Below are 71,732 nucleotides of genomic sequence, written 5' to 3'. Positions count from 1 at the left end.
GTCGGGGTCGGGCAGTAAAAGGTGCCTCCTATGACTTCGTCAGCTCCTCATACACCTCCGGGAAGAATGGCACTGGAGCGGGGCGCGGCTGGTTTGAGCGGCGCCGCGAGCCCAGAAACCAATCATCAAGCCGCGAGGGTTCAGGGGAGAGAGGAGGGTTCCACTCTAGACCAACGCTCGCGGCTGCCCGGGAAAGCATGTCCGTCATTTCGGCATCGGCCTGTAACTGGGTGACCGTCCCCGAAGGGCGAAGCCCAGCTGAGGCTTCTGTGTCCGACTGGACAAGCCCGCTCTCCGATGCTGCGCTCGAGATCTCATCATCTTCGCGGGCCTCGAACAAAAAGCCAGACTCGCCGTGCGACGGGCCGGTGAACTCATCCGGAAGCCCGATTGGGGCAGACGAGCGTGCTGGGGAATGGGAGGTCCGCGGGGGGATACCCGGCGGAGGCGATCCCATTGAGGTCCCCAAATCGCACCCAGTGCTAGCCGTGCTGACCTCATACCCGTAGGTAGAAGGACCAAGGCGGGGAGCCGCTGGGGTGGCTTGCTTCCTTACGAAAGCAAGCCGCGACCGCAACGTTGCCATGATCATGTTCTCGCAGTGAGAACATGAACCATTCATAAACGCTGCCTCCGTGTGGGCCGCGCCCAGACATGAAAGACAGCGATCATGACCATCCGAAGTTGAGAGAAAACGACTGCGACCAGGAATAACACACGAACGGAAAGGCATCTTTAGAAAGACGCGTCTTTAAAAAGACGTTCCGTGCGTGCGCTCTTTTAGAGAAATATACTCTTTTAGAGGGGAAAAATGCTCTTTCAGAAAATATACTCTCTAGTTTTTCTGCCGAAGCGCCCAGGGGCGTTCTCTGCAGTGCACCAGTGCAGAGGAGGGAGAAGCCGCTGAAATGCGCCGTCAGATCCAGCAGAGGTGAATGAACAGTACTATTCAGCTCAATGAGCAAGACCGTTCGGCTCCGAAGAGAAAATCTGAATGAGTGGTTGCATACCAGCTCCTTTTATACCCGTATGTTCGGGGGAGAGGCATGCAAATACCACTGGCCAATTTTCATTGGCCTTTTATCAAAGACCAGAGGTGTCTCGGGCTCCCAAGAGTGACCCCTAGTGTCACTACATCGACACCAACGTCGAGTGAGTGACAGATAGGGAACAGCCTGTAGACTGATTTTCATGGGAAGGGAGCAGGTCGGTTTTGCCGGGAAAATCCAAAGGATGTGAAGTTTATGCGCGCTCCTGAGAGCCTTCCCTCAGACAGTAGCTTCTCTTCCGCTATTTAACAGCGACAACAAACTGCAACACTAGGTAACGTTATATTAGAGATGGAATCCAGCAAACATCAGGCTCCCAGCACAACACCGACTCCTACACAAAATATAAGGACCATCCATCGATGTGTATATGCTGTGTGCACAGCTATTAAAGAAAAACTGATGCTGTGTAATATCAGAGTTTACATATGATACATTCCTGATATTCAATAGGCTATTCTGAACAATCATCTAGTCTAAAGCATCGCCATCACAACTGCATTATGTCCCGCATATTTGTCCAGCAACTTTTAACGACCAGCTAAACTTGATTGTCATCTCAAATTCATTTTAGTGTCATAATGCAATTTACATTTTCTGAAGAAGCTCAGCAAAAAGAGGTAAAGAAGGTTAGATTTAAAATATTTAAACGTTTTAAAATGTTCAAAAGCTCGTTTTCTGAAAGTGAACTCTGATAGTTTATAGTCTTGAAGTGTAGAAAATGTCACTCAGCCGACTTTATTAGTCTGCAGAACAGGGTAAGGCTAATTTAAGTTTGTGTAAAGAAAAGGCATATATAGGTATAAAAATAAAAAAATATGTTCGTGTTCCAAAAACGCACACTGATGCTTTTCTTGTAGTATTGTGCATATATTTTTAATTTAAAACATATTTGTGCACAGAAATGATATGTTTTTTGTATTGTGGGCCGTCTATTATTTTGATTGGTGTGTAAAAGTAACTTTAATAAATAAACAGATGGATTAAATGAATCACAAACAGTGGCCATTCATTTGTTCTCCGTGCACTTGTCAAATGTGCATGTCTTGAAACGAGATATTTGTGTTGCTACTTCTGGAAGTGTCATGTTTGCCGTGATCGGATCTTTATGCCGTTCAGATCAATCCATAATCACGTACAATAAATTGGCTTTCAAGGATGTATAACTTGTCATCATGATTAACACAGGCTATCGATTGGGGTAAATTCTATCATGTGACTACATTGTAGTTTCCAAACCAGTTTTTCACGACATTTGAAGTATCGACATTGATTTTATGCGCTAGAGTCAAACGGAAAAATATTATGTCGACACAAGCGATAATTTGCGTTTCCATCAGCTTAATTTTGATGCGCTAAAACATTTTTTTGCAAAAAATCCTTGGATGGAAATGTAGTTATTGTTTTTGGTGTGCACTAGTTTGAGCATGAGCAACAGTTAGTTGGCTGCAGTTGACTTAACAGCCACAGGTGTCATTAATAACAAGGTAATAAATAAGATTCTGAATCTTACATTCTGCACCTTTACGTTTTGATATTGAATATTATCATATTGAAGTAAAATATTATTTGTTGTATGTGGGTTAATAATTTTAGCAGTTAAGACACATATTGTATATCTGATGGTAGTTTTCATTTCTAAGTACCCAAATTCTTAGGCTTTAGAATTGTGTTTAATGTGTAATCAACCTGTTACATGTCCGACATAATCATACAGGCTCATTGAATCAAGTTTAAACTTGTTTTGCTGATATTTTAGAAAAGAACCCACATAATTTCCTCACTATAAACTATAGATATTCCTTTATAATAACTTTTTTTTTAACATTAACAGACATTATTACACTCTAAATCTTAAAAATGTATTAAAACTGCAGTGCTGCCTATTTCCACCATTGAAATCTGCTGCTCGAAAGAACCCGGAAGCACAGTGTCACACAGACACAGCGTTTACAGTTTTTGAGAAAATTTACCTCTGAATGACTTACAGTTGTCTCTGCATATTAAGCTATGATAGAAGGAAGTATTTCAACTACACACTTCAGCTTTAACAAAAAAATTCTGCACTGATTGGTATTTTTAGAGCATAATGAATTCATTTTTTCACACTGGTTAATATTTCATTCAAAAAACAAACTATATAAACTAAATTACTAAATTACATGTTTAATAATAAACTAAATTAGTAAAAGCAAGAATGTTTGTTTTTTCTTTACTACAAAATACGTCCGATTCTTGTCTGTAATTCCAGCAGACCATCCAATAGCTTTTGATTTGAGAAAATCACTTGTCATTTAGAATCTTTTGTGATCCTATGCGAATGTGTAAAATAAACAAATGGGTATATAGCCTATACACATTTTTTGATCATTTCCAATTCTCCATTTGGTCAGACTTTAAAGGGGTCATGACATGCCTTTTTTATTATTTTAATATGTTCCTTGAGGTTCATTTATAAAATTAGACAGGGTGCTGCCCAACCCCCACAAAGGTTGCCAACCATCCCATAGAATCGTTCTGTATTTAAGGAAGCAAAATTGGGTTGTGTATTAAAGAGCACCTATTATGGTTTTTAAATGTGCCTAATTTTGTTTTAAAGGTCTCATACAATAGATTTACATGCATCCAAGGTCAAAAAACACTTTAATTTGCTCATAATTTAAATTGCAGCATTACCTTTTTTTCCCAGTGTCAAAAACAACTCGTTCAATGATCCGTTCTAAAGGATTCATTCTAAACTCCTCCTTTCAGAGAGCATACTCTGCTCTGATTGGTCAGATGTCCCAGTCTGTTGTGATTGGTCTACCGCTTAGTGTAGTGTTTGAGTGCGGGTCAAAGCTGTTCGCAAGCAGCCAGTGAAGACCAGAGGCGGGTTTTTTTGTTACCAAATGATATAGGTTAATACAGGAAGTAAGTCTGGAATTACTAACGACTCGTTTCAGGTGTTCAGAATCGGTTCTTTATTTTGGGAGTCAGTAACTCCATTTGTCATGCACTTTGATTTTTGAAACTTCGCAGACTTTTTTACATTCACAAACAGCTATATAACACACTACATGAAAGGTAATATTTGAAAAACCATAATAGGTGCTCTTTAAATCCATACGGAACGCCATTTGTCCCGTATTTTAGTGTCTCACACCCAAATTGCTGATAGTGTTTCACAAATTGAGAGACAGAATAATGCCAGTGCTTGAAGTGGGCGGGTACTCACCGGCACGCAGTACCTGCACTTCTTGCAGTCAACCGGCCATTTTTCTTGCGTACCACCACTTCTCAGAGTCTCCCGGTACAATGTAATGTTTTTACTTAATGTAAGTCTGTGATTCGATGAGTCCCGCCAATCACTTTTATCTGACCTCTCAAATGATTTTGATAAAATCGTGGTAAACATACGAACGCTCTCTGTGCAAAACTCAGCGGTGAGTTTAACAACTTTCAACACGTGCAGCAGCATCAGCGGTCGTCAAGCGATCCGTGGTCTAGTTCTGGAGAAGCGTGCATGTTTAAGCTTGTCTGGACTTAGTTTAGTTACAGTCTTCTCCAGCAACTTTTGGGTGAGCATATTTTATTGCGTCTTATTGTTTAGCTGCTGGGTGCAGTCAAAACTACAGACTAAAAAAAAAAAAAAAGTCAAAGCTGTTACAGTAATGATGTCAGCTTATTTCTGAGTTTTACAGACCTTAATCAGTCCTTGGGTGTGCTGTCTAAAGCTGAACATAAACCTACATTTACTTTGTGCAGAAGGGGCATAATGACACTTTTTAAATAGTTTATATGCCCCTGCTGATGAGCAATGATTTTTGATGTTTGTGGAACATGATAAAACAGGGTATTTGAACAGTACTGTATATGACTGCTCACACTAAATTTACCATGTACATGTATTCATTTTTGAGGATTAGAACAACACACATCTTTGTGTGAGCCAGCTTTATAATAAGCATGAATGAGAAATGGCAACTCTTTTAACAGGGTCAATCTAGTCACAGATTTATTATATAAAGTTTACATTTATTAGTTTGATGCATGTATACAAACAAGGATTTTCTAATTTCTTGGAATCAGCTACAGCCAGAGTGAGGGTAAAAGAAGTGGAATCAATAAATCTGCATTAACATTTGATAAAAACATGAAGACAAATACAGTAAGTGTTAATATCTGTTAACTAAATGTTATTTTACATGCAGCTCCTGCTCAGTTAACAATGGAATGTTGGGACATGAATGTTAAAAAAATAATAATAATGGTAAAATAAAATAAAATAAAGCTAAATTGCTATTAAATATGCTTTGCTAAGGATCTGCTTGAGTTCAATCAAGTAAGAACTAGAGGAAAATAAAACAGAAACTAATACCAGCCTAACAGTTGTACAGGTTCCAACATGTACCAACAAATCTTTAGAGTAAAATACAGAGATGACATTACATTAATACAAAAAAGTTTTAAGAGTCCATTTATCCCTGTGTAGCAAAGTGGATACATTTCATTTGATTCTAGTCATAAATTGGACATGGCCCCTTTAAGACTTGAGTTTTGTTACACAAGGGAGTTTCGTGACACCCCCTGTCTGGCACATTCTCATGTTGGAGAGGTGAGAATATGCATTGTGCTAGACAGCTCCTGGTTTTATTCATCTGTTGATAATTCTTTGGGTGAATATCACATTTTACACAAAATGCTTAGAAATTGCATAAAATATGTGGTCAGAAGAGTTGTATGTTAAAATGGAGTGTTTGTTATGGATCATTTTTGAAGGATGCATAAGGATTGCATGTGTGGAGTTTGACCACGTTGGCATATATGCAAGGACTGGGTATGTAAATTTAGAATTGATTCTATCTCATTTAATGATTTATAGCCCAGTGTTTTCCAGTTTACTGAATATTTGTAATACAAGTTATATGAAAACATGTGTTATGAGCATTCTATTGTTTTAAACTGCAATGCATGTCCTTAAAGCCTTGTCACAAATAAGAAAATACTGTGAGTGTTTAAGCATGTGTTAAATGCATAAGATGCTTTGAGTGATTTAAGCAAGTACTTAAATGCATAAAATGCTGTGAATGATATAAGCATGTATTAAGTATATGTTGAGGCATGTGCTAATGCCCTGTTTGTGTTTTCATTTAACATTAAATCCTCTACTGTGTTTCATCTCATTTCTTTCGACTGATTTTTCATTGTGCTGAAATTCAGTGAATAATTTTTGTTCTCATTTGGGACATTGTTCTTCACAGTTTATTTATTTTATTCCCTTTTTCAATATGGCCCCATCGACCGCTGTCCTTTTGATAAAACAGCTGTCAGAATAAAACCCCAAAAATATATTTTTTGTATCCTGTGTTGTTTCTTTATAATCACCAGCTACACCTAAAAACATAATTAAGGTCAGAATGTTCATAAAAGAGGTAGATTGGACTAAGGACCATCACCATTGTTTCTCATGAAACTGATTGGCACCAGGCAGAAAGAGTTGATATGATTACATGTACTTGTGAGAGATGTGTTATGTGAATTGGTATGTACACATTTATGTAGAAGCCACTTAGAGCCACATGTCAGCCATGATTTCTTTATTTTAAAATTTCAATAGTAAATGTTATTGGGGAGAGAAGAAAAGTTTGTACAGTTTGTTGAATTTATTGCAGCTCTCTCAGTTTCAGAAGGTAATACGTCTGATAGAACCAATTCTTGAGCTCATGGCACCCCAGTCGCTGTACCTCCTGTACTCACCAGGTCTCAGGAGGTATTGCCTGCCTCTGTAATTGGGGTGCTCATAGAAGATCCAGTATCCATCTAGCACATTACAGGAATGGATATCATTGTAGTGGAAGCGGTCATAAAGGGATGGACAGTCATCAGAAAACTCCATCATCTGACCACTAAAGTCTGCGCGTTGATAGATCATCATTCTGTAGGATCCCTGGTGCTATGTTTGAAAAATATTAATTTAAGCATCAATGTAATGCTGAACAACATTTATACACAGCAAATAATAATAATAATAATAAAAACTAAAACAATTTGGTAAAAAGAAAGAAGGTAAGAAACATAAACTTAACCCATGATGTATTTCCTGAAAACACATCTATTTATATTACTTATTTTAAGAATATTTAGATATTTCTACAGGAAAACAAGACAAAAATACTGATTAAGAAAATTTTTGTAGTGTAGGCCAAGCTGTAAGATTTGAAACAAGTACAAGGAGAGTGCTCACTTGGGGGATCATTCGACAGGATCTGACACAATCATTGAAACCCATCCACCGTTGGTAGTCAGGGTACTCGCCCCTGCGCAGAAAGTACTGGTAACCCATAAAGTGTGGCCGCTCATACACCATCCAGCATCCACTCTCAACCTGAATGGAGTTACAGCGGCTAAAATGAGAGTGCAGGTCAGCACAATCACTGTTGCACTCATAGGAGCGGCCCTGAAAGTTCCTGTCTTCATAGAAGATGATCTGTAACAGAGTTTTTGGAGTTGTTTTGTTGTGTTACCAAACAAGTATGGAGATGTCATTGTTTATTAAACGTACAAAAGAAATCACCAAGACACAAAAGATTAGACAAAAGCCTCACCTTCCCCATTGTGTTGAATCAGTTTTGTCCCAGTTCAACGTTAAGCGAGAACTACAGGGAACCTTTTATATACTTTACGAAAGCAGACATTGTCAGTGACATCAATTAACTTCAGATGTCAGCTTTTTTTTTTTTTTTTTTTTTGCAAGAGTAGTGTACTGCCATACAACAAAAGGCATTTGTATCAGTTGTCAGGGGAGCAAATTATGTTTTGTCATCTTGAAAAAGACAACAGCATGACTTATTAACCCTTCATGTCCATTTTTGTTTATATTTTGATTGTAGAATAATGCATGATGGTATATTCAAAGGGCAAAAAAAGGAGCTTTACAATTATCATTACTATTAGACAAATGATGAATGCATGTGTCCTTTGTAATTCTAAGCTTTTTTTACTTCTTCCTTTATTCGCTAAGGAATGCTTGGTTCATGGACCTTAGTACAGTAAATGGTCTTAAACTGCCATTATTCTGGTATTGCATCCTGCATGTGACCTAAAATTAGAACTCTCACTGCTTTTTGCTATTGACACTGACTGAATGTACTGTAGGTTTAATGTGCGAAAGTACAATCAACTGTAATATTTTGTGTAGTGATCTTTCAGCTTTCATCACATTAAAGGGGTAATGATGAGGAATTACATTTTCCTTGATCTTTTCACATGTAAGAGTTCATTGTACTATAAAAACGGCAAGTTTCAGAACTTCCTCCTCACTGCAAAAAGGGCATTTGTTGAAACCAAGCTGCCAGAACGACTCGTTCTCTACTTCCAAATTATTGTGATGTCACACTGTGGTAGACATTTGCATCTGACCATCTTCAAAACAACACATCAATGACTACTTTACCTTGTTACTCCCATAGCCCCACCCAGTAGTGGTGAGCAATGAGATCAGTGGTGGTTCTGGCATACTTGGTGCCCTAGGCGAAATCAGGTGGCGCCCCCCTTACCTTCTCCCTCCCCCCAATGTTAATATATATATATATATATATATATATATATATATATATATATATATATATATATATATATATATATACAATGACATAAAATAACATAAAAGATCAGATGCCATAAAAATGGCAAAGGAAAAACACTGCTACAATTCACACTTCTGTGCCCAGGGAAACTTCCCCAAAGATCACAATTTTATGACAAACTTATGACAAAATTTTTTGGCTGCTGTTTGTGTTTGTCAAATAATATTGAGTATGGATAGTATGTAGAGGCACAGAGCTTGTTTCTCCACCTGTGTTCTTGTTCAATATATTTTCTTTGTTTTTGCCATTGAGACACAAGTGCTACCTTTATATTTCACATACAGAGCTTACGCTACAAATCTGATGGACTGATTTGTAAAATTTCCATCATAGTCTATTTTTATCCATCAGATTTTTGTTTTACTGATGCTTAGTACATATGATATTGTCTCGATTTAGTCAACATTTAATTTTTATAATAATGTTTATATAATTCACAGAGTTGGGGAATGTACTTTTAAAAGTGTAGCCTACCTACATTATAGTTTTATTAACTTTATAAACGAAAGACAGAATCAGTCTGGTGATCTCTCTATAAACAGTGTGCGCACAGCATGCAGAGAGATATGATGCTTAAATATAGGTCTAACTCTACAGAGCACATCGATATGAAGACAAAGCCAAATCCCGGACATTTTCAGCCAATTTTGAAATCCCGGCCAGAGGCTTTTTTCAGGTCCGAAAAGGACATGTCTAGGAAAAAGAGGACGTATGGTCACCCATGAATAGGTGCGTTTACAGGCATTTTTGAATCGCAATGGTTGGAAACAGTTATCATGCACTCAAATGCTATATTTTTGGCAAAATGTTCCTGCTTTTGACAAAAAACCATGACAGAAGACATGTGCTGATTGTCACTGATCTTTCACCTGGCCGCTTCTGTCTCTCAATTTGTGAAACATTATCAGAATTATACAGTGCTGGAAGTAGAAGAAAAAAGCGCAGGTACTCTCCTTGAGACTATTAAACTTTTTTGGGAAATATAATGTACTCTGAGGCACATTCACTTTTTTTGTTTCGCAACATATGTTTATTTAAAAATAAACTTGGGGTTTTATAAACTGAACTGGGGCCAAACTTCTTTTTCCATATTTATCTTTCCAAACACTTTTATTGTAACTAACTAGTTAACATGAAAAACAAAACTGTTAATAATATGTGTTTATTTACATTAAAAGAGGTGTTTAATTACAATTTTCAAGTTCTAGACGTACACTATATTGCCAAAAGTATTCGCTCATCTGCCTTTAGACGCATATGAACTTAAGTGACATCCCATTCTTAATCCATAGGGTTTAATATGACGTCGGCCCACCCTTTGCAGCTATAACAGCTTCAACTCTTCTGGGAAGGCTTTCCACAAGGTTTAGGAGTGTGTTTATGGGAATTTTTGACCATTCTTCCAGAAGCGCATTTGTGAGGTCAGACACTGATGTTGGACGAGAAGGCCTGGCTTGCAGTCTTCGCTCTAATTCATCCCAAAGGTGCTCTATCGGGTTGAGGTCAGGACTCTGTGCAGGCCAGTCAAGTTCTTCCACACCAAACTCGCTCATCCATGTCTTTATGGACCTTGCTTTGTGCACTGGTGTGCAGTCATGTTGGAACAGGAAGGGGCCATCCCCAAACTGTTCCCACAAAGTTGGGAGCATGGAATTGTCCAAAATCTCTTGGTATGCTGAAGCATTCAGTGTTCCTTTCACTGGAACTAAGGGGCCAAGCCCAGCTCCTGAAAAACAACCCCACACCATAATCCCCCCTCCACCAAACTTCACAGTTGGCACAATGCAGTAAGACAAGTACCGTTCTCCTGGCAACCGCCAAACCCAGACTCGTCCATCAGATTGCCAGATGGAGAAGCGTGATTCCTCACTCCAGAGAACGCGTCTCAACTGCTCTAGAGTCCAGTGGCGGCGTGCTTTACACCACTGCATCCAACGCTTTGCATTGCACTTGGTGATGTATGGCTTGGATGCAGCTGCTCGGCCATGGAAACCCATTCCATGAAGCTCTCTACGCACTGTTCTTGAGCTAATCTGAAGGCCACATGAACTTTGGAGGTCTGTAGCGATTGACTCTGCAGAAAGTTGGCGACCTCTGCGCACTATGCGCCTCAGAATCCGCTGACCCCGCTCTGTCATTTTACGTGGCCTAACACTTCATGGCTGAGTTGCTGTCATTCCCAATCGCTTCCACTTTGTTATAATACCACTGACAGTTGACTGTGGAATATTTAGTAGCGAGGAAATTTCACGACCGGACTTGTTGCACAGGTGGCATCCTATCACAGTACCACGCTGGAATTCACTGAGCTCCTGAGAGCCGCCCATTCTTTCACAAATGTTTGTAGAAGCAGTCTGCATGCCTAGGTGCTTCATTTTATACACCTGTGGCCATGAAAGTGATTGGAACACCTGAATTCAATTATTTGGATGGGTGAGCGAATACTTTTGGCAATATAGTGTATATTCCTGGAATTTATCTGATCTGGTTGAAGAACGAATATGACCTCACACCCTCAACTAACAAATAGGTTTTGATTAACTTTACTTTGAAAATAAAAACATACAATGTATGGTTATTGTTTATGAAAACTGAGGAAGAATATTTAGATCTGCTAATGTCTGCAATCTACTGTTGAACTTTCTTTTTTACACAAAATAAATGTAGCCTAAAACTGGAAAAAAAAGAGCATTATGTCTGTTTTTCCTTTGTTTTATTTGTATTATCCTCCCATTCAAAGAGAGGGAAATTAGCATTTCCTTGTCCTGCACACATGAATTTGCACTCAGGAGCCAGATACTTGTGCAGATAATAATCATTAGACACGGTGAACAAACTGATTTAATGATGTTCAGGATTGTGAACTCTGACACACATCTTTATATAGAACCAAACACTGGCTCCTACACTGACTATTGTGGGCAAATTCACAATTTTTGCAGGACTCATTTTTTCCACACTGAATAGGATGATACTTTATTGAGAAAATGGAAGAATAGACTTTGTATCTATTTTTTTTTTTTTCTAAAAAGAAAATTTTATTGAAATGTGGGTTGATATTATGAAAGGGCTTTAGCAGATCTAAATGTTTCTCTTCAGTTTTAATTTTGTAAACTTTTGTGAATTTTGTGAATTTGTAAACATTATAGCCCTAAAATGTTAAAACGATTGTTTTTTTTTTTGTTTTGTTTTTTCAAAGTAAAGTTGATAAATTATTTGTTAGTTAATATAGGTAAAATGTTTCTCTCCATGTGAAGGAAGAAGGAAGGTGGTATAATTTCTTAAGAGTAAAAAATTTGATATAGTGTTCCTTCAAGAAATGCACCTTTTTTTCACAGGAAGCTGAAAAACTTGGCAGGGCATGGGGTGGGCATGTGTTTTGTAGTGCTGAGTAAGAGCAGGGGAGTCATCACATTGATAAGTAAGCATTCACAATTTAAATGTTTCAAACAGATTAAAGATAATTTAGGAAGAATCATTATTGTTTTGGCTGAAATATAACTGCAAAATCTTTTTTATAGATCTTGAGGGTAAGCTACAAGCTGCTGGGATCCTTCCTGATATGGTTTTGGGTGGAGACTTCAATCATTTAACGGATTCTGTCCTTGATCATAGTGATGCAAAGGTGTGTAGACCCTTTAGAGCAACGTTGACACTACAGAGGATGTGTAAAAATCTTGGTCTTACAGACATTTGGAGACATCTGAACCCATCTGGTAGGAACTACACCTTTTTTATCAGTTCATAAGATTTACTCTAGAATCGATGGCATTTAATACATCCCTTCTACAGGACCTAGCATTTCAACAAATGATAAAGATAGATGTTGATGCTTATGTAGAAACCAATTGGTCCTCAGTGTCCTCTGTGGGCGTGGCATGGGAGGTGCTTAAGGCAGTTCTTAGGGGGCGGATCATACAATATGCCTCATTCATTAAAAAGATCAAAATACAGGAATTCAAAGAATTGGAAAAGAGTATTAAAAGTGCTGTAACTGAGCTGAAGCACAGAATGTCATCCAATGGTCTTAGAGAGTTGACTCAGCTAAAATATAGGTACAATACTTGTTGCTTTTGTCACAGAAGGTAGAGTTTTGGTTATTCAGGGCAAGACAGATATATTTTGAGTTGGGGGACAAGGCAGGGAGACTTCTTGCCAGATACATAAAACAGAGAGTTTTTTTTTTTTTTTTCACCATTCCTTCAGTGAAGTCTTCTGGAGGCAATATATTTACTTCTCCCACAGATATTACTAAAGCCTTTAAAGAACTGTATTTCGATCTTTATAGTTCCACATCCACATCTTCCGATAAGGCAGTGGTGGGCCGTGCATTAAAGGTCTAGGCCTTCAGTGTGATTCATGCCATTAAGAAAACGCAGTTTTACAATGAATAAGACACCCTATGCCTTTGGGCATCATACATTATGTCACAGCTAACTAGTAATACCAATTGACATTTTAAAAACACATCCACGCACGAAAGCCAGAACTTGAACGACACTTAATGTTCAAGCAAGCCTAATTTTAATTGCAGCATGACTGTTTTGCGAAATGAACGTCAAAAATCATAATTTTTCATAGGAATCTACCAAGGAGGTCTATAATACCTGGAAAAATCTATCTAATAATATGTGCGATTTAAATGTTGCTTGCAATAAATTTTGTTTCGTCAGGGTACACGGTTATGCTGCGTTCCATTCAAGTTGGATGTGGGATATTCCTACTTGATATCTCCGACCATAAATGCATTCAATTCCCCGATATTCGGAACTGCAACGCTTCTGTTAGCTTAGCAGGGGTTTGACTCTCTTTAGAGATGTCTCCTAGCAACCCAACTGATAAACAATGCTGTAGCGCTAGCATTTGTGCTTCAGGTGTATGATTATCAAAAGAGATTATAATGTTTTATACACCTGTTTCTGCAAGCGTTTGTTAAACAAGATTTAATATCATGTAATGTGGAAACAAACTCATTTATCGATATTACTTAATAAAGTGAATGTTTATCACTTACTTTGTTTATCTCCCTGAGTGTCGATATATTTGTGTGACATCATGCCCCTGCATCTCGGTTGAGTTGAGAATTTCTGCAAGAGCCTACAAGTTGTAATTCTGAGTTCAAGATGCATTCCATTGCACTTTTCCTAGTATGAAGTTGTAAAATCCGACTTTCCAAGTTGAATGGAATGCAGCACTACTTTTCAAAACCTGATCCAACACCGAATGCTCCAGCAGCCTAATTTACACTTAGAAAACTCCTGATGTCTTTATAACAATACAAAAAGCACTTACCAATTTGCTTGAAGTGAAAATCAGTCCTCCTTTCCTGTTTAAATTAAGCAATCACACGGTCATGCAGAACATCTCATGTTTTTAAATCCATAAGGATCTCTGACGACAGCAAGATCTCGCACTCCCTTTCAAATTACGTCACTTAAAGCGTGATTGCATCACTCAAGGCCAGCTAGAAGGCCTCAACCGGGACATACTGTATCCTAAAGATCACACCCACCAAGAACAAATAAATCAATCTGATTGGCTGATGAATCTGACAATCTGACTTTAGTTGCCCATTCATTTGCACTGTTGAGGGATTCTGAAGAAATTCTGAAGGCCTGAGAGGGTGGAGCTCAGACTCACTCACTGCTTTGGGCATGTGATTTGTGAAACAGATGTCATGCTTCGCTTGTAAGCATCGAGGAATAAATTCTGATTGGATAAACTTTTTTTTTCTCTATTTGTTTGTAGATTAATTAAGAGTGGAAAGTGATTAAAAATACATAGGCAAAAAGGTGACTGAGAATGAAAGGATGAAAAATATTTATTTATTTGGCATGTTAGGCCAGCAGAAAAGGCTTTGCTGGCCCTGAAAATTCGCCACTGTGATAAGGATATTAGCAACTTCATAGAGCCATTAGAACTTCCTAAATTGATGAATGATCAGAAAGACTTTCTTGACTCAGATATTACTTTGGAGGAGCTTGTTTATTTAAAGCCTTGCCAACAGGTAAGCCACCGGGGCCAGATGGTTTTGCCATAGAATTATTTTAGATCTTATGTCACAGAACTGGCTCCATTTATGTTAGAAATTTACACAGAGTCATTAAAGAAAGTTGAACTACCGCCAACCACAGCGCAAGCCCTGATCAGTCTCGTTCTTAAAAAAGATAAAGACATAAATGAATGTAAAAGTTATCGTCCAATTTCCCTGATCCAGTTAGATGTAAAAATATTGTCTAAAATTCTAGCTAATAGATTAAGCAGAGTAATTACATAAATTATACATATAGATCAAATGGGGTTTATATGAGGTCGTAGTTCTTCTGATAATATTAGATGTTTTATAAATATTATGTGGTCAGTAGCGAATGATCAGACTTCAATCACTGCACTTTCACTTGATGCAGAGAAGTCATTTGATAGGGTGGAATGGGACAATCTTTTTTAAATTTGGAAAATTTACGGGTTTGGGAATACTTTTATTGGGTGGATTAAGTTACTTTATAAACAACTGGTAGTGGCAGTGCAAACTAATGGATTAATATCAGGTTTTTTTTCTCTTGGTAGGGGAACCCGGCAAGGCTGTCCTCTCTCCCCTTTATTGTTCTGTCTTGCCCTGGAAAAACTCCAGAAAAGTCAGCACACTGTTGCTCCCAAAAATGTAATGAGCTCACCACAGAAATTAACAAACATGATGTTTCGAGCAACATGGTCTTCATCAGACTAAATTGACACTCACCAACACACCCATAAATACATCTGTGTATACCAATCAAGAAATCACATGACAGTATCACGATAACATCACATGACCCTAAAAAACAACAACAACATTAGCAGCCGCAATAAGAATCCTGGCATTGTTGCACAAGGTGTGGTGCATAAACTTCTACTCTACGTAGATGATAGATTATTATTTGTCTCCGACCCTAAAGGATCTATGCCTAGCCTCCATAGAATTATTCATTCTTTCTCCAGATTTTCAGGATATAGGGTGAACTGGTCTAAATCGGAAGCTCTTGGTCTGACAGCATATTGCCCTGCCACGGTTTTCCAACCTGGTACCTTTCAATGGCCCAAGCATGGCATTAGGTATTTAGGCATTTTATTTCCAGCAAATTTGAGAGATTTAGTTAGAGTTCATTTTGACCCATTAATGAAAAGGTTCTCGTGAGATGTGGATAGGTGGTCTTCACTTCATCTGTCTATGGCAGGGGAGGTCAATGTCATAAAAATGATTTGTATCCCCAAATTCAATTATCTACTACAGTCTCTCCCTCTAGAAGTTCCTCTTTCTTATTTTAAACAAAGTCTTTTATTTGGAATGGTAAACAACCTCAGGTGCATTTCAGTACATAGACCTATTGACAAAGGAGCCTTGGGCCTCCCCAAAATTTTGTTTTATTACTAAGCTTTTGTTCTTTATTGGTTTTAAAATTAATTTTATCTTGTATTTTCTTTAGCATTTTTATGTAAAGCACTTTGAATTGCAATTGTGTATAAAATGTGCTATATAAATAAACTTGCCTTATAATCTTAGACACATGGCCCATTGGTCTCTTCCACCGGAGAGAGCCCCTCCCTGGTACAACACTGAACAAAAATGCATCCTATTATTTCACATTTACATCCAGTATGGACAAAGGTTTCTCGCATGTTAAATTCTGATACATACCTAAATGTTTCCTGAAGTATATGGCTGAACCCCAAATTGTGTATTAACAAGTCCACCATTTGCTGGAAAGACACCTGGTGCTGAATTGTCCTAATCAGCCAGGAGGGGGATAAAGACGAGCCGGAGGCACCAGTTCGAGAGACACTGTGTGTGTGTGTGTGTGTGTGTGTGTGTGTGTGTGTGTGTGTGTGTGTGTGTGTGTGTGTGTGTGTTTTATGTTATGTTTCAGCTGATTTATGTCATTAAATTTATGTTGACTGTTCTGCCAGTTCCCGCTTCCTCCTTGCCCAGTTTAAGAATCCTGTTACAAATGGATTGAGAGAGGTATTGCTACACTTGGTGGCCTTTATGAAAATGGAGCTTTGAGATAATTTGATAATAATACAGCAATTTGGTATTTCTAGCTCTCAATTTTTCAGGTATTTATAGTTGCGCCATCTACTTTGTACTATTTTTGGTGGTAGTACACAGCCCCCTAAAGCTGCAGACACCCTCTGTATGGTGCTCACAGCCTTTGGAAAGGGTCATGAAGCATCAGTGTATTATTCCTCGTTGATTCAGGGTCTTGGTGACGGGGCCTTAGCTGCTCTTAAAAGGTTATGGGAAAGATATTTGAACTTTGTATAGGAGGATAGAGAGTGGGAAAGGATTTTAAAAAATATTAAAACTATGTCTAGAGATTCAAGGGTATGCCTTATTCAGTTTAAGATTTTGCATAGTTTCTACTGGACTCCCTCTAAATTGTTTAGGCTTGGTGTAAAAGACACACCTACCTGCTGGCGATGTCAGTTGGAGGATGGAGAGGTGGCTCATGCTCTGTGGTTGTGCGCAAAGATTCAAGAATTCTGGGTAAGAGTCCAGAATTTTATCTGTGAGATTTTAAATACTCAAATTTCATTCTGCCCCAGACTATGTATATTGGGTTATGGGGCAGTCATTAAATTAGGTGACAAATTATAACTGGGTCCAAACTAGTGTAAAGAATGGTTCACCGAATTGTGTAGGGTGGCATTTGAAAGTATGTCATATAAACAACTTGGCAAAATAGGCATGTATGGTAAGAAATGGGACAGGTATTTGGCCTTTCTGGAGGGCTGTCAGTGAGGACCATGTGGAGAGAAACAATTGTGGTGGTAATGGTAAATTCTATTCTTTGTGGAATACTTTCTTTTCTATTTGTTTGTTGATTTTTATATTTTTTATATATATTTTTTATATATTTCAAATATTTTCTTTTGTTTGTTTGCTTATATGTGTGCATGGTGTAATTTAGGCTTTGACTACAGGGATATTTGTTGAGGGGCAGGGTGGAGTTGGGGAGGGGGATGGGGATATAATGGGAGTTAAGTTGATTCTGTGTGTATATTTTCTGTTTATTCCACATTTCACATATGAATCAATAAAAATGTTAATAGCAACAAAAAAAAAAAAAACAAACAAAAAATCTTCCTTTAAAGAGTCTGATGTTTTATGGAAACATATTGCGAAAACGGATTTTAAAAAACGAAAACTTCCTCCCCAGTCTAGAAAGGACATCTATTGAAACTAAGCTGCAAAAACAGCTTATTTTAAAATTGACGCATAATCACCCATATTTACACAACATCGATACCTATTCAGTGTTAAAGTAATAAGAAAAAGGTAAGATAACAGATATGAGGAAAAATGGGCTGAAGGATGGGACAGCGGCAACTACTGGACCTGACAGTAAACCCTCAAGCCATGAGTAAGCACTACTACTCATTTCGGATGCAAAGAGGACATTTACAAAGAAGTCTTAAAGGCTCAACATCAAAAAATTGACTGTCAAAGACTAAGTGTCAGATAGAGGCTGGAAAGCAGTTATCCAATAACACAATGGACAGCTCAGCTAAGCTAGTTCTGAAAATAACACTTTATTTGTTTCTACATTCTAGAGGTTTAACACATGTCAGTGATACGCCTCATGCTCATGAATCTCATGTTGCTGTATCCCATATCCCTGAAGCTCCTGTATTCTCCAGGCCTGAAGTACATCATCCTGCCTCTGTAGTTGGGCTGCTCATACATGAGCCAGTGACCATCCATCACATGGCAGGACTGGCAGTCAGACATACGGAAACGGTCCATAATGTTGTCACAGTCATCCATCAGCTCGTACATCTGGCCTCCGAAATTATCCCTCTCATAAATCCTCATTCTAAAAGATCCTCTGTACTGTAAAACAAATAAAGAGTCATTAGAGTGCCTTCATTATTTAGCAGCAATACAATAGTAAACAATTAAATTAATCATCAGCTAAATTTCATGCTTTCCTAGAGTTTGATGTTTTTTTTAATGCAAATTAGCACAACACTGTATATAGACCAAGTGGCAGCTGTAAATTCAGAGAAGCATAAGTGAGACCCATACTGGAGGAATCATGCGGCAAGATCTGATAGTGTCGAACATCATGCCCATGCTCATCATTCGCTGGATGTCATGGTACTCGCCCCTCCTCAGGAAGAACTGGTTGCCTATGAAGCCATTGCGCTCATAGACCATAAAGCAACCACTCTCCACCCTGATGGACCCAACACGGCTCAGGTATGAGGAGATATCAGAGCAGTCACCCATGCAGTCATAGTTGCGGCCCTGGAAGTTCCTGTCCTCGTAGAAGATGATCTGTCCATGGGATGAAAAATACCCATAATTTAAAATAAATAAATTGCTTTTTAGATCCAAATTGCAATAGTGTGAAATGAGCCATTAAAAGAGTTAAGCAAATGACTGAACTCGCAACTTTCTTTAAAAAGTTAAGCATATACTTTTATTTTAAGCACTATTACCTTGCCCATCGTGGTAGTGTGTTGTTTTTCCTCAGTGCTTCAGCTCACTGTACTTTCTGTACTTTGATAGCCTTTGGTGGTGGTTTATATACAAAATCCAGGGACCCACATTTTGTTGTTATTCAAATGCCAAAAGCTGATGAAGCAGAACTGAACAAGTAGTATGGCTTCTGCTGATTTGGTCTTGTAAACTGAAACAATAGTTTTCATCCATACATCTCTAGCAGCTTTTCATGCATTGTCTTTTACAGTATATGCAGAGCTTTGGTCACATCCAGAGTGAAAGTTCTTTGAATATCAAAAGTGACATAATGACATAATGACAGTGACAACAAGTGACAAATAGTTTTTCTCTTATTAGATCAAATATGTTTGCATTGAAACAATCATAATTATGTTAAAAGGGCAATTTACAAGTGTTCAGATAACCTCAGTAATTTTAAGTGTAAAAGTTTTTCCGCTCAAATAAGGTTGTTCCCTTTAAATATTTACTATTTATGATTATGCATGCCAGGATCATTCATTATGAACATACCATGGCTCAAGTAGTATTTTTGGACACTTAAGTCACAGACACAAAATATCAAACCAAGTGGCTTCTGCAAACAAATGTTGCTAGACCTTTTCTCAGAATTGACTTTTCTAAAATGTTTTCATAATTCATTTTTATCACCTGATGCTAAAGTGATTTTTAGTGGGTGCATAAAATCAGTTCCCCTGAAATTCAAACAGGTATCCTTGCAGTGAAATCGCATGTGTTGTTCATCACATTAACTGTGCTATAAAATAACTTTTGTTGATTCAACTCATTATATGTAGTGCCTTTTTTGCAAGGGCATTTTTTGAGTTTTAATGACTTAATTGGAAAAGTTTATCTCACAAATTAAAAGTTGTCTGAAATGATTGAATTAAGTTGTGAAAACCTCCGTTTAATTAGCTGAATTTCAGATATAGTTAGGGAAAAGTTCAATGAGGTTCACTTTAGTTCACTGAACCTTAAGACCTGCCACTGTACTGCTGTCAGTGGTGCTTTCATGTCATGATAGCCACACAATATTTGAATTGCAGGGTGGTCTCCTCTTGAGTGACAGGGATGCACGTGTTATAATGTGGCCAGGAGGCACATAGCTGTGAACACTTGTCACACAAACCTCAGTAATGGTGACACTCAACAAACATCAAGTAAAATATAAGCTCTTAACATCAACACACAACTATTAATCAACAGAGTTGATGACAAAAACAACAACAACAGCACAAATTAATTTTGCAAATTAATTTGTTAAAATTAAAAAAATGAAATAAAAATAGCATACAGCACTCACATATTTATTTATTCATGCTACAATGCATGCTTGGAGCTGGCAAATCTTTGTTTATACAACTTTGTTAAGCAAGTTGACAAATTATGACAAATACACTTGTTAATTCAATTTAAGGACAAGTTGAAAGAATCACAATTTAACATATTAAGTTGGCTGGATGTAGAATGTAGTCAACACACACACACACACACACACACACACAAAAGCACCGTGATACAACAAAACATCAAAATAATTTTTTACAGTGTGTGGACAAGTTCCACTAATGTGTGACCACCAGAAAGTTTCCAAAGACTTAGTAATTTTGAACAATAGATTATTTTATAATTCAAAACATTTCTGTTAAATGTTTTACTTCAAAAGTGTGCTTTCTTTTTTCAAAATATATGACACTTAAGTGTGCTCATCCTTTTGGGAGGCACTTTAATTGCTCTTTATACCAAAGTATAACAAACTTTGATATAATCTTATGCATGTAGAGTGACATTCACTTTATAATTCAAGAGAACTGTGCAAATGACTATAATAGAGGCATCAAAGTTGTTCCTCAACGACAAAAATTCTCACTATACTACCAAATCAATACATTATTCAGTAGAAATATGTAATTGTTTTGTGCAGTATTTATAATTGCTTGCACTACACAAGAAGAGATCCTCTTGTATGTGCATGCTATTTTTTTTTTTTTTTTTAGTAATACAGTATGTGCTAAATATTTATACTTTAATCAAAACTTATGAATTGTCATTCTGTATTTGTGCATAAAAAAGTGAAATAATGTTTGGTTTATTATTCATTTTTATTATTTATTCATTTGCTTATACACTTCTCAAAATTAAAAATGTTTTGCTTCTATAATCAACTAGATGTCAGTGATTGTGAGGGCACTTATTATTTGAAATAGTATATTTTTGATGCTGCATCTATTCAACAATAGGATCATCTTTTCATGTTACAGAATCTTTCAGATTCAAAGCTTTTTGTTTGTTGTGTTGCTATACTGTATATGCTGATATTTCTATTATTAATGCTAATATACATTTGGTAATTAATATTATACTTTCTTGAATGAGGTAAAAACTTAAAAGACTGCATAAAAGTTAATTCTGTTATAAGAGGTGTGATGATTTAGTGCTGAGAAAACAATTTAAAAAGTGCATTAATATTACAAACATTATTTTATTACTTTTTATTCTGGCATAAGAAGTGAAAAATGTTTATAAACAGTAATGCTTATAAACAGTAAATGAACAGTTCATATAAAGAATTGCAAGCAGAATGGCTAAAAATCAGTGACTCGTCTGAAGGAGCCCACAATGGCGCAGGTAGCACACCAGTCTCGGTATCTCCTGTATTCCCCAGGTTTCAGGAAGTACTGCCTCCCTCTGTAGTTGGGATATTCATAAAAGATCCAGTAGCCATTCATCACATTACAGGAGTACACATGCCGATGGTGAAAACGATCAGACACACAGGGGCAGTCGTCCATGAATTCCATCATGTGACCGCTGTAGTCAGCCTTTTCATAGATCCTCAGTCTGTATGGACCCCTGTACTGTTGACATCAAAATGCAAAGGAATGTTTCAGTACACTTATTGAAAGGGCCAGATTTTACTGACAATGACTGACAAGCTAATGTTTCCTTAAAAGGTATCTCCACAAGAATACCACATTCACTGAAGCTCACCATGGGAATCATGCGACAGGATCGAATACAGCTACTGAAGCCCATCCATCTCTGGTAGTCAGGATACTCGCCTCTTTTCATATAATACTGGTGGCCCATATAATTTGGACGTTCATAGATCATGAAACAGCCACTCTCCACTCTGATGGAGTTGCAGCGACTGAAGTAAGTGTGCAGGTCTGTGCAGTCATTGCTGCACTCATAACTACGACCTAGAAAATTTTTGTCCTCGAAAAAAATTATCTGGAAAATGGAGCAAAATTAACATTTTACTTCAGAAATTTGAGTCCAGAGATTGGGAGAATAATCCATTTGAAGCGGTCAGCAAAGAAAAGTATACATAGGGAGGTGTAATATAGTGTCAATTTCATAATATAGTTGTGCCAAAAATCCTACCTTGCCCATGGTCTCCGTTGGAGAGATTCCATATGCTTCCCAAGCTTTTTATACTGCCTCTTGACAAACAAAGTATTGTTATTCAAATGAACACATAATATGTCATGTTACTGGCACATGTTTACCTTTTGTTGGAGCACAATATTGGGTTCAGAAATATGGATTTTACTTGAAAAAGGATAAATAATTACACGTTTGGTGTTTTCTCTTTCATGGGCCAGGGAAAGGACTGGTATGACACCAACACATTCAAAGCACAATGCACACAGAACAATATGGAACATCCCCTTTCCATTAAAAATGTTGTTCAACAGAGGGAGCAGTTACTTTGCCCCCATTCTCAACAGTATTTTCAACTGCATTGTCTTCCAAACCAAACATATGATTAAAATGTAGTTGGAATCTATCTTTCCTCATAAAAGTTAAAATTACCTATAAATATATAGAGTTTTGAAAACATTCCTTTTTTAAAACTGAGAAGAAAATAAGTTGTATTCATTAATTAACTCTACTGTGTGCGTGTGCGTGTGCGTGTGCATGCGTGCGTGTGTGTGTGTGTTTGTTTTAAGTGTTAACCCAGGTAACATATTTATGTTCTTAAAAATTAAAAACGAAAATGATTTTTTAATGTTACATTGTGGTTGTGTGTTGAGAAGGACATTGTTTAGTCTAGCATAGCATTCCTGAAAAAGAGAAAACATAAAAGCTTCATTTGTCAGCTTCTTTAATAATACAAAAGAACATTTTCTCTGAACAATGTGAGAACTTCTATCAAATACTAATAATATCATAAGAATGTTCCATTAACAGTTTTTAATAACATTTGTTCCCAACCTTTAATGCTAGGTGGGAAGCAACCACTCTCTCTGATTCACCCTAATTTCATAAAATTTTATGTACATGATACTCTCTTGTAAAACAATACAGGCTAGTTTAACTTTCACTAGCAATACGCTAAAGGCCAAGTTGATATATATATGTATATATATATATATATATATATATATATATATATATATATATATATATATATATATATACAGTATACAGGCCAAGTTGATATATGTATAGTGGCGTGTAAAAGATGCATGTTTGTCACCCATAATTAACTGCACACCTGAAAATGTCCAATAACAGGTAGGTTTCCAAATTAAAGTGAATTTTAACTGGTCATGTGATCTCAACATGGCAGCCACCATCAGGGAAACCACTCTTTAGCTATGACAGGGCAAAAGGCCCCCCAGGGTAAATGGCACATTCAACTTTATTTTCTCTCAAAACACTAAATGGCAACAAAAACTATCACAGCACTTTCTTAAACACCTTTTTGACAATATGCACTATACAATTTCCCTGATCCATGAGATCATTGTGTGTCATGTCTAAAGGTTGATTTTAAGGTAGGTTGATCTAATATTGTTCAACTGGTTATTGTTGAAAATGTTCAAAGTGGGCTCACATTGACTGATCCAATCATATTGGAGATTTTTTGTTTATAGAATACTTGTGATGTTTTGAAATGCCAAATGTATTTGAAATTAACAGGAAATGGTGCACCCTTTTCTGAAGTAGTTATTTTGAATAAGCATCATCTTAATTTGCTACTCAAAAAAGCATTTTGCTATCTTAAAATTATTTGCATTTGTTGACAAATTTTGCACTATAACTTTTGCCCCATTATCTGCACGATAGTACTGTAAATCCCCTGGGGGCCTTTTACCCCAAGAGTGTGGTCCTTTTACCCCAAGTGGGGTAAAAGGCCCGCTTGCCACCTTTTTAAAAAAAACTGAATTTTAATTAAAACAACGTTCTGTTATTATTTCTTTTCACACTAATTATGTAGCTCCATCAATGTTCAATAAATATAAATCTTTTTTTTTTTTTTTTTTTTTTTTAATACATTTGGTGACTGGAAAAAAAGCTAATTTTCCTTAAGGTGTGCCTTTAGCCCCATTGTACCCTATAGGCATTTTAAATATTTTAAAGTGTAAGATATTTGTGGAAAAAAATTACTTACTGCACCTTCAAATTAATACAGATAAATACAACAGGCTTTAAAAGGCATCTCTGCTACACCAAATACTTTTTTTTTTAAAGTAAATCTTTTCATTTTTATTGTTCCATTTTCATAAACAACCATTTAACTACAGAATATGTGTGCCAAAATTATTCATGTGTTATGCAAAATGACAAACCTTTTCACAAACCTGTTAGCAGTATTGCAAAATAAAGGGGCAAAAAATGTCCCCTCAGTCACAAAGCCCTACATGTATACAAACAATAACATACTGTACTTACCGTCAAATCCAGAAACATTTCATTAAGAATGATTTTGTCTTCTCATTCTGTCTTCTTCACATCATAAAGCTGCATTTCGATCAATTAATGCATGTTTAGGAGGGACAGCATTATCTTTCCCTTTCCCAAGGTATATGGCACTGATTACCAATTTGTACCAGTATCAGATGCAAAAAGGTCCTCTAATTTCTCTGGGGTCAATGTGCCTTTAAATAGCTGGGCTGCTTTTGTGTTTGACAGTCACGTTATTGATGGATTTAACTACAATGAGGACAGTTAATCCAGATTGAGCCCCATATTGTTCAGCCAAAAGTATAAACTGTGTGATAGACAATGAATAATTTCCAGTCTGGTAAAAAGTTTAGAATAGCTAATTGTTGTTTAATTTCACATGAAAACACTAAAACAAAAACAATAACCAAAACAAGCAAGGGTTTCAATCAAGAGAATTTATTTAGTGCATGTGCTGCAGCGCAAAACATGTAGACTAGTTTAAAGTGGTGATTCTTCGGAGGGATCCAATTTTTGGGCCTGTTCCTCCCCAGTCGCCGTACTTCATGTATTCACCTGGTCCAACGTAGTACATTCGTCCCCTATAGTTGGGCTGCTCGTATAGAAGCCAGTGGCCATCCATCACATGACAGGAGTGGATGTCAGATGTGTGGAAGCGGTCTGTGATGTTAGGGCAGTCTTCTGTTAGTTCTATCATTTGTCCTCCCATATCAGCCCGATCATATAGTCTCATTCTGTAGTTGCCATTGTACTGCAAGAAAACACATTTGAATATTGTATATCTATTAATGTGACAATTATCTCACAGCACATTTATTTGAGAACTTTTTATTATTAGATAGTTTATATAATGTAATTTATTGGACATTTTATGATAATGGTACTCTTTGTACACATTTCTGAAACATTTTTTGCAATTTTTTTTTATTTAATGTTTTTTATCATTCCTTATTGTTACTTGCTGGATTATGTCCCACAGTTCAGACACTCACCATGGGGATCATACGACATGATCTGATACAGTCACTGAAACCAATAATACGCTGACAGTCAGAGTACTCGCCCCTCTGCAGGAAGTACTGCTGTCCTATGTAATTTGGATGCTCATACACCATGAAGCAGCCACTCTCTACCCTGATGGAGTGACATTGGGTGAAGGAAGGGTGCAGATCTGCACAGTTGCTACTGCACTCATGATAGCGGCCCTTAAAGTTTGTGTCCTCATAGAAGATGATCTGATAAAGATTAAAAGTACAGTAATTCAGTTGACAGATGCAAACCAGTTTTAACTCTGCATTACTATTCCATGACCTGGCAATAGCAATTATAGGAACTTGCAACTGTTGTAGAGTTTATAACCATAATGTATGACAGTATTAGTCTATGACATGAGAGTTGCCATTTTACCTTTCCGATAGCCATGTTGGCACCTGGCAGGGCTGCTGCGCAACAGTGGCACTCAGTTTATCACTGTCTTTTATAAAACCTACTGTAGAAGCAGCTGAGTGATTGCACAGCATAAAGTATTGTCATTCAAATAAATCTAGCATGGGAGAAAGTAATAGGGGCTGGAATCAGGGGAGCAATGAAACAATCTGGTTATGTTTAGCCTGGCCTTGGTTCAGTTTTTCCCTATTCATCAAAATGCATAGGACCCATCCACTCTAGCTAGCAGACACTTCAATCTGTCCGACATCAGCACAGTTAATCAATGCAGAAGCATAAAAAATCTGAAATAAATAAATCTTATAGAACAGGGGTTCCCAATTTTTTTTTTTTTTTTTTTTTTAGCCAAACTTCTTTGACCTAAATCATTTCCTAGAAGTACCCCCTGATATTTGAAATAATCTTAACATTTTGAAATATAATTAATTTTACATCATTGCATATTTTTTCTTAATATTGTTATATTTTAATGAACCTTTATTACATCTATTGTTCTTTTCTTATTATATTTATACATTTATACAAGTAATTCGCCATTGGCATTTCTAACCCAATCAGAGATCGCACTACAGTCACAATAGTAAAATTTACCAATAAAAAAAAAAAAACGTTCAAATGGCCTATTTTTATTTGTCATTTCTGTTTTCATTTTCCTGAAATCATTTACTTTTTTTTTTTTACTTTTTTTTTTTAAAGTATGTAATTCCATTTGTGCACGTATATTTGATATCTTGATATGATAAAGTTAATGTTTACATTTTCAATAATTAAAAATGTATTTTCATTGAGTTAACAAAGCGAGGGCTGTAGCAGACATTGTAACCTGGGGTGGGGGTCATGTCCCCCTTAATTCATGAAACATTTTTAGGAAATGAAATATTATATTTATATTTGTTTAAGAAATTATACATGATTAGCCTATATTTTAAGTTTCGGCAGCTGTGCAAGGAAGTAGCCGCCTACTTCCTTGCACGGCTGCCAAAACTTAAAATAATGACACCTTTAAGACCCATCTGAAGTCTCCGTAAACTGGAACCAACACACAAGCAGTTAACAGTAGCCTACAGGCCAAGGAGGTTTAGACATCAATTGCTTTTCAAGACTACAGGGCAAATAATATCAAGATAATGAAGGTTACTTTTAAAACATGATTGTGTTGCTGATAATGTAAGTAATTATGTTATGTTATAACTTTGTATGGAGAGTTAAATGTCATTTACTTTTGTATTAAAAAGTGCCATTTTTTATCACTGTCGATTGCATGAGAGCACATACTCTCTCTCCATGGGTGCGCTGTGAATGTTTTTGTGTGAGAAAGAGAGCAAGAGTGCATGCTTTCATAAAACTGATTGACGGTAAGAAAATTGCACTCTTTAATGTAAAGACACAAGGTTGGTTAAAAGAAAATAAAAGTAATTATTCGTCAATGATTTTTAAAATCGGTTAATGATGAAAATATTTTCATAAGCCTATACTTTGGTCAGATCTGAACACAGAGCATCCGCGTACAGGACGCGTGACGCAATTTTCGTCAGCAGCAGATTGCTCGAGTACTGAACGTGCAGTCCAATTTTTCGAACCACGTGTCTTTGAATGCGCATGCACCTGGATTTATTTGCAACACTCACATTTTAGCAGTTGTTGTCACAAAGATGCGCTAGAAAAAGAAGTAATCTCAGGTAAACAAACACGTGTACACGTCAAGAACACGTGTGTGAGGAGGTCTGGAGCAGTGCTGGGCAGATTACTTCTGAATTGTTATCGGGTACTGATTACAAATTACATGACAAAAATTGCAATCAGTAACGCAATCTCGCCGATTAAATTTTTGGTGTAATCTAATATGATTACTTTTGGATTACTTTTAGATTATCTTTGGATTACTTCCAACCTAACTCTTTTATTTGATATCACTTGCATTTCTTATGGAAGTTTCTAGAAATATGGACAGGTTCCCAGGGCACGTTACACAAATGTGGTCATGCAATTTCACTATTTTACAAATGCCATCCTTGTGTGGTAAGAGATCAGACCAGTTATATTTGGGAATCAACGTCACAAAAATGGCCTCAAAGTTATCACTGAAGAAAAGGTGCATTTTGAAATTGAGTACAAAAGCAATTCACAAAACTAAAACTGTTTTTACACCGCTAATGCAAGTGGATTACTTTGTGAATATGAAATGACTGAGGCTGAGTGAAAATGTAATAGATTTAAAAAAGAGAAATTTACTGCCGTTGCCTTATTCACATGTAATCATGTAATCCATAGGAAAGTAACTGTAGTCCGTTTAAGAGTATTTTAAAATGTAATCCAATTACAAGTACTTGATTTTCGCAATCTGATCGACTGTACGCAGACGCTGAGTGTTCGCGTCAAAATCGAACTATACTTTGGGCTTTACCTTAAGAACTCCCAGGGCTTCGCGAAATCCCGTTTGGGAAACCCTGTTATAGAAAGATATCAAATGACTAATGAATGGTTTATATAACTCTGTAAAATACAACTCTGGATGTGAGATGCACAATTCTAGATCATGTAATCATTTGTTGTGAAGCATTAGAGAACCCAAAATAAAAAATAAATAAAGGAAAGTGCAGTCATATTTAGGCTTTGGCATTTGTTTAATTAGTATGTTATTTCCCAGTAGAAAGACACTTAGTGTATGAAAAAGTTACTGTCCACTATGAATTTAATTTTTTGACCGGAAATAAAGGAATAATAATATTTTTTATATTATAAGAAATATAATATATAACTAAAAGCACAGAGACTACAGAAGCTCGCAAACCCATGTTGAGTAACACAGGCTGATATTGCCAATGTTAAGTCTATATATAAGAGTAAGTGAAATATGCTTTCCAGTTATCAAATACATTTAATTACTGTTTTTATAAACGTGTACTGTATATGACATTGATAATAAACAAATAATAGAAAATAGAATATTTATTGGAACATAAATCTAGTAACAGAAGTACTGTAAAATGCTTCTCAAATATAGGATCTGTTGGTTATCAATGGACATAATCAAGATTCCTTTCAGTTTTTACTTAGAGCAGCCAGCAGAGATGAAGAATGGTAAAGTTAACTCTAGTAATCAATGATCCGTTTAATGGAACCCACGCAGGCACTCTTGCCTCCCCATTCAGTAAATCTGGTGTATTCTCCAGGCCTTATAAGATACATCCTGCCTCTGTAGTTGGAATGTTCATAGAAGAGCCAGTTTCCACCTACTACTTTGCAGGAGAATATATTGTTTGTATGGAAAATGTTCATCACATTAGGGCAGTCGTCCACAAGATCCATCATTTGACCTCCAAACTCCATTCTTTCAAAAAGCTTCACCTCATGGGAAGATCCCTGTGTCTGATAGACAGAAGGGCAAAAAGTGTGTGTATATCAAATTCGTTTTGTGATACAACACATTTTCACTCATCTTAGGTTGCATAACTTGCAGAATTTATTCAGTGAACTTTAAAATTGCTTTTAATATAGATCTCTCAAGTAAACAGAATTGATAATATAAATTAACCTATTAAAAAGCATGAGTATAATCACCATGGGAATAACACGACAGGAGCAGACAAAGTCATTTTTTCCCAACCAGCACTCATACTCTGGGTACTCTCCTTTACGGAGCAGGTATTGTTGGCCACTGAAATGTGGTTGTTCATAGATCATGAAGCATCCATTTTCCACCCTGATGGAGTTACAGCAATTAAGATAGCAGAGCATATCTGCACAATCACCACTGCATTCATACTGATGGCCCTCAAAATTCTTGTCTTCATAGAAAATTATCTGTAAAACACATACACGAATAATAATAATAATCAAAAAAGAGAAAATAGTAGTCCATATGTATGCATATACAGTATATGGTAAAACCACTCTAAATAAAGTAAACAGCATATCATATGGCCTTTCTTACTTTCCTCATAGGATTGCTTTACCTTTCCCATTTTTGTCAGTCCAGTTGTACCACGCGAGTGTGACACTGCCTATTTCATTAAGGGCACCTCTTCGTATATATAGTGGACACAAAGTGCCGACACTGTGTCTGTTATTCATATTATAATTGCAAGGAATGCTTTTGTGGTGTTTAGTTTTAAAAAGTTATTTTAATTCTTCTTTTGTTAAAAATGTTGTTTTTATTTTCTATTGTCTAATCTTGTTGTCAAAATGATTGCTGCCATTTTGTGAAATGTAAATGACAAAATAAATACACTGGAAAAGGTGCATTTTTAAGACTGTATTTTTAGACTGTGAAATGTTCATCATGTAATGTACAAATGAAGATCTTTAATTTTCATGTCAAAGTCATAATGTATATTTAAAATGCAGGATGCAAGATGCTAAACATGATATATTTGGGAACCCTAGATCAATAATTAAGTCCTTTTTTATTATCAATCCCCACCTTTGACCAGCCCCAACCAGTAGGTAGCTGAATGTGAAAGTGAAAGTGTAGATTTTCAGTAAAAAAGGACTTAAATATTGATCTGTTTCTCACCCACACCTATCATATCGCTTCAGAAGATATGGGTTTAACCGCTGGAGTCATATGGTTTACTTTTATGCTGCCTTTATGTCCCTTTTGGACCTTCAAATTTCCGCTTACCATTCACGTGTATTATGGGGACCAACAGATCTGAAATATTCTTTTAAAAATCTTTGTTTGTGTTTGCAGAAGAAAGTCATACACATCTGGGATGGCATAAGGGTGAGTAAATTATGAGTTTTTTTTTATTTTTTGTTTTTATTTGTTTATGTTTACTTAGTCATTACTTTTACAATTACTATTATAATATTTTTCTGTATACTTCATTTTTTATTTTACACACAAGTGCTTGCACAGTTTGCACTTTATACTTCATAATTTGTTTTAAAAAAATACCTGTGGGGCTTATAAACGAGTTATAGGAAATAGTTAAATAAATGCTGGTTTTAAAGGCATAAATATAAATATATATTTTAAAAAATATTAACATATATCTATAATCCCTGAACATATAATCTGTAATATCTCATATATCTGTTCAAAATGTGCTCATAATTTTAAATGCATTACTTGTAATTTAGCAGACACTTCTTAATCCATAGCTGTTTACAGTACACTTATACTATAGGGAGTTTCTGGATCAAACTAGGTTACAGTTAGCGCCTTTCTCAAGAGCACAATGCTCATAGTTTATAGATCACCAATTTCAGGGTTTGAGTCAGTCATCCAATATTTAGATTATACTTTTAATTTTTATGATTTTCTATTTTTTTATGAATATCTACTGTATTTAAACAATGTAATGACCAGAAGCCATATTATTATGATACATATATAAATGTTTCTACACTTCGTTTATCTAATAAAGTAACTCTGCATGAGTAAGTTCTAACATACAAAACAATCAGACAGAACACTCGACACCTGTCTCTTGGGTGAAAATGTTTCTATTGTTTTATTCAGCTCTCCAAACAGCGAGATGAAGTCTGGCAGCCTATAGCAAGTGTCATCGTCAGGCAGTGACCCCTCCAGGTAGAGAGAGCAAGAACAAAACTGAATACACTTGAGCACAGACACCATTTTATTTAGTGTGTGAAAAAGGGCATACAGCAGACATTTCACAAGGACTCCTTTCGTTAGAGGTCCATGATACGTCTGATGGAGCCCATCCTGGAACTCATTCCACCCCAGTCGCTGTACCTCCTGTACTCGCCAGGCCTCAGGTAGAAGTGCCTGCCCATATAATTGGGCTGCTCATACATGAGCCAGTGACCATCCATCACATGGCAGGAATTGAAGTCAGACATATGGAAGCGGTCCATGAGGTTGGGGGAATCATCCATAAGTTCCATCATGCGGCCACCCATGTCAGAATGCTCATAGAGCCTCATTCTGAAAGAACCATGATGCTGATGGGGAAAACAACAGAAAGTTAAGGCTGAGTGCTTAATTTATCTTTATCAAAACAAGACCACTGATAGCTTTAGGTAAGGATAAGCATCCGTCTTTACCATAGGAATCATACGACAGGATCTGATGCAATCGTTCATTCCCATCATACGCATGTAATCAGGGTACTCGCCCCTCCTCAGAAAGTACTGGTGGCCCATGAAGTTGGGTCTGTCATAGACCATGAAGTAACCACTTTCTACTCTGATGGAGTGACAACGGTTGAAGTAGGAGTGCAGGTCAGCACAGTCACTCATGCACTCATGGTGACGGCCGCCAAAATTTCTATCCTCGTAAAAGATAATCTAGAGCATTTAAAAAACAACACACATTAGCACATTTGACATGGTCATCACAGCAAAAGAATTATTTACAAATATTACAAATATCACTAATTTGAACAGACCTTTCCCATGTTTGCAGGAGGCTTGGACTTTTTCCTGTGTCAATGCCAAGTGGTGCTGGAACTATAAATACATATCCAAGAAGATAATGGTACTATGTTTGTGTTGTCATTTAAATCAGAGTGTACTCATGTCAGCAGAAACTGTACAGCAATATTGCAAACATGACTGCCTGTTTACCCTAAACAAACACTTTGATTAGTTTTTCCAGCAAAAGCTGCATCATTGAAAGCTGCTGGGAAGGTCAGGGAACACAACACAACAAAAGAATGAGTTTTCTACCTTTATTGTGGTATTTCTCATCACAAGACTCTTTAAATAAGAACATTTAAAGACACCTGAATAGTTTTGACCTTGGAATTGTTAAATGCCTTTGGCAGATATTGGAGGTTTATGTATATGTTTCATGAGGAAATCTGTTAAAATAATTCATGTTCTATGAGGTAGCCAGTATTAAAGTTGATCTAGTAGGAATCAGCAACCAGCTTCAACAACCCTTTTAAGTTAAGAAAACCATTGAAATTATTACTAATGAATTTCTTAATCTAGGGGTTTGTTGCTTTTGTATATAGAACCTTCAATACATCTTGCCACAACCAATGGCAGCTTCCAACTGCCTTGGCTCTATTTAACTTGCTTGACTACTTCAAAATAAATATAAAAATTTAAATATCTTTATATCGTTATAGATATCTCAACAATCCCATACAATACAAATGTATTTATTTATTTATATATTTTTATAATAAAGTAGATGCCCACGGATGTGATTTGGCTTGAAATTTGTGTTTGAACATGGTCAGCTGTAATATAACACTATAATCTTGAGCGAGGAAAACACACCTCCAACATAAATATACATTCATACACTGCAAAGCATATGGATTTGTGACATTTTATTGACAAGTCAATGCCAGGAAAGGCACAATTATTTTAATAATGTGGATTCTAAAAATCAGTGATTCTGTGGAAGGAGCCGATGGTGGCACACGTGGCACCCCAATCGCTGAACTTGCGATACTCGCCAGGAGGCATGAAAAACTGACGGCCTTGAAAGCTGGGATTTTCGTAGAAGGTCCAGTAGCCCTCCATGACATTGCAAGAGTGAATGCTGCGGCACTGGAAACTTTCATGTACTGACTCACAGTCATCACTGAATTCCATCATCTGACCTTGGAAATCTGGCCGATCATAGATCTGGATACGGTAGGATCCACCACTTGGCTGCAAAATAATTAAAACAAATTTATTTATTTATTTATTTATTTATTTATTTATTTCAAAGGTTTAAAAGATCTGAGGTTTGAATGTGTGCAGTATAATGCATGCAACATCACAATATACTGTACATAGTTTGCCATGTTGTCAGGTTTACACAAAGTAGTTATCTATGTGAAAGAACAGTGAACTGCAAGGATGAAATAATATACTAAAGTACTAATATGCAAAACAGTTTTAAAAGGATATAGATGAGTGGTTCTCCTCCTTTTTATCTCCAAAGTCCCCTTGTCAAAAAAATATTTGATGGTCCCCCATTTAGGCTTAGACATTTCCTTTGGTTCCTATGCTGTAATTATGACAATATTTAAGAACTATACGTTCCTCAATAAAATGAGCAGTTGTTGAAGGTAATTGTTGAATTAAAATAAGAAGTATGATGTCAGCTCACATGCTGCACTACTAAAAATCTTGAAAATTTATTTGTATAGGTTTTTCACATTCAGTCATTTTGGAAGTTTGCTGAGGGCCCTCAGTGGAACCCGGCCCCTGGTTGAGAGACACTGCCTTGGACAATATCCTATAATCATTATGTAAACATCATATAAACAAGTAAAATTATTCTTCAGTTGCAAGACTTTGGTCATTCACATTAGCATTACTCACATGGGAAAAGGTACGGCAGGAACAAATAGTGTCACTGTAGCCCATCTAGCGCTGATAGTCAGGGTACTCCCCTCTGGTTAGCACATATTGGAAACCGGAGTAGTTGGGTTTCTCATACAGGACCCAACACCCACTCTCCACTCTGATCGAGTTGCATCGACTGAAATGAGGGTTCATGTCTGGGCAGTCAGTGTTGCACTCATAGGAGCGACCCTGAAAGTTTCTTTCCTCATAAAAGATAATCTGAAAGCAAGAAATGTCATAAAGCAATAACGACTCATGCCACACTTTCTACTAATAACTGCATTTTGTTATATATGGCCTACTGATTTTATGTAGATTTCAACTGTAATAGTCTTTTTTTTTTTTTTAAGTCATACAATGTATTATTAGTTTTTGTTGGCATATGGCTAACAAATGTTCGATGTCAAATGTACAAATTATTGTTCTCTTGCAATGTATTTGGACCCAAACGCTAATCTACAGTCATCTTTTTTCAAGAAATGTAAAATCTGACATAGTTTTTTTGTCCCTGTCTCATTTACCTTACTCATTTTGATGCAAGCCCTGGGAAACAGTCCTAAACAAGAGTAACAGCCAAACAAACTATTAAGGCATGAGGTCTGCTTTATAAACCTCCATCAACATTTAGTGGATCAAACTTTATTTGTCATTTCAATGACTGGGATTTGGCATCCTGGTGGTGCTGCCAACCTCTTGATCCCATCCATAGATTTAAAAGCCCTGATTCATCAAATCAAAATTCCTAGCTGGCAAATTACTGACCTCAGCTGGCCTCCTCTGTTTTGATCCAGACACAAACCTGTTTTATGTTCTATTGAAGTATTGCTTATGGCAGAGAATGGATAAACTCATCACAAATTGTCATTGTACTGTAATACTTCTTATTGTGTTCAAAAAAGTTATTTTATATTGTGTAAGAACTGGTAAAACACTGCATCTTCTTCATTCAGTTTATTTATAATCAGAATGCATAGGGAAATAAATTCATACACACACCTTCCATTACTTGAATATGCTAAAGATATGAACATCTTCAAATATTTAAAAGTCAGAAAAACTAACTTTTAATCTTGGTATTTCTAAAATGACCCACTTTATTTACTCACCCCTCTTTCATATCACCTGGTTGTAAACAAGTCTTGAGAAGAAAAAGATTAAAACTTTTGACAAAAGCAATAACATCTATTTTCTCAACACATAAAATGTTTAAATTAAATTAATAAAAAAGCTTCATGATGTCAGAGATCATCTCTTATAAGGAAACACCAGTAAGGATGTTAAATGTGTAATGACAGGAATGTTTAATAAACTATACAAATAAAGATTTGCTTATAGGACATTTGTCTTCAGTCCTGCAAAGATTCTTGGGAGCCTTCATAGGGTGTTTTTAACAATTCCTGACATTTAATTGTAGAAAACATTCCCTGTCTTAGGTCAGTTAGGATCACTACTTTATTTTAAGAATGTGAAATGTGAAATAATAGTAGAGAGAATTATTTATTTCAGCTTTTATTTCTTTTATCACATTCCCAGTGGGTCAGAAGTTTACATACACTTTGTTAGTATTTGGTAGCATTGCCTTTAAATTGTTTAACTTGGGCCAAACTTTTTGAGTAGCCTTCCACAAGCTCCTCACAACAAGTTGCTGGAATTTTGTCCCATTCCTCCAGACAGAACTGGTGTAACTGAGTCAGATTTGTAGTCCTCCTTGCTCGCACATGCTTTTTCAGTTCTGCCCACACATTTTCTATTGGATTGAGGTCAGGGCTTTGTGATGGCCACTCCAATACCTTGACTTTGTTGTCCTTAAGGCATTTTGCCACAACTTTGGAGGTATGCTTGAGGTCACTGTCCATTTGGAAGACCCATTTGCGACTGAGCTTTAACATCCTGGCTGATGTCTTGAGATGTTGCTTCAATATATCCACATAATTTTCCTTCCTCATGATGCCATCTATTTTGTGAAGTGCACCAGTCCCTCCTGCAGCAAAGCACCCCCACAACATGATGCTGCCACCCCCATGCTTCACGGTTGATGGTGTTCTTCAGCTTTCAAGACTCACCCTTTTTCCTCCAAACATAACGATGGGCATTTCAATTTTTGTTTTATTAGACCAGAGGACATTTCTCCAAAAAGTAAGATCTTTGTCCCCATGTGCACTTACAAACTGTAGTCTGGCTTTTTTATGGCGGTTTTGGAGCAGTGGCTTCTTCCTTGCTGAGTAGCCTTTCAGGTTATGTCGATATAGGATTCGTTTTACTGTGGATATAGATACTCGCCTACCTGTTTCCTCCAGCATCTTCACAAGGTCCTTTGCTGTTGTTCTGGGATTGATTTGCACTTTTCGCACCAAACAACGTTCATTTTCTAGAAGACAGAATGTGTCTCCTTCCTGAGAGGTATGATGGCTGCATGGTCCCATGGTGTTTATACTTGTGTACTATTGTTTGTACAGATGAACGTGGTACCTTCAGGTGTTTGGAAATTGCTCCCAAGGATGAACCATACTTGTGGAGGTCCACAATTTTTTTTTATGAGGTCTTGGCTGATTTCTTTTTATTTTCCCATGATGTCAAGCAAAGATGCACTGAGTTTGAAGGTAAGCCTTAAAATACATCCACAGGTACACCTCCAATTCAGTACACTAATTAGCTAATGGCTTAGCATCATTTTCTGGAATTTTCCAAGCTGCAGTTAACCAGCACAATCAGGCCAATTGCAGCTGAGTGTTGGCTCACTCTGCTGTGTTCTGGTAGCGGATCACCAAAAGTGAGCCAGCTCTGGCCCAGTAATGGTTGCCAGATTTGGCTAGGCTTTGGATGTGCGGATTTGGCCCGATTTTGGGCACATTTAGCCACATTATATATACTTTGGAAGATCAGTTCTAAAGCTTTTTTTTTTTTTTTTTTTAGCTTTTTTCCACATTCTCTTTTTTCTTCTTAACTTTGATTTCATCATGGATGTTGTTTGTTTCTTTAATTAATCCATTAAATTTAACTAAATTTGGTAATTAATGATTTAATTCATATAATCAAACAAGCTTAAAGTGGTTAAGGGAACCGGTTTTTTTTTTTTTTAAGACATGCGCGCTAGCTGCGACATCTAGTGACGACACTTGGCGGGCTTTTGGAGCTGCTAGATTAACCGCCAGAACAGCATAAATTTGCTACAAATGTGAGTATATTTTTGATAATCTAACATATAATATCATTTTAATAAACCGTTCTACACATATAATATCGACGTAATGTTGATTTATAAGGAAGCTAAAATCGTGTGTTGGCTGATATAGCGCTAGATATACTCTGGCGAAGAATTATGGTAACCAATTTAAAAGTTTATCACTTGAATCGACAGCCTGTCTGCTAATCTTCAACATTTTTTACACTAAACAGTGTACTTTTGTAGTGAACTACAGTATATGTAGAGTTTGCTACGATAAAAATGCTGTTTAATAAGACAAGGCGGTGTAGAGAATGTTGCGACAGATAGGACTCATTTGTGAAATTACCACCAGCCTATATCAACAAATGTGTAGCATTACAATTTAATAATACATTTTGTGTAAAGAAAATGTAAAAATCGATGTTTTTGATAAAATTAAAACTATGAAGGCCGTCCACTGACGTTTCTTTCTTTTTTTATATAAAATTATTTTTATTAACAGAATATAATATACAACAGTATACAGAAATATACCAGAGTGTACAGAACATTATTTCCTTAATCAAAAAAGTAGCCACGAAAAATACTACAAGTCTTTTTTGCTTTTTTGTTGACTATTCTCCAAACAGGTGCTGTAGTTCTTGATCTCCTGGAGAAAATGAATGAAATTTGGCTTGGACCCTGACCATTTCTTCTTATGTATGTGGAACTTCCCCAAAATAATAAAAAGTTGTACAAGAAAAATAAAATAATTATTATTATTTTCATTGGAATAATATATACATATATCAAAATTATGAAGCTTGAATATAATTTTGGTTTTCCTTCTGATAAAATGTTCCATATCCACCCAAAAAATCTTACACAATTACAAAAAATGGACAATACATTATTTTTCTATTGAACAAAAATCACAGGAATATTCAATATCCAAATGAAATCTCTCTAATACACCTTTAGCTGGATATATACCATGTAAAACTTTGAATGTAACCTCTTTTACTTTATTATTTAAACAATATTTTTCACAAATATTCCAAGCTTTAGTCCAGTTTATATTTCTAAATACATTGTTCCACAATGAACTTTTATGAGTAGCCGTTTAATCTATTATAATATTTCTAATATGTTTATTAGTACAATGGTGTTTAAGAATATCAATATCTCCTATAAACATGCTGTCTTTAACATATATTGTCTCAGAAATATCACTTCCACAAGCTCTTACAAAATGTGTAACCTGCTGAGGTATGGCGTCAAACACAACAGCATACTCTTTTGGTGTAGCTGAAAACCCAGATTTATCCAAGAATTCACTATAAATTAACAAATTACAGTTTGAATTAAAAAGTTGTATAACTAACACAATATTATTTTCATACCAACTTTTAAAGAAGAGGGATCTATTTTTATATTGAATACTTCTATTATTCCAAATAATATATTTATTTAGGGAAAAATTGTGCTTAAACACCAGCATCCAAACTAATAAAGCTTGTTTGTGAAACTTAGCTAATTTCATAGGTAGTTTATCTATTTAATAATCACATCTCAACAAAAGATATATGCCACCAACATATCAAACACATACTTTGGAAATGTGTACCACATGCTGTCCTTTTCTTTCATGAATTTAATTAACCAATTAACCTTAAATGTATTATTCAAGGTTTCAAAGGTAAGCACAGATAACCCACCTTTACTCTTTTGCTTACATAAAATGTCCTCTCTCAAATAATGTTGTCTGTTTCTCCATAGAAAATTAAATAACATTTTGTCTAATTCCTTGTATACACTAGATGGCACATCTAAGGCTAAAGACACATAAACAGATCTTGATATCCCTTCTGCTTTAGACAGTAAAACCCTTCCATTCAGGTATAAATCTCTTTGAACCCATACATTAAATCTCCTTTTAATTTAGTTAATTATAGGTCTGAAGTTAAGCACACTGCATTCATTCTCATCTTTATCTATGATAACTCCTAAATATGTAACTGTATGCTTAATGGGAATACCATTTAATTCTGTTAAATCACATGTCATGTTTTAAGTGAAAACAGCACAGATTTATTAATATTCATTTTTAGACCTGATACTGAAGAAACGCTTTAATACAATTAACCACCTTTATTACTTCTAAGTCATTTTTAAGAAAAATAGTAGTATCGTCTGTCAATTGGCACAATTTAAACACTCTTCCTAATACGCCAATACCTTCAAATTCTGCTCTTTTTATGTGTAGGGCCATAATTTGAGTAACTAATAAAAACAAGAATGGAGATAATGGGCTACCCTGCTGTATACCTCGATTAATCTCAAATCTACTAGTTGTACCTGTTGTTAATTTGACTGAACTATTACATCCATTGTAAATAGTTTTAATAGCTTTTTGGAAGTATTCTCCAAAACCAAAATATTCAATATGTCTAAACATAAACTCATGACCCACGGTATCAAAGGCTTTGTAAAAGTCTATAAATAAAATGAATGAATCATTTGGTATGTAACAATTGTAATCCATCATATCTAAAATTAACCTAATATTATTACTGATATGTCTCCCAGTCATAAACCCTGATTGTTCTTCATCAATAATTTCTTCCAGACTTTTCTTTAATCTTCTTGCAAAAATCAGAGCAAACAAATTTGCATCATTATTCAGAGGGGTAATTGGTCTCCAGTTGTCAATATAAAATGTATTCTTATTAGGCTTAGGAATAATTGTAATAAGACCCTGTTTAAGAGTTGCAGGTAATTCCCCGTATGCTATAGATTCTTTGAACATGGCTACTAAAAAAGAGATAACTGAATATTGAACAGCTTATAGAATTCACTAATAAGCCCATCGTTCCCTGGAGACTTATTATCTTTTAATCCCATAATACAGTTTTGAACCTCTTCCAATTTAATATCTTTGTCACAAAATAATTTAAATTCTTCATCTATTTTCTTTGTTGTATCAAAAATTCTACTCAAAAATAAATCTGTTTCTATGTCATTATAAGGATCTGAAGTGTAAAGATTTTTATAAAACTGAGTGACATATTCAGCAATTTCTTTATTGTTTTCACATACTCTGTTATTAATCATGAGTTTACGTATAGATGATATTTCACAATTCCGTTTCTCTAAATTAAAAAAAATATTTTGCGTACTTTTCCCCTTGTTCCATCCACTTCTGTCTACTCCTTATAAAGGCACCTCTAGCTTTATCTTCATAAATTGTGTCTAATTGTAACTGCAAGTAGGCCAATTGTGTAAGTTCTTCATTTGTTTAAATTTGCTTACTGGATAATTTCACTATCTCTTCAATTAATTTATTTTCTTTCTCTCTTTTTATTTTGGCAATTTTTTCCCCCAAACATATAGCTACGCTCCTTATTTCAAATTTCATTAATTCCCAATTGTGACCAAATTTATTAAGGGTACATGCCCTTTTCCAATAATTTCAACAGCTTTATTTTTAAACAATTCATTCTCTAAAAAGGTTTTATTTAACTTCCAGTAGGCTTTTTTTGGACCAACTGGATCTCCAACATAATTGATTTTAATCATTATAGCCTTATGATCAGTTAATATTGAAGTATCAGTTTTAACTAATTCAACATTATTTGCACTGTCTGCAGAAATTAGCCAAAAATCAATAGGAGAGTGTTTAGTCAAATCATTATTACTCCAAGTATATGTTCTTTGGTGCGGGTATGTATATCTCCAAATATCTAAAAGATCCATTCTTGCACATATGTGTTTTAATCCACATATTTTTTCATTGTTTCTTGGAGGCCATCTGTCTATTTCTTCATCCATAACAGTGTTAAAGTCCCCACCCCAAATAATTTTTGCACAAGGGAATTTAGAACTCATTTGGTTAATTTTACTCTCAATTGTTAAAAACAAAATATTATTCTTCTGCTTATTGTTAGTGGCATAAACATTCACTATAATAAAGTGAGAGAGATCAATACTAAGATGTAGAATTATCCATCTGCCTTCAGTATCTGTTTGTTTACCGTCCACTGACGTTGGTGCATTATATGATTGGTTTACATCACGTCATCCAGCTTGACCAAAGGTAGAGCCGGTAGTGCGGTAAAGTTAGTTTTATATTTGACATTCGTTTGACATTTGCGACAATACCCATTAAACAAGCCAAACCAACTTGGAAATGCATGAATAGGTTTTCTTTGACTAGCACAAAGCTGAATTTAAAAAAAAAAAAAAAAAAAAAAATTCATATCAAATTTATTAGCCTTATAAATCAATTAAACAATTTAATCTTTTGATATTATGACATCACAACAAATATGAAATGTTCTTAAAAATATCCCTTTCATGACACAAGGCTCTGTTTGTGGAATTTACAATCTATATGTTTTCAAATAAATATAGTAGTGTAAATGTTTGTAAGATTCTAACTCCATTAAACTCAATGACCGTTTGACCTAGAGACATAAAACCAACTGTAAAACACTCAGAATATTATTCTTCATATAGCACAAGACTTGTTTTTGGGAGTAAATATTCAGTACTTTTTATACAAATTAATTTATCCCTATAAATCAATTAAACTCAATAGCCTAGTTTCCATCCACTTTTCGCGCTATTTTGTTGTCGACAAAGTGAAAATGAGTAAAAACAAATTTGTGAAATTTGCCATCTTCTGCCTGTTTCCATTCAAATGGCCTTTTATCGATAAAAATGGTGTTAACCATAAGTTTTGGTTTAGAGCAAAAGAAATCTGCCCTGAAGGTGTTTCCATTCAGAAATGTGTGTTTATCGCTAATTCGCTTCCCAGATGTCCCTAATTTTTTTCCCCCTTAAGTTTTGGTAAAATGGGGAGAGTATTGAGACAATTCATTGAAATTAGCCAGCTTACTGTCATTTTAATTCACAAATAAATGCAGTCAGAAGACGAGGAATTGCAATCAAAAGGGAACAGTTGCCCTTCTGATAAGACTGTAATATCGGTCCTGATGTTGCGCCTATCACAGGTTGCCACCGGTTCCGACACGTCATGGTCCTGTTCAAGCTGGCAACCTGCACCAAGTAGTGGGGAAATCTTTCGGTCTTAGTAAAAGGACCATCCATCGATGTGTATATACTGTGTGCACAACTATTAAAGAAAAACTGATGCAGTGTAATATCAGGGTCTACATATGATACATTCCTGATATTCAATAGGCTATTTTAAACAATCATCTAGTCTAAAGCATCGCCATCACAACTGCATTATGTCCCGCATATTTGTCCAGCAACTTTTAACGACCAGCTAAACTTGATTGTCATCTCAAATTCATTTTAGCATCATAATGCAATTTACATTTTCTGAAGAAGCTCAGCAAAAAGAGGTAAAGAAGGTTAGATTTAAAATATTTAAACGTTTTAAAATGTTCAAAAGCTCGTTTTCTGAAAGTGAACTCTGATAGTTTATAGTCTTGAAGTGTAGAAAATGTCACTCAGCCGACTTTATTAGTCTGCAGAACAGGGTAAGGCTAATTTAAGTTTGTGTAAAGAAAAGGCATATATAGGTATAAAAAGAAAAAAATATGTTCGTGTTCCAAAAACGCACACTGATGCTTTTCTTGTAGTATTGTGCATATATTTTTAATTTAAAACATATTTGTGCACAGAAATGATATGTTTTTTGTATTGTGGGCCGTCTATTATTTTGATTGGTGTGTAAAAGTAACTTTAATAAATAAACAGATGGATTAAATGAATCACAAACAGTGGCCATTCATTTGTTCTCCGTGCACTTGTCAAATGTGCATGTCTTGAAACGAGATATTTGTGTTGCTACTTCTGGAAGTGTCATGTTTGCAGTGATCGGATCTTTATGCAGTTCAGATCAATCCATAATCACGTACAATAAATTGGCTTTCAAGGATGTATAACTTGTCATCATGATTAACACAGGCTATCGATTGGGGTAAATTCTATCATGTGACTACATTTTTGCGTTAATGACATTTTTCTCGACAAAAAGTGTTTCCAAACCAGTTTTTCGCGACATTTGATGTATCGACATAGAGTTTATGCGCTAGAGTCAAACGGAAAAATATTATGTCGACACTTGAGAAATTTTAGCGATAAATTGCGTTTCCATCAGCTTTATTTTGATGCGCTAAAACTTTTTTCGCAAAAAATCCTTGGATGGAAACGTAGTTAATGACTGTTTGACCTAGAGACATGAAACCAACTGTAAAACACTCAGAATATTATTCTTTATATAGCACAAGACTTGTTTTTGGGAGTACCTATTCAGTACTTTTTATACAGCCTCCCGATGTGGTTTGAATCAGATTCGGAAAAATCAGATTTCATGTGGTTTTTTGCTGTCCAGACTATCAAAACTCATCTGGATACAATCTGGATATGCAAAAAATCGGATTTTTAGCGGCAGTCTGAACATAGCCAATGACGCTCCGCACTAAGTTCTGCACTCTCGCGAATGCTCTCATTAAAAACAAAGCTGTATAATCAGCATAATAAATCAATTATTTACACCGCGTCTATGCCTCGATTAGAACGGGATCGTTTTAGTTTTGTCGTGTTTCTCATTTGCAGTGTATTTAATATCTACGTTCAAAGCGAGCGGTGCAATATGCAATGAATCCAAAATAATTCCAAAGTGCTTTTCGTTCTTGTTCTACAGTTTCTTTTCAAGTGTCAGGTGGAACATAAAGTAAGAATCTGGGCATTCATATGGTTTAAAACTTGCGCATTAGGATCAATTGTCATTACTGATAGGACGGAGAACTAATTTAAGTGGCTCTGATTGGCCATTGCCGTTTCATTGCTATTCGGACATGTTAGCGATTGGTTAGAATGCTCAACCGCTGCAAAACACACTGTAAATAGAAACCATTGAATTGAACACTGCAATGGTCAGTTTTCACGATTACATAATCGTGGCAGGCGTAATCGTAATTGCGATTAGTTTTTCGATTAATTGTGCAGCCCTAACGTTAACGTTAACTACTTAAATATATACTGGGGTGCTGGCATCGGAAAATGGTTCGAGTTCCAGGACTGAGCAAGAATATTATATGTAACATTGCTAACATTGTTCTACATTACAGAGAAATACTAAACCATAATAATGAGCCTTTAAAATATAAATTAAGCGCTCAAGCGCACGCATAAAGCTTGCCGCAGTGCACCAGCAAAAGTAATGATTATGAATGTGATGGAAAAAAAGAAAGTAGATTGTCTGAACATTTTAATAATTTATTAATAAACTAGTGTTTTCTGAGTTAGTTTCGGCTGCAAAGATGAAGTTGACGACGCTGACTTGTCATCTCCACTGTATAGTGGATGCACCTATAGAGAGAAATGTACGTTAAGTTAAACATGTCATGCAGTAAGCATAGTACTAATTTAGCTTCCACACTCCGCACAGATATGCGCCTAATAGCGCACATTTATCTAGGTTAACGTTAGAGCGAGCAGCCATGTAAAGTGGCTAACGTTAGGCTACTAACATGTTTCAAATGATAAGCCATGTTTGAGGTCGATGAATGACAGGCAAACGTTTGGATATCCTGCTCGACATAATTACCGCATGGACCAGCTGTGTTTGCCTTGGAGTCACAAAGAAGCTCCTAGAGCTGTGGGCAGGCAGCAGTGGCCGACTTAGGTGCCGCTTGCCGTCCAAGAAAATAACTCGGTTGTCAGAAACACTTTTGTCTTTCAAATGTCACATGCCCACTGAATTTGCTAGAAAGCCTAGATCTGTTGCAGAGAGACATAGATGGAAGACAACTGAATATAGACAATTTTTGTTGTATACCAGGCCAGTTGCACTACTTGATGTTCTTACCTCACCAGTTTACAACAACTTCATGTTGCTCTATGTTGCCATATCCATACTGGCATGTCCAAATCTCTGTGTGATCTTTTGTGATTTTGCAAAAACCTTGCTCATGTCTTATGTAGAACACTGGACAGCTTTATGGCAGGGAAAATCTTGTGTACAATGTGCATGGCCTTATACATCTCAGTGATGATGTAAAAGAACATGGTCAGAAAATTATCCGCAGCCCTCAGTTCCCAGTTGCAAAAGTTGTGAGGCGAATGTCAGAGCATGAAAATGCAGTTTGCAGCGCAGATGAACAAAACAAAGCCAAACTCAAAAAGCCACACAATGAGGGTCCACTACCATCTCACACCACATGTCCAATCATGCAGTACAAAGAAGCTAGTCTCCCACACTTTTGTGTCAAGGTATCCACAGAAGATAACTGCATATATCATAATGGTGTAGTAGGCATAGTCCGGAATATCATTGAGGTTGATGGGGTTCTATATTTGGTGTATAATGAGTTTAATCATTGTTCAAGCTTCTTTGACTACCAAATAAATTCATGCCAGTTAGGGGTGTTCCTTCTCACAGACTTGTCCCAGGAACTAAAATGTGTTAAGATGGATGAGACTGTGATAAAGTATGTACTCCTTCCATACAGGAATACATTTGTAAGTATGCCATTTCTCCATTTGTCATAACGGATGAATGTGGGAGTATGTCGAAGGAAGTGAGCCCGTTGTATACCACGGACCATGGTCTATAATATCAAATGTGAATATTTGTATTGTACCAAACAAAAGCTGTCTAGTGTGTCAGGTTCTGAAAGTTAGCATCAAATACAGTTTGGTCTGGAAATATTTGGACAGTGACACAAATTTCATAACTTTGACTCTATAAACCCCCAGAATGGATTTGAAATGATGCAATCAAAATGTGATTGAAGTGCAGACTTTCAGCTTTAGTTCAAGAAACAAATTAACATAATCATAAATAAAAAGTTTCTTTTAATACTTTGTTGAGAATCCAGTGACTGCCTGAAATCTGGAATGCATGGACATCACTAAGGAAAGGGTTTCCACCTTTGTGAAGCTTTGCCAGGCCAAGTCAATTATGGTTAATGTAATATTTTTGTCAAACCCCTTGAATTAAACCTGAAAGTCTGCAGTTTAATCACATCTTGATTGTTTCAATTCAAATCCATTGCGGTGGTGTACAGAGGCAAAGTTATGACAATTGTGTCACTGTACAAATGTTTCCGGGCCTAGCTGTATCTATTAAGATTCTTTATTTATTTTGTATATTATATGGACAAAATTTGTACCGCTGCTTGTGTTCAGACAGCATTTAATATTTGAGAATCTTGGCTTTTTTGTTCTATAATAGTTAAGGTTTGAAGAAAAGCATATATGTTAGGGCTGAACTTCTAAAATCGAAATCACATTTTCATTAGCAAATCTCAAAGTCTGCAATTGTGCACAGTTGTGCTCAAATGTTTGCATACCCTGACAGAAATTGTGAAATTTTGGCATTGATTTTGAAAATATGAATGATCATGCAAAAAAAAACTGTTTTTTATTTAAGGATAGTGATCATATGAAGCCATTTATTATCACATAGTTGTTTGGCTCCTTTGTAAATCATAATGATAACAGAAATCACCCAAATGGCCCTGATCAAAAGTTTACATACCCTTGAATGTTTGGCCTTGTTACAGACACACAAGGTGACACATACAGGTTTAAATGGCAATTAAAGGTTAATTTCCCACACCTGTGGCTTTTTAAATTGCAATTAGTGTCTGTATATAAATAGTCAATGAGTTTGTTAGCTCTCACGTGGATGCACTGAGCAGGCTAGATACTGAGCCATGAGGAGCAGAAAAGAACTGTCAAAAGACCTGCGTAACAAGGTAATGGAACTTTATAAAGATGGAAAAGGATATAAAAAGATATTCAAAGCCTTGAAAATGCCAGTCAGTACTGTTCAATCACTTATTAAGAAGTGGAAAATTCGGGATTCTCTTGATACCAAGCCACGGTCAGGTAGACCAAGAAAGATTTCAGCCACAACTGCCAGAAGAACTGTTTGGGATACAAAGAAAAACCCACAGGTAACCTCAGGAGAAATACAGGCTGCTCTGGAAAAATATGGTGTGGTTGTTTCAAGGAGCACAATACTTGTTGACCCCTCTCCAAACATAGCGCTTATGACTGTGACCATAAAGCTCTATTTTGGTCTCGTCACTCCAAATTACAGTGTGCCAGAAGCTGTGAGGCGTGTCAAGGTGTTGTCGGGCATATTGTTACAAGGCTTTTTTGTGGCACTGGTGCAGTAAAGGCTTCTTTCTGGCAACTCGACCATGCAGCTAATTTCTGTTCAAGTATTGTCGTATTGTGCTCCTTGAAACAACCACACCTTCTTTTTCCAGAGCAGCCTGTATTTCTCCTGAGGTTACCTGTGAGTTTTTACACACACACACACACACACACACACACACATATATATATATATATATATATATATATACACACACACACACACACACACATACGTATACATACATATAGGCACACATACACATACATACATACATATACATACATATGTACATACACACACACATACACATACGTAGTGCAAATCTAAATACAAATCGGTTATATACAGTGCAAGGGAATGTAATGGCAGAAGAGGTAGGATGTGTTGGATAATATAAAAAGACTAAGCTGTGTATTGCACATTAATTATTGCTCAAAGGGGCAGTTTTAACTGTTCATGAGATGGATAGCCTGGGGGGAAAATATTATGTTCCTGTGCCTGACGGTTCTGGTGCTCAGAGCTCTGAAGCGTCGGCCAGAAGGCAACAGTTCAAAAAGGTATGTATGCATGTGTGAAATGCTTGGATTTTCCATGTCTACGCTTTTCACTAAAAGTAAATTCAGTTTTAATGTCTTGGCTTATATTTGACTAAACATTTCTGAAGCAGAAACTTGTCTTAGTACTGTTTGTTTGTAAATACAGAAATTAAAGCACAACATTTTTTGTTCAATAGAGGCACAAACAGACTGTTGGACTCGGAGAGTGAACAAGATGATAGTGACGTCACTAATGAGCAACCCAAAGGGAAAAACACTAGGGCTCCATTAGCTTTAGCCCCTGCACCAGCCATTTTCCTCCAAATGTCACCAGACTGGCCATTCCTCCTCCAATTGCCAGCAGACCAATTGTTACTCCTCCAGCTGCTACCAGACCAGCAGTTTCTCCTTCTAGTGTCCCCAGACCTAACTTTAGCATGGCAACCCCAAACTGGCCCAGGGTAAACAATCAGCCGATGTGTGATCGTAAGTGTTTACAGCAAGTAGAATTCATTCAATTATATGTAAAATGTTTTACCAATATTGGCTTTTATTTCTGGTCCCACTAGCAGCACAGCTCTAAGGATAGTAATGTCAGCTGGCTGTCAGTCCACCAATTTGGTCCAGACAGAAATATTAAATATAAAACTATTAGATGGACTGCCTTGAACTCTATTGAGTTTGATATGATTTTGGAAGTTCTTGGACTTACTCTGGTTCCACCATGAGGTTGACTTTGTTGACTTTCAATGAAATATCTCAACCACAATTGGATGGATTATAATGAAATATTGTTCAGATATCAATGGCTTGACCTTTCATCTTGCATCATCATCAGGTTTACATTTGTGGTTTTGAGTGATAACTATTTGATGGATTACACTCAATTTGGTGCAGATATTCATGGCCTTTGTGAACTTGGTAATATTTAACTTAATCTACAGTAGCAGCATTTTGGGGCAGAATTGTAGTTAATGACCAAACACCTCCAAATGACATTAACATTAGCCACTACTGTATTTTGTGTTTATTGCATTTAAGCAAATATTAACATGTTAGCATTCAAAGTTAAATACTAAATTTTATCATAATACAGAAACAATAAAAATGTATCTGAGATGTTGGAAAAAGGTGACAACACAAAAAGCAAGTCCAAAAGGTCAGGAAACTTGAAGTCAGACAATCACACAGATCAGAAACAAATCTCCTGGTTAGTATGTTATGTGCAAGAGAAATAAGAAAAGTAAATTACCAAACTGTCCATTGTGAACAAAATATTATTATTTATTTTTTTGTTATTAACAATTTTTATTGATTCCATTCAACAAATTAAATAAACATCACAGAAAATGCAGAATCAAATTATGTACAAATAAACCCTTACCCCCAAACACCCCACCCTACACAAACACACCCCAGTGGTTATAAATATTTAAAAAAAAAAACAAACAAAAAAAAACACGCACACACAAAAAATAAATAAATAAAAAGCATATTTTCAAAAGCCAAATTGCACACACATATTTAAAACTAGAGATCCCTCTCCACTACCCCTCCCCGAAAGCCTTCCGAAAAGGCCAAATATCTGCCCCATTTCCTATCAAATAACCCCAGATTTCCCAGCCTTCTATACATCCCATCCTCAAAGGCCGTGAACAAAATATTAAATAAAACATAACTTGAGTGTGTTTGTATTTTCTTATATTTTGCAGAGATTCTCCGTGAGATTTTGACTACAATGGAAACAATTAAGCAGCAACAGCAAATGATTTTGCTCCAACTGCAAAACAATTATTCACGTCCAGTGGACATGCCAGAAGTTTCTGGCATTCCACTGACATCACTGAATGAACTGGTGAAACTTGAGGAGAGCATTGCTGCACAGGTGGAATACAGACAAAAACTGGTATGTTTTTCCATGTCAAAGGTTTTGGACTGACATTTGCTGATGTTTCACAACATTTATCAAAGTACATTTAATTTTTATGGAGAAGAAGAAGACCCTTAAATGTCCCCCAGTCAGTAAGAATATTTAAATTTTACCCTATAAAAATGAGGTTGTTACAATTTTTACAGATGTTACTGTTTTTGTTAATGAAAATAAATTAACACCCCCCCCATCCCAGTGCTACCAAATCAGGTGCTGGTGCCACCATCTGTAGATCTTGGTGGCACCGGTGCTACTGCTCTCAAATGTTTGTCTGGAGCCCTGATTTAGTATTTTATATACTGTATGTAATTAATTTAGATAACATTGTAGACATCTGTTTTATATTAAGGAATTTTTCTGTTAATTATTGTCATAAAACCCACATTTAATCTACTTTGATTCTGTGCTTTAAGACATGAAAATTCTTAGTAAGATGAATACTTTATAATTTATAGGCACTGTACCATTTGTAACTGACAATATTGTCTTTCAGGTCACTTATTTTGGACTGGCAGGGGGTCTAACTGTAAAAGAAACAGTATGGAGAATAATGTCAAAACTAATGACGAACCAACTGGCAAAGCAAATTAACTGCCGTGGAGTGAATGGGAAGTATGGCTTTGAAGCACTTGCCATTAAAGATGTTGTCCTCAGTAAGTTTTATTTGTGTATCATAGTGTAATTCATTTACGCTTACTTGCCAAAAGTTAGATGAGAAGATTGATAACACTGTTATGTCTATATGCTAGATATGAAGCTAGAACCAGGAGATGGTTAACTTAGTGCAGTGTAAAATAATACATTTTTAAATAATAATAATAAACAATTTAGTAATGAAAAATATCCAATAAGAGTATCAATAAAGAACCGTATAAGGCATATCAATAAAATAAAGATACAATTCTAACAATATACACAGCTCTTTAATAAAGTAAAAGTATTTCTTATCAGATTACTCGGTTAATCGATATAATAATCGGCAGAATACTTGATTACTAAAATAGCTGTAAGCTGTACCCATTTACAGGCTGTGATATTTGCCAAAGTACTGACCATGTATGGTGCCCAAACTTTTGTTATGGACCTTTTTCTTTTTTGTCATTTTGAAACTATAAAATATGTCAATTGTATTCATTTAAAATTAAATCTACAACACAATAAAGTCTGCAAAAAGTGAAGGGGTCTGAATACTTTCTCAAACAACTATATAACCCCGTAAAGTGCTAGTTCCAGACTTTATGCTAAGTTAGGATAACCAGCTTCATGTTTGAACAGGCAAACTTGTGCCATATTCACCTGATTGATCAATTCTTTCTTTTTTTTTTTTTTTAAAGAATCTGTGCGAAGAAATGCCAGTTATGCCAGTGCGTCAGATGGAGCCATTGAAAAATGTATAAAAAGATGGCTGCAGCTTGCATCTGATAGAGATGGGGGAAGAAGAGAGTGGGCCCTAAAGCAAGCAAATTCTTTCTAAGGTATGTTCCAGATGTTGTTACCATTTACCAGAGTTACCATTCATGTCTTCAGTCTGATATTTCTGAGATCTATCTGACTAACTAACCATATGTGTCATTGTCTGTGCCCCCTCTTATCTCTCTCTTTCTGTCAATCTGTCCCTCTGTTAGGGTACACTTACTTGAGGAGGGTCCTGAGGGTTTTTTTTTTTTTTTTTTTTGCATTTGTTCATGCCAATTTTTGCTTGTTCATATAAAGCTGTATGTTAGGGTTCAAATAAATTCTCATATTTTCATGGTGTTGTTTTTACTTGGGGAAAAGGAGCACAAATGGATGTTATGGGGTAGGCATGGGGCAATACATGGGGTAGTAGGTGGGGTTGCCATGAAAAAGTGGGTGAAAGGGCCAAACCCTCAATCCTTGTAAACTTGACATATTTTCAAAATTCTTAAGGCCAATATAAACTAATTGGTTTAAGCTTATAGTCCCCCTCCACTCCAGTTTGATTTGCTTATTGTTTCTTCATATAGATGTTTAAGCTGATGTAATGATGTAAGTTCAGTGTTGCCAGAAGGCTCTGAGCTCACCTAAAATCTGAGTTTAAGGTATGTATCTGCGAGGAGGATTTGACCATCACAAATAGTTTAGAGCCAATCACGGTAAAGCATAACACCTACAGTACACAAGCTTGAAACTTGAAGCCTCCACATTTAAAGCCTCCAAAGCCTCACAAACACTTGAGAATGGATTTTACATTGAAAAAAGCTTCCATTCTGCAGTTCAACTTTTGAAATGAAAAATATTTGCATATTAAGTTTGGTTACACTTTATTTTAAGGTGTCATTGTTACAGTGTAATTATACATTTAAGTACTGAATAATATTAACAACATGTACTTACTATAAGGTTAGGAATATTTGGTTTAGGGTTAGTTGCATGTAATTATGCATAATTTACTGTTATTACTAAAGTAAATAGATAAAGTGTTATTTTTGTCTTAGGTTTTTTTTTTTAAGAAGGTGGAAGTTGATGCCATCTTAAGGATTTTAACAAGGTAATAATAAAATGTCGTTTTGTGTTAAAACATTAGAGAAAAATTATTCAAAGCTCTGTTTTTATATAAAAACTGGAAGGAGTCTTTATTAAACAACATACATTTTAGTAGTATTTGGTAACCAATTAATTACAAGAAGAGTTATACTGAACACAAAATGTTTTCAATTCTGTTTTAGATTAAGTGCAACTATATACTTAATTTAGCAAACAAGCTAATATTTCTTTGGCAAAATGTCTTTTGTTGTTCTTATTAAATAGATGTAGTTTTGTATTTCATATACATTTCCCTTTGGTACCCAGACTCGGGCCAGTACTGGCTAAGTGTACAATTTTTGTTGCCATGATTGTGGCCCTATGCTGGCAGTGTCTGCTCAATTTTAGCACCCAGACTCGGGCCAGTGTACTTGGGCCGATTCTGGCGCGTCATTCATTGCCGTGTTTCACAAGAGTCCGGCAACTGCAAGTGGGCCGAGTAATTTCTTTTGGCTTGCCGGATCTGGGCCATTATTGGGCCAAACCTTTTTGGCTTCCTGGGGCTTAAATGCACAGTTAACTTAATGTATGTAAACTTCTGACCCACTGGAATTGTGATATAGTCCATTCAAAGTGAAACAGTCTGTCTGTAAAGAATTGTTGGAAAAATGACTCATGTCATGCACAAAGCAGATGGCCAAAACTGTAGTTTGCTAATATGAAATCTGTGGAGCGGTTAAAAAAAATTTGTTTTAATGACTTCATCCTAAAACATAAACTTCTGACTTCAGCTTTATCTGAACGGTAATGAGAGGTGATGGACTAAATGGAAATAAAAGTTTTCCGATTTTCAGATTGTACGTTTATCTCACTAATTCTCATCCAGCATGACATTTACATCACAAACAATGAACAACAATGAATTTACCTTAGTGTGATTATGAGGGTAAGATACAGATGGCTTGCAGTTATACAGAGACAGAATGTCTAATAATTGGTAAATTATTCTAAAAATGAGAGGACAATGACACAACTTGGCAAATAACACAAAAGCTGTTGCTAAATGTAATATAAAATGTCCTCATACTGTAGCTGAACCTTACCAAAAGCATTCCTGAAAAGGAAGAAAGGATTATTGCCTCAATTTCCAGAGTACGGGCTATGTCCTAGACCACCAATTCTCTATAAAGATAGACCAAAGCCAAATGAGTCTCAAATATCAGTATCAAAGTCACTGTCAACTTAGCAATAATCCTACTGAACACAAATAACACAGTACTATAAGTTACTCACATGAAGTCATTCTTAACTGCATTGTTCTTGTCATCTTTATTGAGCCACCACAAAGCCAGTTATAGCCAAGTCATAACGATCCTATGTGAATGTGCAAAGATGCATTTATAACATTTTAATCAAATACAAACTAATATCAATAATAATAGCAACAAATAACTATTAATCTTTCTAGCTTAAGACAAATCTCACCCTCATCATTACACTCAGGTCACTCTTCTAATGATCACTTACCATATCATCTAACATTGTAGAGGTGCCTTTCCCAGAGTCTTTGTCCAATATATTCACCCCTTAAAACGTATGATATATATATCTTTTTTGTTTTTGTTTTGTTTTTTGTTTTACAGCAGTTACAAGTAAGATTTTACAAAATTGTTCAAACCTCACAGATGAATAATTATCTGGATACCAGATACAGCAAAAATGAAACTTAATTAGCATTTTGCAATTTATTCAACAGTGATTCAACCAATTAATTTAAAATGGTGACAATCATGTAATCATGTAGGTAGACAGACTGTACAAAGCTTTTTGTCTATTCTATGATCTCACATTTAACCTAATGCAGTTCAGTGAATTATATCACAATGATGAATATACAAAACTTGTAACTTACAGCAAAGCTTTAACATCCCTCCTCACTTGCTCGGCCTCAATGTTTCAGACACTCAGCTAAGACACAACTGTAAACAAGCCTTTATTCCAAAATTCAGTCTGAAAATACAGCTGAAATCCCATTAAAAGCAGTAATGTTAAGAAAAATGAACATTACAAGTGAAACAGCATGAATTTAGCTTTTGGCAGTAGTTAATCCTCTGCCCAGGGCAACACTAAACACAGAATGCAAATCATAAACCCCATATGGTCTTGTCATGAACAGGAAAAGTGAGATTAACATTTGACATTGTATCTAACTGACAAGTGTTAAGTTACCAGAAGCATCTGATAAGAATAACACTTGCAAGAATTTACAATTTGGGATACTCTACAATTAATACAAATTAAAACTTTAGTTAATGGCCAAAAGTGAACATTAAATATTTGCCAATAACATTTGAATGTAATACAACGATTTCTGCTTTGATGCAAAATGACTTGCCACTTTAACCAGAAAAGCAACCTTCCTCATATAAATGCATTGAAAATGCTGACAACAAAAATGATGCACTGAAACTTACCTAAAACTCTGACAGAAGCACTTATTGAAAGCAAAATAACACTAGTACAGTGCATCCGGAAAGTATTCACAGCGCTTCACTTTTTCCACATTTTGTTGTTACAGCCTTATTCCAAAATTGATTAAATTCATTATTTTCCTCAATTCTACAAACAATACAATGACAACGTGAAAGAAGTTTGTTTGAAATCTTTGCAAATTTATAAAAATAAAAAAAACCCACACACATGTCAAATCAAAATCAAATCACTTTTATTGTCACATAGCCATATACACAAGTGCAGTGGTGTGTGAAATTCTTGGGTGCAACATAGCAGTCGTGACAGTGATGAGACATATACCAATTTACAATAATATCAAATTAACACAACACAATTTAAAGTCTAATATACACATAATTACACACAACACAATATACAAATAATAACATACACTGTACAGTACAATACACACAATATAGATACACATTATTCAATAAAAAAAAAGTATATATAGAATGTACAGTAGGTTGTATTGTACTGTACTGACATTCAGGCTGTCGGTTGATAGTAAGCTGTTAAGAGGGAATATAATATAATAATAATATAATTTATGACAGTCCGGTGTGAGATATAAGAGTAAGAGTAATAAAGTGCAGTGCTGATGTATTTTGATCATGGGAGATCAAGACTTCAAAAGTCTGATTGCTTGGGGGAAGAAGCTATCATGGAGTCGGCTGGTGCGGGTCCTGATGCTGCGATACCACCTGCCTGATGGTAGCAGTGAGAACAGCCCATGGCTCGGGTGGCTGGAGTCTCTGATGAGCCTCCGAGCTTTTTTCACACACCGCCTGGTATATATGTCCTGGAGGGAGGGAAGCTCACCTCCGATGATGTGTCTGGCAGTTCGCACCACCCTTTGCAGTGCTTTGCGGTTGTGGGCTGTGCTATTGCCGTACCAGGCGGAGATGCAGCCAGTCAGGATGCTCTCTACAGTGCAGGTGTAGAACCATGTGAGGATGTGGCGGTTCATTCCAAACTTCCTCAGCCATCTCAGGAAGAAGAGGCGCTGATGAGCCTTCTTCACAACGACTTCAGTGTGGATGGACCATGTGAGTTCCTCAGTGATGTGGACACCCAGGAACTTGAAGCTGCTGACTCTCTCCACTGGTGCTCCATTGATGGTGATGGGACTGTGTTCTCTGTCTTTCTTCTGAAGTCCACCACAAGCTCCTTTGTCTTACTGACGTTGAGGGAGAGGTTGTGCTCCTGACACCAGTGTGTCAGAGTGTAGGCTGTTTCATCATTGTCAGTGATCAGACCTACCACCGTCATATCATCAGCAAACTTAACGATGGCATTGGAGCTATGTGTTGCCACGCAGTCATGTGTGTACAAGGAATACAAGAGTGGGCTGAGAACACAGCCCTGTGGGGCTCCAGTGTTGAGGGTCAGTGATGAGGAGATGTTGCTGCCTATTCTAACCACCTGGCGTCTGCTTGACAGGAAGTCCAGGATCCAGCTGCACAGCGAGCTGTTTAAGCCCAGAGCCCAGAGTTTCTCATCTAGCTTGGAGGGCACTGTGGTGTTGAATGCTGAGCTGTAGTCTACAAACAACATTCTCACATAAGTGTTGTTTTTTTCCAGGTGGGAGAGAGCAGTGTGTATTGTGGATGCAATGGCATCATCAGTGGAGCGGTTGTTGCAGTAAGAAAACTGCAATGGGTCCAGTGGTGAAGGCAGCACAGAGCAGATGTAATCTCTGATTAGTCTCTCAAAGCATTTGCTGATGATGGGGGTCAGAGCAACAGGATGCCAGTCATTTAAGCAAGTGATTTTTGATTGCTTTGGAACAGGCACAATGGTGGATGTTTTAAAGCATGTGGGGACTACAGACAAAGAGAGGGAAAGGTTGAAAATGTCTGTAAAAACACCAGCCAGCTGGTTCGCGCACGCTCTGATGATGCGGCCCGGAATGCCGTCTGGACCCACGGCTTTGCGGATATTCACCCGTTGGAAGGATCGGGTTACATCCACTACAGAGACGGAGAGTGAACTAACCTCTGTAGCTTCGGCCGCGAGAGCTCTCTCCGCGAGGGTGGTGTTATTTCCCTCAAAATGAGCATAAAAAGTATTTAGCTCATCCGGGAGAGAGACAGCGGTGTTCATGGCGGAGTTTTTATTTCCTTTAAAGTCCGTGATGATGTTAATTCCCTGCCACATGCTTCTAGAGTTGGTGGTGTTAAACTGTCCTTCAGTCTTGTTCCTATACTGGCATTTTGCTGTTCTGATAGTTTTGCGGAGTGCATAACTGGCTTGTTTATGCCCCTCCGCGTTCCCAGAATTAAAAGCGCAGGTCCACACATTAAGTGCCGCGCAAACATTGCTATTAATCCATAACTTCTGGTTCAGATAGATCCGTGTTGTTCTGGTTGGAACGACGTCCTCTACGCACTTTCTGATGAAACACATTATGCTATCAGCGTAAAGCTCGATGTCGTCATCAGAGGCAGACCGGAACATCTCCCAGTCCGTGTGATCAAAACAGTCCTGTAGCGTAGAGTCTGATTGGTCCGACCAGCACTGGATCGTTCTGAGAGTGGGTGCTTCCTGTTTCAGTTTCTGCCTGTAAGCGGGCAGAAGGAGAATGGAAGAGTGGTCCGATTTGCCAAATGGTGGGCGGGGGAGGGATTTGTAGCCATCCCGGAAGGGAGAGTAGCAATGGTCCAAAACCCGGTCCCCTCGTGTGTTGAAACTAATGTGCTGGTGGTATTTTGGTGCGACTGATTTGAAACTGGCTTTATTAAAGTCCCCGGTCACAATGAACGCAGTCCTGTTTGCTTATAATCCCATACAGTTCCTTGAGTGCCCGGTCTGTGTCGGCTTGTGGCGGGATGTACATGACCGCTGTGAATTCCCTCGGTAGCCAGAATGGTCGACACAGAAGCATGAGAAATTCCAGATCAGGAGAGCAGAAAGACTTGATAGAATGTACGTTCCTCTGATCACACCAGGATTTGTTGATCATAAAACATACACCACCACCTCTGCTTTTACCTGAGAGGTCTTTCGCTCTGTCCGCTCGGTGCACGGAGAACCCCGCGGGTTCAATGGCTGAGTCTGGAATCTCAGCAGACATCCAAGTTTCCGTAAGGCAGATAATGTAGCAGTCCCTCGTCTCTCGTTCGATTTGCGCGGCGTCTTACGCTGATGAGAATGCCGGCTCTGTTTCCCCTTTTCCTCCTGCGTTTCCGTGGCCGTGAAGCACAGACAAAGGGCTCCGCTTGCATGTTTGTAAACAGCGGGTCGGCATTGAGGAATTTGAAGTCCGGTTTATGGTGTGTAATTGCTGAACCAATGTCCAAAAGTGTTTGTCTGTCGTAGACAATAAGGCAGACAACATCCAAGACAAAAAACATAAGAACTGTAAACAAAACAAACAAAACACTACCATGTTGTGTCGGAGCTCGCAACGCAGCAGCCATACTCGGCGCCATCTTGAGTCCCATGTACATAAGTATTCACAGCCTTTGCTCAATACTTTGTTGAAGCACCTTTGGCACCAATTACAGCCTCAAGACTTTTTGAGTATGATGCTACAAGCTTGGCACACCTATTTTTGGGCAGTTTCTCCCATTCTTTGCAGGACCTCTCAAGCTCCATCAGGTTGGATGGGGAGCGTCAGTGCACAGCCATTTTCAGAACTCTCCAGAGATGTTCAATCGGGTTCAAGTCTGGGCTCTGGCTGGGCCTCTCAAGGACATTCACAGAGTTGTCCCGTAGCCACTCCTTTGTTATCTTGGCTGTGTGCTTAGGGTCGTTGTCCTGTTGGAAGATGAACCTTCGCCCCAGTCTGAGGTCCAGAGCGCTCTGGAGCAGGTTTTCATCAAGGATGTCTCTGTACATTGCTGCATTCATCTTTCCCTCGATCCTGACTAGTCTCCCAGTTCCTGCCGCTGAAAAACATCCCCATAGCATGATGCTGCCACCACCATGCTTCACTGTAGGGATGGTATTGGCCAGGTGATGAGCGGTGCCTGGTTTCCTCCAGACATGACGCTTGCCATTCAGGCCAAAGAGTTATTTTACTGAGGAGTGGCTTCCGTCTGGCCACTCTACCATACAGGCCTGATTGGTGGAGTGTTGCAGAGATGGTTGTTCTTCTGGAAGGTTCTCCTCTCTCCACAGAGAAATGCTGGGGCTCTGTCAGAGTGACCATCTGGTTCTTGGTCACCTCCCTGACTAAGGCCCTTCTCCCCCGATCGCTCAGTTTGGCCAGGTGGCCAGCTCTAGTAAGAGTCCTGGTGGTTCCAAACGTCTTCCATTTACGGATGATGGAGGCCACTGTGCTCATTGGGACCTTCAATGCTGCAGAAATGTTTCTATACCCTTCCCCAGATCTGTGCCTCAATACAATCCTGTCTCGGAGGTCTACAGACAGTTCCTTGGACTTCATGGCTTGGTTTGTGCTCTGACATGCACTGTTAACTGTGGGACCTTATATAGACAGGTGTGTGCCTTTCCAAATCATGTCCAATCAACTGAACTTACCACAGGTAGACTCCAATCAAGTTGCAGAACCATCTCAAGGATGATCAGTGGAAACAGGATGCACCTGAGCTCAATTTTGAGTGTCATGGCAAAGGCTGTGAATACTTATGTACGTGATTTTTTTCATTTTTTATTTTTAATAAATTTGCAAAGATTTCAAACAAACTTCTTTCACATTGTCATTATAGGGTATTGTTTGTAGAATTTTGAGGAAAATAATGAATTTAATCCATTTTGGAATAAGGCTGTAACATAACAAAATGTGGAAAAAGTGAAGCGCTGTAAATACTTTCCGGATGCACTGTAAATATCAGACGTTCTGGTTCGCTTTGAGACTGCAATATAAAGTGGTTGAACAGACAATTCTACAGCTGCTCTTAGAACAGTAGTCATCTCAGGTGAACAGTCTACTCTAAATTATTCATTCAGTCAGTCAATCACTTAAACACTGTTAGCCAGTGCCAAGGTATATAACAAAAAGGTGCATCTTGCCATCTTAATCTTGATCAGAGAATAGCAGAGGTCATGAACATTGCTGTCTTCTATGAGATGCAAGTATAAAAACTACAATATGGTTGGCAAGCAGAGACAAGTTTTAAAAATAAACTACAAAAAGTGCAGTTTCTCTTTATTAATCATTGAAATAAATATCAACATCTAAAATTCAAAAAACAATATTTTCTCATACTAAGTGTATGAGATTGAAACTGAGCTGAAATGTGCAGCCAAAAATTGTTAAAACTGTTTATCTTAAGATCAATCTATTAAACGTGTACTATATCAAAATAAATGACAAAACGTGAATAAAAGCAGACACAAAATAAATACAAAATAAAAAAACGATGTAAATAAGTCATTGGGAGATCACTCCTTTTTCTTGAGTTCGCTTCTTCTTCTTTTTGTCTTTGAACACAGGAGAATTCAAGAACTTTGTATCAGTGTATTTGTCCCCACGCCTCATTTTGCTGTCAAAAAAGAAACGAAATTCAAAGGTGTATAAAAATGCACAACATACACATACATACTGTACATACATACACTGGTGGTCAAAAGTTTGGAATAATGTATAGATTTTGCTCTTATGGAAAGAAATTGGTACTTTTACTCACCAAAGTAGCATTCAACTGATCAAAATGTATAGTCATTATATTAATAATGTGAAAAATTACTTTTACAATTTGAAAAAAATAAAAAAATAAAAAAAATAATAATGTTCAGAACTTCTTAAACAACTTCAAAGAGTTCTCTTCAAAAAATCCTCCACATGCAGCAATGACAGCTTTGCAGATCCTTGGCATTCCAGCTGTCAGTTTGTCCAGATACTCAGGTGACATTTCATCCCACGCTTCCTGTAGCACTTGCCATAGATGTGGCTGTCTTGTCGGGCACTTCTCACGCACCTTACAGTCTAGCTGATCCCACAAATGCTCAATCGGGTTAAGATCCATAACCCTCTTTTCCAATTATCTGTTGTCCAATGTCTGTGTTTCTTTGCCCACTCTAACCTTTTCTTTTTGATTTTCTGTTTCAAAAGTGGCTTTTTCTTTGTATTTTTTTCCCCATAAGGCCTGCACCCCTGAGGCTTCTCTTTACTGTTGTACATGAAACTGGTGTTGAGCGGGTAGAATTCAATGAAGCTGTCAGCTGAGGACATGTCTCAAACTAGAGACTCTGATGTACTTATCCTCTTGTTTAGTTGTACATCTGGGCCTTCCACATCTCTTTCTGTCCTTGTTAGAGCCAGTTGTCCTTTGTCTTTGAAGACTGTAGTGTTCACCTTTGTATGAAATCTTCAGTTTTTTGGCAATTTCAAGCACTGTATAGCCTTCATTCCTCAAAACAATGATTGACTGACAAGTTTCTAGAGAAAGCTGTTTCTTTTTTTTTGCCATTTTTGACCTAATATTGACATTAAGATATGCCAGTCTAGTGGCAACTCAAAAACAAAGACAATGTTAAGTTTCATTTAATGAACCAAATAGCTTTCAGCAGTGTTTGATATAATGGCAAGTGATTTTCTAGTACCAAATTAGCAATTTACCATGATCACTCAAGGATAACGTGTTGGAGTGATGGCTGCTGGAAATGGGGCCTGTCTAGATTTGATCAAAAATGACTTTTTTCAAATAGTGATGGTGCTGTTTTTTTACATCAGTAATGTCCTGACTATATTTTGCGGTCCGTTGAATGCCACTTTGGTGCATTAAAATACCCATTTCCTTCCAAAACAGCAAAATCTGTACATTATTCCAAACTTTTGGCCGCCAGTGTACATACATACATTTTCCAGGTTCAATACAAGTTAAACTTAATCGGCAGCATTTGTAATGTTGATTACCACAAAAAATTATTTTTGACTCGTCCCTCCTCTTATTAAAAAAGAAAAATGGAGTCACAGGTTACAGTAAGGCGCTTATAATTAAAGTAAATGGTGCAATTTTTGGAGGGTTTAAAAAGGCAAAAATGTAAAGCTTATTATTTTATAAATGCACTTAATTCATTAATTCTGAATTCTTCAGTTAATAAATTCTTCTGGTAAATCTCATGTATTATTTGAGCTGTAAAGTTGATTAAATCATAGTTTTTACAGTGGTTTTAGAGTTTATGACATTACGATGTCATGGCAACTAAACTGTAAAATTGGATATAACTTTACACAGAAATGGTTTATAAGCAATTTTATGACACTAAAATCATGTTATTGTGCATATTGTTTACGTCTTGTGGCTTTACTTTTGAAACGGGGAGTATTTGAACTTTTACGGTTTAGCCCCATTTACTTCCATCCTCACTGTAACCCATATTTATGCTTTTCTTTTTTTTTTTTAAGAAATGGAGGGACAAGATTAAATAAATTTTTGTGGTAATTAACACTATGCCACAAATGCTGTCAATTAAGCTCAACTTGTATTGAACCAGGAATATTATTTTAGTATACTATAACACTGCCACTCACCAGCTGAGTGTGGGTTCTTTGTAAGAGACTGGTGCTGCTCTTCTTCGCGTTCTGCCAAAATCAGAGCTAACATTCCAGTCTTTATTTGTTAGACTCTTCATAACCCTGTCTTCTACTGTTTCAGAAACAATGTTTACAAGACAGTATATAAGACATCAAATATAAGTAAAATGGCAATAACATAGTTTCAAAATGATATATCTGTAATAAAAGGTACATGTTTACTATTTCTTTCTCCTTTCCAGAATACAATCATTTGTAAAGCATTTATATTTTACTGTATTATTTATTTTCATTAATGACTAATTTCATTCTAATTTTCATACAGAAAGGTTACCTGGAGGTTGGTGCATCAAGTTCAACTCCTGGTCTTGACAAATGTTCATGGTTTGAGAGTGGGCCTTTTGTTGAGGGCTGTGAGCAGAGCTCTCATCTGAGAGCATTTCAGGGTACCCACCAAGAGACTCCCAGGGAGGCCTCTCCTCTGTGAACTGAAGGCTTTGGTCCTTCATGTGCCCATTAAAACTATCTGAAGCCATTACAGGTAAAACTTCATCTGATCCATTTGTGCGTACATGATCTTCAGAAAAGCAGCTGGAAGCCCCACTGCCACTCGATTGTTTACCAGGTGAATTATGACAAGATGAAATTATGGATGTTTTCCTGCACCTGCTCTCATGTCCCTGGTCAGTCTCATCCAGATTCATGCAAAGATCATCCATGTTGATATGGTTAGCCTGATCAGCCTTGTCAATGGAGGATGGGGTGCTTGCACTTATGTCAGTGTTTCTTTTATGGGTTTTAGCATGATGTTCATTCCTGAGGTCCTCCTCTGAGGCAGAACAATGAGACATCCCTGTTAGTTGCAAGGTATGAGAGGAAGAACTGCATTCTCCTCCATTCTGAAGATCAATCACATCTTGCCTTTCAGTTGCCAAATTTCCATAACTACTTAGTGTACAATTATTCCACTGTTTCTTTGTTCCTGCTTTAGATTTGGCTCTTCCTGTAGCATTCCTCTTTGTTACTTTATCTTTCACCTCTTTTCTGTGTTTTTTAGCTTTACTGGGCACTAATGATGGAAATTCAGATGATTCCTTTAAAAGGTTATGAACATCATGTAAACATTCTGAATCGATGTTTCCCCCTGATATCTTGTAAGGAACAGCCTCTGGCTCTATCTGCTGTTCTGCAATGCCATCTAAACAGATAACTTGAGGGATCATTTGGATTTCTGATGCTAATTCCTCTGAAACTTCTGGTCTGTTGGCATCCTCTAATATGCTTTCATTCAAAATGTCTGTTGAATTCCTGGTGACAAATGATTCACTTGCTTGTGTAACAAATTTTCCTCTGCTTTTCCGTGTGTTGCATTCTTTGTACTGAGGAAGTAGATGTGCTAGTGTTTTGTTTGCATGTTTTTTAACTTTGACTGTGGTCTCACGGACATGCATATCAGTAGCAACAGCCTCTGGGCATACAGTACTGGCTGATTCAACATCTTCCTGTGCATTCAATAAACTATGATCCATAGTAAAGGATGAGATTTGAGTCTTCTTTCTCTTCTGAGGTCTTAGCTCATCTTGAACTATATATGTTCTCCTGCTATTTTCATTTTGACTCTTGGGTTCCTGGGTAGCATGAGCTTCCTTTGCATTATTTGTAGCAGCTTTGCTTGAAAGATTTCCATCCCAAGGAATTGCCTTGCTTCTTTGAGAATTCTGAACCTCAAGATCACTAAAACAATCACTTAAAATGTCATCTGGGGAATCTTGGGAGATTAGGTACGTTTTCCTTGGATCTGGGTTTGTCCGTTTACATGTGCGCCGGCTACTTGTAATATGACGAGAGGTGACATGAGTTTTCCTTACTGATTCAGTATCTCCAATCCAACAATTATCTCTTTCCTGAAAATGCTCTTCCTCATTCTGGAAAGCAGGAGAGCAATGCTGTGTTGCATTGGTTATTGCTTGTGGCACAGCTGCAGTATTTGATCGACCAAATTCAATTGGTGCTTCTTCCTCTGCAGATCTACTCTCGCTACTCTTTTCCAATAGACACAAATCCTTCTTTTCCTGATGTGCTTCCATAACTCTAGAATTTCTTCTCATGTTTGTTTCAACCGTCACTATTTCAGCACCACTTTCAGTAATGGTCATCTCCATTTCAGCATCATATAGGGTATTTTGCTGCGTCGGATTGTCCCTCTCTGGGGTGAGAGGCCTCTCTTTGCCTTTTTTAGAACAATGGAAAAGTAGATGTGCATTGACCACAGCTGTATTCACAGGTTCAGGTGTGATATAGTGCTGTTGTGGACGCAATGTTGGATTGTCTTTTCTAGGTACTTGCAAACTTCCAACCTCTGCCTCAGTTTCACACATTTGATCTCAAATAAATAATTAAATAAATGATTAGGAAATCAAATACAAAAAAATATTAATGCAAGCAGCACTTATCGGTCAGTTCAAGTGGCATAGGGCCTTTAAGTGCATGTGCTACAAGATATTAAGCATTAATATCAGGTAGCACGTAAGCAACTAAAATAAAGATAAAGCAATATAATTTTCAGCAGTATCTGGTAAATGACCATAGAAATATTGTGTTTTTAACATTTATGACTGTAATAGCGCCACATACTGTCCGATCCCCAGCCAATTTTGCATGCTTCTTCAGAACCATTTGTTGAATATGCAGACTAAATTTGAGTTATAGGCTTTTGGGTGACTGAGGCCACCCCCATAATTATAAATTACCCTGTATTAGCCAAGTCACATAAAATTATATATTTTTTTATAATTATTGATCTAGGCTGTCCACAGAATCTTTCTGTACAGGTACTGTTGATGTCGAATGAAAAACTTAGGACTAGTTTGCAAAAGTTTGTGTTTTTATATAATCTCACATATTTAATGAACAATTTAATTGACACCAATGGTTCTTGAGGGAAAGTTGTTCAGAATAAGGAGAGCTATCATGTGATATGAATAATGTGTCTGTATGAAACACAGCAGAATATACAATGATTTACACGCATGTAAAGCACAATAGTGCATCCCGGGGGCCAATTGTTTTCACATTTTGCACAGACATCTTGGGCCAAGAGTCAAATAGGCCAACCAAGTTTCGTTCCGATCGGTCTTGTTAACCTTGTTAAATAGCTGCTAAAAGTTGATTGGTCAATGGCGGCCATGTTTTTCAAGATATGCATATATCCTCATAGACCTTGATGACACCATGATCAAAGACACCGCATGCCAAATTTCAAGTCGATCAGACCAACGGTTCCATAGTTATCATTGTGCAAACAAGTGCCCGAGGTACACAATTTTTTTCATGTATCCTCAGAAGGACCCGAGTTTTGTGAAAATATCTCATACCAGTCAAGAGTTATAGGCTTTTGTGTAAAAGTGACCATGCATACTTCTTGCGTTTTTGGCGCTGTCATGAATTTATTCATAGTAAACTAAATGAAAGATTGGTTTGCATTCTTAAAGGGATAGTTCATCCAAAAATTTAAATTTTCGCATCATTTACTCACATTCATGCCATCCCAGATGCGTATGACTTTTTGTCTTCTGCAGAACAAGATTTTAAGAAGAATACAACCCCAATTCCCAAAAAGTTGGGACAGTATAAAAAATGCTAATAAAAACAAAAAGGAGAGATTTGTCAATTATGTTCACCCTTTGCTATATTGAAAACACTACAACTAAACATATGATGTTTTACCTTGTGAATTTCATTGTTTTTTTTGAAAATGTACAGTAATTTCAAATCAGATGATTGCAACACACTCCAAAAACGTTGGAATAGTTGAGTGTTTACCACTGTGAAACATCACCATTTCTTCTAATAACACTTATTAAGCATTTAGGCACTGAAGACACAAGTTTGTCAAGTTTAAAAAGTGGAATTTTCCTCCATTCATCCATTGTGCAGGTCTTTCGCTGCTCAATTGTATGGGGTCTTCATTGCCGTATTGTGCGCTTCATAATGCACCACATATTCTCAATTGGAGATGGTCAGGACTGCAGGCAGGCCAATCTAGCACCCACACTCTCTGCTAATTCAGCCAGTATGTGGTTTGAAGTTGTCCTGCTGAAATTCCAGGACGTCCCTGGAAAAGACTGTGCTGGATGGCAGTATATGCTGCTCCAAAATTTGTACATAACTGTCTGCATTAATGGTGCCCTCACAAATGTGTGAGACTGCGAGTTACCCATGCCATGGGCACTGACACGCCCCTGGCCAAACAGACACTAGCTTTTGGACCTGACGCTGATAACAGCTTGGATGGTCCTTTTCCTCTTTGGCGCGGAGAACACGACGGCTGTGTTTTTCAAAAACTATCAGACCAAAAAACATAGTTCCACTGTTCTGCTTTCCATCTAAGATGAGACTGAGACCAGAGAAGTCAGCAGCGCTCTGGACAGTGTTGTTGTAGGGCTTTGCATAGTAAAGTCTTAACTTGCATCTGTGGATGCAGCAGCAAGTGGTTTTGACTAACAAAAGGTTTACTAAATAATTCCAAGCCCATGTTCATGATATCCATTACAGATGAATGATGTTTTTTAAAACAGTGAGGTCTGAGGGATCAGAAATCACACGCATTCAGAAGTGGTTTTCGTCATGCCCTTTACGCACCAGGATTTGGCCAGATTCCTTGAATCTTTTAACTATATTGTGCACTGTAGAGGGTGAAATGCCCAAAATCCTTCCAATTTGTCTTTGGGGAACATTGTTCTCAAAGCGCTGGATTATTTGCTGAAGCATTTGTTGGCAAATTGACAAGTCTTGAACGATCCTTGCTCTTGAAGGTGATTGCCTCACCTGTTTAACATCTCCTGTTTCACATCGCCTTGTTATTTTAACTCATCAAATTGTTATTAGTCTTAAACTGCCCCTGTCTCAACTTTTTTGGAGTGTTGCAATCATCTGATTTGAAATTACTGTACATTAAAAAAACAATAAAATTCACAATGCAAAACATCATATAACGTGTAATTGTAGTGTTTTTAATTTAGCAAAGGATGAATATAATTTACAAATCACTACTTTTTGTTTTATTAGCATTTTTCATACTGTCCCCACTTTTTAGTAATTGAGGTTGTATTTCAGCTCTGTAGGTCCATACAATGCAAGTGAATGGCAGCCAGAACTTTGAAGCTCCAAAAAGATGAAGGCAGAATAAAAGTAATCCATATGACTCCAGTGATTAATTCCATGTCTTCTGAAACGATCTAATTGATTTTGGGTGAGAACAGACCGTATACAACTCCTTTTTCATTGTAAATCTTGCCATTGCAGTCTCTAGGCACCATCATAATGTAATTGAGGTACATTTTGGTTTGTTCTCATCCAAAATGATTGGACTGCATTCAGAAGACATTAATTAAACCACTGAAGTCGTATGGAATACTTTATGCTGCCTTTACAAACTTCAAAGTTTTGGACTCCGTTGACTTGCATTGTTAAGACCAGCAGAGCTGAAATATTCTTCTGAAAATCTTAAAGAGGCCCTATTATGCTTTAATAGTTTCTTCCTTTAGTGTGTAATATAGCTGTTTGTGCATGTAAAAGGTCTGCAAAATTACAAAGCACAAAGTCCACGCAAAAGGGAGTTATTCTCTCCCACAGACAACACTGCCTGGTTTGTAGTCCACAAAGTATCTACGTCACTATGTAACATATTTGCATAATGCCTGCCTAAGGGCTATTTTGGCCCGCCCTCAAACAAACGTAGTTTTAGCCAAGGCCAGGATGAGTTGGGTTAGTGTTGTCGCCATGTCGAGAAGATGCCGTTTTCTTCACTGCGAAAGAGAAACCAATGGCAGACGAATTGAAGAATCAGTGGTTCATATTTATTTTAATTATTTAGCAGTACAACCACAACCAATTCCCACTTTGTTGGGACAATCTGGCACTTATGTTTGACTATTTGTGGATTTATCTGCTACCGAGAGTTCAAACGTGGAGTTTTGTGTTGTAGCTACGGTGTACACCCAGTGCACAGCTGTAGGCCTCTGCTAACCTGATAGCTAATGTTGTTGTGTTGAAATAGATTTGCTTATCAGCTGCGGGCCCACTTTTACATACAATTGTGTAGAATTATGCAGACTGTTTGTTGTTCTTACTATCATGAATAGTGATCAAGGATTTATTTTTATAAACAGTAATATTATGTCTACAAACCATGGTAGTGCTCGGCTAACTTGCTATGTAACGTTATTGTTTTGGCAAGGGATTACTATTCAGCTGTGGACCGCTTTTACCTAAAACTGTGTAACAAAATGGTTGATCTCAAGAGTCTTATATAATTATATAATTACAAGCTGTAATGTTACGGCCGCTATCGGTAGTCCACGGCTAATCTGCTCACTAACTCTTTAATACACCCGGGGAGTAAGCCTCTGTTCTCCGTTCAAAGCTTGGGCAAAAAAAGTTCGGCTACACCCATTCCAGCAAAAGATGACTAACTTAGATGCACTATGTGTCTTTTACTTGAAGCTTTGTTAAGTTCAGAATAATCAACAGTGTACTTGTAAAAAAGCTACAAAAGTAAAACTTACCACTGTGAAATGTCCTGCTCAAGTCGTGCCTGCAAAGGTGGTTCAATCATCTTGTTCTTCCAAACTTTCATTATTTCATTCATTATCGGACTCTGGCTCAAACTGGTACTGCAAAAACCGACGCCATAGTTACCACAGTTACAGTAGTGGTTACAGTTGCTCATGAACCTCGGGAGCTGAAACTCGGTTATGGTAAGGGGTGTTCCATTTACGACACACGCTCTATGCAGTTGACCAATCACAACAGACAAGGCCAGCTGACCAGTCAGAGCAGACTGTGCTTTTCGGAAAGGGCGGCTTTAAAGAGACAGGAGGTGAATCAGAGCATTTCGGCCAGAGTATGAAGAGTGGGTAAAATAAATGTACAGTATGAGAAAAATAATGTGTTTTTTGAACATTAAAGCAGTAAACCTATAAAATAAATAGAATTATGAACCTGTGAATTAGTATAATATGGGCTCTTTAATTTGTGTTCAGCAGAAGAATGTCATCCATATATGGGATGGCATGAGGGTGTGAAAATGATGAGAGAATTTTCCTTATTTTTGGGTGAACTATCCCTTTAAGGAATCATGTACAAGCACCATGACTTCTCATACCTTCAGTGCTGCTGTGTTCTGAATCCATACTTTCTGGAACCTTTAAAATTTCACAAATATCTAGAGTGAACAATTAACAAAGCTTGGCTAACGTCCTAACAACACCACCAACAACAATAGCCATTAATGACAGTAACATAAAAGTAAATCATTAGTCAAAATGAAAATTGACAGCTTACTTCCTCATTAGAAAAAATATCCACTGCCTTTGTCATCCAGTTAAGGGAAGAGTCATAAAACTCACGTATAATGGTGAACTAGAAAAAGCAAAAACACTTAATTAACAATAATTATTTGTCCAACGAAATATCAATTATGCATAGTGTTTCTTTTCAATTTTAAAGTAGACCTACAGTACAAGCTAAACACCTGTGTGTAATGTCCGATTCAAATATTGTCAGTGTCTATGAGTGTGTTCAACCAAGGCTGAAATTCATTAGAAGAGCATTTGAACACTTTGCATTTATGTTAACAAGTTTCAGGTTACCATACTTCACAGACACATATCAAATGTTCTCCTCAGTGGCAGACAGTTATTTTACCAGAGAGTCTCACTTCACAGACTCACCAATTGTTTGTTTTTATGACGCTGAAAGGCAAGATCAAAATTAAGAGCCTGTACATCTTTCCTCAGCCGCACAACATCCATCTCCAGCTCTCTGCTTCTCTGCTTCTGAGCAACCAGAGCTAGGGCAAGAGCCTTGTTGTTGGTTTTCAAAGAGAGCTTGAAAAATGATGATGTGTCTGAGAAATCATGAGAGGTCTAGTTATTATCAATGTTACTGGTGTCATGGATCAACTTATAACATAAGAGAGTCTTAAAGCTATAGTTCAACCAAAAATGAAAATTCTGTAATCATTTACTCACTCTCATGCCATCCCAGATGTGTATGACTTTCTAACTTCTGCAAAATACAAACAAAGATTTTTAAAAGAATATTTTATCCCTGCTGGTCCTCACAATGCCAGTGAATGGTGACCAGAAATTTGACGGTCCAAAAGGGACATAAAGGCAGCGTAAAATTAATCCATAAGACTCCAGTGGTTAAGTCCATATCTTCTGAAGCGATATGATAGGTGTGGGGGAGAAACAGATCAATATTTTAAAAAGAAATCTATGCTTTCACGTTCACTTCCACATCCACATCCTGGTGTGGAAGTGCTACTGGTTAAAGATGGAGACTGGTAGTAAAAAAGTACATAAATATTGATCTGCTTTTCACACACACCTATCATATCCCTTCAGATGATATGGATTTAACCACTGGAGTCTTATGGATTACTATTATACTGACTTTATGTGCTTTTTGGTCATCATTCACTTGCATTGTGTGGACCTACAGAGCTGAAATATTCTTCTAAAAATCTTCATTTGTGTTCTGCAGAAGAAAGATAATCATACACATCTGGGATGTCATGAGGATGAGTAAATGATTAGAGAATTTTCGTTTTTGGGTGAACTATCCCTTTAAATGTTTTCTTTCACAAATAAAGTAGCCACCTGTATCTATGAGCATTTCTCAGAGGTGAAAAGTAAAACTGAAATGCCTTACTGTGAATTTTCGTCTTTATCTTGGCTGCGTAGACAGATGGGGCCTGTTTGCCCATTCTTGTGTTTTCCTTCCTCTCTTTAGAAGACATTGTTAATGTTTTATAATTGGGAGCTTTAGAAAATACATGACTGATTATCCGATATTTAAAAAATCCACCGAGGATAAGTTCTGTTTAAATGAAAGTAAAATATAGCTACTCACCACTTGTTAGAGCAGACGACA

General features: G+C 36.9%; 7 protein-coding genes and 1 pseudogene across 12 annotated transcripts in view; all 8 read right to left on the bottom strand.

The window, feature by feature from the left end:
• Positions 1-6,597: 6,597 nt before the first annotated feature.
• crygmxl1 (crystallin, gamma MX, like 1) lies at positions 6,598-7,672 on the bottom strand. The gene is made up of 3 exons (XM_051710785.1): positions 7,634-7,672; positions 7,273-7,515; positions 6,598-6,981 (listed from the first exon to the last, which is right to left on the bottom strand). The coding sequence occupies exons 1-3, from the start codon at positions 7,640-7,642 to the stop codon at positions 6,712-6,714; spliced, it is 522 nt and encodes a 173-aa protein (XP_051566745.1). The 5' UTR covers positions 7,643-7,672; the 3' UTR covers positions 6,598-6,711.
• A 10,553-nt stretch (positions 7,673-18,225) lies between these two features.
• Positions 18,226-19,295, bottom strand: LOC127448318 (gamma-crystallin M1). The gene is made up of 3 exons (XM_051710761.1): positions 19,157-19,295; positions 18,741-18,992; positions 18,226-18,545 (listed from the first exon to the last, which is right to left on the bottom strand). Exons 1-3 carry the CDS (start codon positions 19,163-19,165, stop codon positions 18,270-18,272), a joined length of 537 nt encoding a protein of 178 aa, XP_051566721.1. The 5' UTR covers positions 19,166-19,295; the 3' UTR covers positions 18,226-18,269.
• Positions 19,296-21,640: 2,345 nt separating this feature from the next.
• On the bottom strand, positions 21,641-25,020 carry LOC127448336 (gamma-crystallin M2-like). The gene is made up of 4 exons (XM_051710783.1): positions 24,864-25,020; positions 22,566-22,624; positions 22,170-22,412; positions 21,641-22,036 (listed from the first exon to the last, which is right to left on the bottom strand). Exons 2-4 carry the CDS (start codon positions 22,572-22,574, stop codon positions 21,764-21,766), a joined length of 525 nt encoding a protein of 174 aa, XP_051566743.1. The 5' UTR covers positions 22,575-22,624; positions 24,864-25,020; the 3' UTR covers positions 21,641-21,763.
• A 277-nt stretch (positions 25,021-25,297) lies between these two features.
• On the bottom strand, positions 25,298-26,418 carry LOC127448321 (gamma-crystallin M2-like). Its single transcript, XM_051710764.1, has 3 exons — positions 26,283-26,418; positions 25,868-26,110; positions 25,298-25,626 (listed from the first exon to the last, which is right to left on the bottom strand). Exons 1-3 carry the CDS (start codon positions 26,295-26,297, stop codon positions 25,351-25,353), a joined length of 534 nt encoding a protein of 177 aa, XP_051566724.1. The 5' UTR covers positions 26,298-26,418; the 3' UTR covers positions 25,298-25,350.
• Positions 26,419-28,935: 2,517 nt separating this feature from the next.
• Positions 28,936-30,320, bottom strand: LOC127448327 (gamma-crystallin S-1-like). 2 transcript variants are annotated; one of them, XM_051710775.1, is made up of 3 exons: positions 30,256-30,320; positions 29,883-30,125; positions 28,936-29,690 (listed from the first exon to the last, which is right to left on the bottom strand). In XM_051710775.1, exons 1-3 carry the CDS (start codon positions 30,262-30,264, stop codon positions 29,415-29,417), a joined length of 528 nt encoding a protein of 175 aa, XP_051566735.1. In that variant the 5' UTR covers positions 30,265-30,320; the 3' UTR covers positions 28,936-29,414. The 2 variants fall into 2 exon arrangements, with proteins under 2 accessions (XP_051566735.1, XP_051566734.1); XM_051710774.1 differs by having other exon boundaries at positions 30,278-30,313.
• Positions 30,321-31,760: 1,440 nt separating this feature from the next.
• LOC127448334 (gamma-crystallin S-1-like) lies at positions 31,761-32,823 on the bottom strand. Its single transcript, XM_051710781.1, has 3 exons — positions 32,681-32,823; positions 32,337-32,579; positions 31,761-32,234 (listed from the first exon to the last, which is right to left on the bottom strand). Exons 1-3 carry the CDS (start codon positions 32,687-32,689, stop codon positions 31,962-31,964), a joined length of 525 nt encoding a protein of 174 aa, XP_051566741.1. The 5' UTR covers positions 32,690-32,823; the 3' UTR covers positions 31,761-31,961.
• Positions 32,824-32,982: 159 nt separating this feature from the next.
• On the bottom strand, positions 32,983-35,253 carry LOC127448328 (gamma-crystallin M2-like; annotated as a pseudogene).
• A 24,827-nt stretch (positions 35,254-60,080) lies between these two features.
• The window catches only part of LOC127448401 (shugoshin 2-like), an 11,957-nt gene continuing 305 nt past the window's right edge, over positions 60,081-71,732 (bottom strand). The window contains exons 1-8 of one of the 5 annotated variants that reach the window (XM_051710887.1): positions 71,712-71,732; positions 71,511-71,585; positions 70,526-70,701; positions 70,137-70,214; positions 69,958-69,997; positions 63,127-65,175; positions 62,790-62,904; positions 60,086-60,798 (exon numbers count right to left, since the gene is read on the bottom strand). The exon at positions 71,712-71,732 is cut by the window's right edge and continues 305 nt beyond it. In XM_051710887.1, coding sequence (XP_051566847.1) covers positions 60,687-60,798; positions 62,790-62,904; positions 63,127-65,175; positions 69,958-69,997; positions 70,137-70,214; positions 70,526-70,701; positions 71,511-71,565 — 2,625 coding nt within the window. In that variant the 5' untranslated portion in view covers positions 71,566-71,585; positions 71,712-71,732 and the 3' untranslated portion in view covers positions 60,086-60,686. Of the gene's footprint in view, positions 60,799-62,789; positions 62,905-63,126; positions 65,176-69,957; positions 69,998-70,136; positions 70,215-70,525; positions 70,702-71,510; positions 71,687-71,711 lie in introns of those variants that run through there. The other 4 variants (XM_051710886.1, XM_051710885.1, XM_051710888.1 and 1 more) reach the window with 4 other exon arrangements.

Source organism: Myxocyprinus asiaticus, chromosome 11, assembly GCF_019703515.2.
Source record: "Myxocyprinus asiaticus isolate MX2 ecotype Aquarium Trade chromosome 11, UBuf_Myxa_2, whole genome shotgun sequence".
NCBI lineage: Eukaryota > Metazoa > Chordata > Actinopteri > Cypriniformes > Catostomidae > Myxocyprinus > Myxocyprinus asiaticus.
Note: the sequence above shows the minus strand (reverse complement) of the source record. Positions and strands in the feature narration are given on the sequence as shown.

Excerpts from the sequence above, each read along its gene's own strand:
- crygmxl1 (XM_051710785.1), bottom strand. Across the intron at positions 6,982-7,272 it reads CCTGTCGAATGATCCCCCAA|CACCAGGGATCCTACAGAAT; the intron begins GTGAGCACTCTC and ends TTTCAAACATAG.
- LOC127448318 (XM_051710761.1), bottom strand. Across the intron at positions 18,546-18,740 it reads CTTGCCGCATGATTCCTCCA|TACAGAGGATCTTTTAGAAT; the intron begins GTATGGGTCTCA and ends TTTGTTTTACAG.
- LOC127448336 (XM_051710783.1), bottom strand. Across the intron at positions 22,037-22,169 it reads CCTGTCGCATGATTCCCATG|TACAGGGGTCCATACAGACT; the intron begins GTGAGCTTCAGT and ends TGATGTCAACAG.
- LOC127448321 (XM_051710764.1), bottom strand. Across the intron at positions 25,627-25,867 it reads CATGTCGTATGATCCCCATG|TACAATGGCAACTACAGAAT; the intron begins GTGAGTGTCTGA and ends GTTTTCTTGCAG.
- LOC127448327 (XM_051710775.1), bottom strand. Across the intron at positions 29,691-29,882 it reads CCTGTCGTGTTATTCCCATG|ACACAGGGATCTTCCCATGA; the intron begins GTGATTATACTC and ends TCTGTCTATCAG.
- LOC127448334 (XM_051710781.1), bottom strand. Across the intron at positions 32,235-32,336 it reads CCTGTCGTATGATTCCTATG|CATCATGGTTCTTTCAGAAT; the intron begins GTAAAGACGGAT and ends TTTCCCCATCAG.